Source organism: Carcharodon carcharias, chromosome 7 (genome assembly GCF_017639515.1).
Source record: "Carcharodon carcharias isolate sCarCar2 chromosome 7, sCarCar2.pri, whole genome shotgun sequence".
NCBI classification, from domain to species: domain Eukaryota; kingdom Metazoa; phylum Chordata; class Chondrichthyes; order Lamniformes; family Lamnidae; genus Carcharodon; species Carcharodon carcharias.
Genome location: NC_054473.1, coordinates 122,359,338 through 122,415,566, shown reverse-complemented (window position 1 = coordinate 122,415,566; position 56,229 = coordinate 122,359,338). Strand labels below are relative to the sequence as shown.

At 50.5% G+C, this 56,229-nt stretch overlaps 1 protein-coding gene across 1 annotated transcript; it reads left to right on the top strand.

The window, feature by feature from the left end:
* Positions 1-38,006: 38,006 nt before the first annotated feature.
* Positions 38,007-56,024, top strand: LOC121280375 (adhesion G-protein coupled receptor G2-like). The gene is made up of 10 exons (XM_041192319.1): positions 38,007-38,130; positions 39,420-39,563; positions 46,335-46,445; positions 46,545-46,590; positions 46,676-46,782; positions 48,392-48,516; positions 49,104-49,372; positions 50,642-50,741; positions 54,368-54,624; positions 54,988-56,024. The coding sequence occupies exons 1-10, from the start codon at positions 38,020-38,022 to the stop codon at positions 55,080-55,082; spliced, it is 1,365 nt and encodes a 454-aa protein (XP_041048253.1). The 5' UTR covers positions 38,007-38,019; the 3' UTR covers positions 55,083-56,024.
* Positions 56,025-56,229: the final 205 nt, after the last annotated feature.

Below are 56,229 nucleotides of genomic sequence, written 5' to 3'. Positions count from 1 at the left end.
ATGACTGGTGAAGAGAGCACAGACACACGTGACTGGGGTGCGGTGATGACTGGGGAAGCAAGCACATAGACACTTGACTGGGGTGCGGTGATGACTGGGGAAGAGAGCACAGCACAGACACTGTGACTGGGGTGCGGTGATGACTGGGGAAGAGAGCACAGACACACGTGACTGGGGTGTGGTTATGACCGAGGAAGAGAGCACAGACACACGTGACGGGAGTGCTGTGATGACTGGGGAAGAGAGCACAGACACACGTGACTGGGGTGCTGTTATGACTGGGGAAGAGAGCACAGACACACGTGACTGGGGTGCGGTGATGACTGGGGAAGAGATCACAGACACACATGACTGGTTTGCGGTGAAGACTGAGGAAGAGAGCCGACACACGTGAGTGCCGTGCTGTGATGACTGCGGAAGAGAGCACAGGGAGACGTGACTGGGGTGCGGTTATGACTGGGGAAGAGAGCATATAGACACTTGACGGGGGTGCGGTGGTGACTGGAGAAGAGAGCACAGCACAGACATATGTGACTGGGGTGCGGTGATGACTGGGGAAGAGAGCACAGACACACGTGACTGGGGTGCGGTGATGACTGAGGAAGAGAGCACAGACACACGTGACCTATGTGCGATGATTACTGGGGAAGAGAGCACAGGCACACGTGACTGGGGTGCTGTGATGACTGGGGAAGAGAGCACAGGCACACGTGTCTGGGGTGCGGTGATGACAGAGGAAGAGAGCACAGACACACGTGACTGATTTGCGGTGATTACTGGGGAAGAGAGCTCAGACACACGTGACTGGGCTGCGGTGTTGACTGGGGAAGAGAGCGCAGACACACGTGACTGATGTGCGGTGATTACTGGGGAAGAGAGCACAGACACACGTGACTGGGGTGCGGTGTTGACTGAGGAAGAGAGCAGAGACACACGTGACTGGGGTGCGGTGATGACTGAAGAAGAGAGCACAGACACACGTGACTGGGGTGCGGTGATGACTGGGGAAGATAGCACAGACACACGTGACTGGGGTGCGGTGATGACTGGGCAAGAGAGCACAGGCAGAAGTGACTGGGGTGCGGTGATGACTGGGGAAGAGAGCACAGACACACGTGACTGGGGGGCTGTGATGACTTGGGAAGAGAGCACAGACACACGTGACTGGGGTGCGGTGATGACTGGAGAAGAGAGCACAGACACACTTGACTGGGGTGCGGTTATGACTGGGGAAGATAGCACAGACACACGTGACTGAGGTGCGGTGATGACTGGGCAAGAGAGCACAGACAGAAGTGACTGGGGTGCGGTGATGACTGGGGAAGAGAGCACAGACACACGTGACTGGGGTGCTGTGATGACTGGGGAAGAGAGAACAGACACACGTGACTGGGTGCGGTGATGACTGGGGAAGAGAGCACAGACACACATGACTGTATTGCGGTGATGACTGAGGAAGAGAGCCGACACACGTGACTGGGGTGCGGTGATGACTGAGGATGAGAGCACAGACACAAGTGACTGGGGTGCGGTGATGACTGGGGAAGAGAGCACAGACACACGTGACTCCGGTGCGGTGATGACTGGTTCAGAGAGCACAGACACACGTGGCTGGGGTGCGGTGATGACTGGGGAAGAGAGCCGACACACGTGACTGGTGTGCTGTGATGACTGAGGAAGAGAGCACAGACACACGTGACTGGGGTGCGGTGATGATTGAGGAAGAGAGCACAGACAAACGTGACTGGAGTGCGGTGATGACTGGGGAAGAGAGCACAGACACACGTGACTGGGGTGCTGTGATGACTGAGGAAGAGAGCACAGACACACGTAACTGGGGTGCTGTGATGACTGGGGAAGAGATCACAGACACACGTGACTGGGGTGCGGTGATGACTGAGGATGAGAGCACAGACACACGTGACTGGGGTGCTGTGATGACTGGGGAAGAGAGCACAGACACACGTGACTGGGGTGCGGTGATGACTGGGGAAGAGAGCCAACACTCGGGACTGGGGTGCTGTGATGACTGAGGAAGAGAGCACAGACACACGTGACTGGGGTGCGGTGATGACTGTGGAAGAGAGCACAGACAAACGTGACTGGAGTGCGGTGATGACTGGGGAAGAGAGCACAGACACACGTGACTGGGGTGTGGTTATGACCGAGGAAGAGAGCACAGACACACGTGACTGGAGTGCTGTGATGACTGGGGAAGAGAGCACAGACACACGAGACTGGGGTGCGGTGATGACTGGGGAAGAGAGCACAGACACACGTGACTGGGGTGTGGTTATGACCGAGGAAGAGAGCACAGACACACGTGACTGGGGTGCTGTTATGACTGGGGAAGAGAGCACAGACACATGTGACTGGGGTGCGGTGATGACTGGGGAAGAGATCACAGACACACATGACTGGTTTGCGGTGAAGACTGAGGAAGAGAGCCGACACACGTGAGTGCCGTGCTGTGATGACTGCGGAAGAGAGCACAGGGAGACGTGACTGGGGTGCGGTGATGACTGGGGAAGATAGCCCAGACACACGTGACTGGGGTGCGGTTATGACTGGGGAAGAGAGCATATAGACACTTGACGGGGGTGCGGTGGTGACTGGGGAAGAGAGCACAGCACAGACATATGTGACTGGGGTGCGGTGATGACTGGGGAAGAGAGCACAGACACACGTGACTGGGGTGCGGTGATGACTGAGGAAGAGAGCACAGACACACGTGACCTATGTGCGATGATTACTGGGGAAGAGAGCACAGGCACATGTGACTGGGGTGCTGTGATGACTGGGGAAGAGAGCACAGGCACACGTGTCTGGGGTGCGGTGATGACAGAGGAAGAGAGCACAGACACACGTGACTGATTTGCGGTGATTACTGGGGACGAGAGCTCAGACACACGTGACTGGGGTGCGGTGTTGACTGGGGAAGAGAGCACAGACACACGTGACTGATGTGGGGTGATTACTGGGGAAGAGAGCACAGACACACGTGACTGGGGTGCGGTGTTGACTGAGGAAGTGAGCAGAGACACACGTGACTGGGGTGCGGTGATGACTGAAGAAGAGAGCACAGACACACGTGACTGGGGTGCGGTGATGACTGGGGAAGATAGCACAGACACACGTGACTGGGGTGCGGTGATGACTGGGCAAGAGAGCACAGACAGAAGTGACTGGGGTGCGGTGATGACTGGGGAAGAGAGCACAGACACACGTGACTGGGGTGCTGTCATGACTGGGGAAGAGAGCACAAACACACGTGACTGGGGTGCGGTGATGACTGAGGAAGAGAGCACATACACACGTGACTGGGGTGCTGTGATGACTGAGGAAGAGAGCACAGACAAACGTGACTGGAGTGCGGTGATGACTGGGGAAGAGAGCACAGACACACGTGACTGGGGTGCTGTGATGACTGAGGAAGAGAGCACAGACACACGTGACTGGGGTGCTGTGATGACTGGGGAAGAGAGCACAGACACACGTGACTGGGGTGCGGTGATGACTGAGGATGAGAGCACAGACACACGTGACTGGGGTGCGGTGATGACTGGGGAAGAGAGCACAGACACACGTGACTGGGGTGCGGTGATGACTGGGGAAGAGAGCCAACACACGTGACTGGGGTGCTGTGATGACTGAGTAAGAGAGCACAGACACACGTGACTGGGGTGCGGTGATGACTGTGGAAGAGAGCACAGACAAACGTGACTGGAGTGCGGTGATGACTGGGGAAGAGAGCACAGAGACACGTGACTGGGGTGTGGTTATGACCGAGGAAGAGAGCACAGACACACGTGACTGGAGTGCTGTGATGACTGGGGAAGAGAGCACAGACACACGGGACTGGGGTGCCGTGATGACGGGGGAAGAGAGCACAGACACACGTGACTGGGGTGCTGTTATGACTGGGGAAGAGAGCACAGACACACATGACTGGGTTGCGGTGATGACTGAGGAAGAGAGCCGTCACACGTGACTGCGGTGCTGTAATGACTGCGGAAGAGAGCACAGACACACGTGACTGGGGTGCGGTGATGACTGGGGAAGCGAGCACATAGACACTTGACTGGGGTGCGTTAATGTCTGGGGAAGAGAGCACAGCACAGACACATTTGACTAGGGTGCGGTGATGACTGGGGAAGAGAGCACAGACACACGTGACTGGGGTGCGGTGATGACTGAGGAAGAGACCACAGACGCACGTGACTGGGGTGCTGTGATGACTGGGGTAGAGAGCACAGACACTCGTGACTGATGTGTGATGATTACTGGGGAAGAGAGCAAAGGCACACGTGACTGGGGTGCTGTGATGGCTGGGGAAGAGAGCACAGGCACACGTGAATGGGGTGCGGTAATGACTGAGGAAGCGAGCACAGACACTCGTGACTGGGGTGCGGTGATGACTGGGGAAGAGAGCAGAGACACACGTGACTGATGTGCGGTGATTACTGGGGAAGAGAGCACAGACACACGTGACTGGGGTGCGGTATTGACTGAGGAAGAGAGCAGAGACACACGTGACTGGGGTGCAGTGATGACGGAAGAAGAGAGCACAGACACACGTGACTGGAGTGCGGTTATGACTGGGGAAGAGAGCACAGACACACGTGACTGGGGTGCGGTGATGACTGGGCAAGAGAGCCGACACATGTGACTGGGGTGCTGTGATGACTGAGGAAGAGAGCACAGACACACGTGACTGGGGTGCGGTGATGACTGAGGAAGAGAGCACAGACAAACGTGACTGGAGTGCGGAGATGACTGGGGAAGAGAGCACAGACAAACTTGACTGGGGTGCGGTGATGACTGGGGAAGAGAGCACAGACAAACTTGACTGGAGTGCTGTGATGACTGGGGAAGAGAGGACAGACACACGAGACTGGGGTGCTGTGATGACAGGGGAAGAGAGCACAGACACACGTTACTGGGGTGGTGTTATGTCTGGGACAGAGAACACAGACACACGTGACTGGTGTGCGGTGATGACTGAGGAAGAGAGCCGACATAGGTGACTGCCGTGCTGTGATGACTGCGGAAGAGAGCACAGGGAGACATGACTGGGGTGCGGTGATGACTGGGGAAGAGAGCACAGACACACGTGACTGGTGTGCGGTGATGACTGGGGAAGCGAGCACATAGACACTTGACTGGGGTGCGGTGATGACTGGGGAAGAGAGCACAGCACAGACACTGTGACTGGGGTTGCAGTGATGACCGGGGAAGAGAGCACAGATACACGTGACTGTGGTACGGTGATGACTGAGGAAGAGAGCCGACACACGTGACTGGGGTGCGGTGATGACTGAGGATGAGAGCACAGACACAAGTGACTGGGGTGCAGTGATGACTGGGGAAGAGAGCACAGACAGACGTGACTCCGGTGCAGTGATGACTGGGGCAGGGAGCACAGACACACGTGAATGGGGTGCGGTGATGACTGGGGAAGAGAGCCGACACACGTGACTGGAGTGCTGTGATGACTGAGGAAGAGAGCGCAGACACACGTGACTGGGGTGCGGTGATGACTGAGGAAGAGAGCACAGACAAACGTGACTGGAGTACGGTGATGACTGGGGAAGAGAGCACAGACACACGTGACTGGGGTGCTGTGATGACTGAGGATGAGAGCACAGACACACGTGACTGGGGTGCTGTGATGACTGGGGAAGAGAGCACAGACACACGTGACTGGGGTGCGGTGATGACTGAGGAAGAGAGCACAGACACACGTGACTGGGGTGCTGTGATGACTGGGGAAGAGAGCACAGACACACGTGACTGGGGTGCTGTGATGACTGAGGAAGAGAGCACAGATACACGTGACTGGTGTGCTGTGATGACTGAGGAAGAGAGCACAGACAAACGTGACTGGAGTGCGGAGTTGACTGGGGAAGAGAGCACAGACAAACTTGACTGGGGTGCGGTGATGACTGGGGAAGAGAGCACAGACAAACTTGACTGGAGTGCTGTGATGACTGGGGAAGAGAGCACAGACACACGAGACTGGGGTGATGTGATGACAGGGGAAGAGAGCACAGACACACGTTACTGGGGTGCTGTTATGTCTGGGACAGAGAACACAGACACACGTGACTGGGGTGCGGTGATGACTGGGGAAGAGAGCACAGACACACATGACTGGGTTGCGGTGATGACTGAGGAAGAGAGCCGAAACACGTGACTGCCGTGCTGTGATGACTGCGGAAGAGAGCACAGGGAGACGTGACTGGGGTGCGGTGATGACTGGGGAAGAGAGCACAGACACACGTGAATGGGGTGCGGTGATGACTGCGGAAGCGAGCACAGAGATACTTGACTGGGGTGCGGTGATGACTGGGGAAGAGAGCACAGCACAGACACTGTGACTGGGGTGCGGTGATGACTGGGGAAGAGAGCACAGACACACGTGACTGGGGTGTGGTTATGACCGAGGAAGAGAGCACAGACACACATGAATGGAGTGCTGTGATGACTGGGGAAGAGAGCACAGACACACGAGACTGGGGTGCTGTGATGACAGGGGAAGAGAGCACAGACACATGTGACTGGGGTGCTGTTAGGTCTGGGGAAGAGAGCACAGACACACGTGACTGGGGTGCGGTGATGACTGGGGAAGAGAGCACAGACACACATGACTGGGTTGTGGTGATGATTGAGGAAGAGAGCCGAAACAGGTGACTTCCGTGCTCTGATGACTGCGGAAGAGAGCACAAACACACGTGACTGGGGTGCGGTGATGACTGGGGAAGATAGCCCAGACACACGTGACTGTGGTGCGGTTATGACTGGGGAAGCGAGCATATAGACACTTGACGGGGGTGCGGTGGTGACTGGGGAAGAGAGCACAGCACAGACACATGTGACTGGGGTGCGGTGATGACTGGGTAAGAGAGCACAGACACACGTGACTGGGGTGCGGTGATGACTGAGGAAGAGAGCACAGACACACGTGAACTATGTGCGATGATTACTGGGAAGAGAGCACAGACACACGTGACTGGGGTGCGGTGATGACTGAGGAAGAGAGCACAGACACACGTGACCTATGTGCGATGATTACTGGGGAAGAGAGCACAGGCACACTTGTCTGGGGTGCGGTGATGATAGAGGAAGAGAGCACAGACACACGTGACTGATTTGCGGTGATTACTGGGGAAGAGAGCTCAGACACACGTGACTGGGGTGCGGTGTTGACTGGGGAAGAGAGCACAGACACACATGACTGATGTGCGGTGATTACTGGGGAAGAGAGCACAGACACACGTGACTGGGGTGCGGTGTTGACTGAGGAAGTGAGCAGAGACACACGTGACTGGGGTGCGGTGATGACTGAAGAAGAGAGCACAGAAACACGTGACTGGGGTGCGGTGATGACTGGGGAAGATAGCACAGACACACGTGACTGGTGTGCGGTGATGACTGGGGAAGAGAGCACAGACACACGTGACTGGGGTGCAGTGATGACTGGGGAAGAGAGCACAGACACACGTGACTGGGGTGTGGTTATGACCGAGGAAGAGAGCACAGACACACGTGACTGGAGTGCTGTGATGACTGGGGAAGAGAGCACAGACACACGAGACTGGGGTGCTGTGATGACAGGGGAAGAGAGCACAGACACATGTGACTGGGGTGCTGTTATGACTGGGGAAGAGAGCACAGACACACGTGACTGGGGTGCGGTGATGACTGAGGAAGAGAGCCGACACACGTGACTGCGGTGCTGTAATGACTGCGGAGGAGAGCACAGGGAGACGTGACTGGGGTGCGGTGATGACTGGGGAAGAGAGCACAGACACACGTGACTGGGGTGCGGTGATGACTGGGGAAGCGAGCACATAGACACTTGACTGGGGTGCGGTAATGACTGGGGAAGAGAGCACAGCACAGACACATGTGACTGGGGTGCAGTGATGACTGGGGAAGAGAGCACAGACACATGTGACTGGGGTGCTGTTATGACTGGGGAAGAGAGCACAGATACACGTGACTGGTGTGCTGTGATGACTGAGGAAGAGAGCACAGACAAACGTGACTGGAGTGCGGAGTTGACTGGGGAAGAGAGCACAGACAAACTTGACTGGGGTGCGGTGATGACTGGAGAAGAGAGCACAGACGCACGTGACTGGGGTGCGGTTATGACTGGGGAAGATAGCACACACACACGTGACTGAGGTGCGGTGATGACTGGGCAAGAGAGCACAGACAGAAGTGACTGGGGTGCGGTGATGACTGGGGAAGAGAGCACAGACACACGTGACTGGGGTGCTGTGATGACTGGGGAAGAGAGAACAGACACACGTGACTGGGGTGCAGTGATGACTGGGGAAGAGAGCACAGACAAACGTGACTTTGGTGCGGTGATGACTGAGGAAGAGAGCCGACACACGTGACTGGGGTGCGGTGATGACTGAGGATGAGAGCACAGACACAAGTGACTGGGGTGCGGTGATGACTGGGGAAGAGAGCACAGACACACGTGACTCCGGTGCGGTGATGACTGGTTCAGACAGCACAGACACACGTGACTGGGGTGCGGTGATGACTGGGGAAGAGAGCCGACACACGTGACTGGTGTGCTGTGATGACTGAGGAAGAGAGCACAGACACACGTGACTGGGGTGTGGTGATGACTGAGGAAGAGAGCACAGACAAACGTGACTGGAGTGCGGTGATGACTGGGGAAGAGAGCACAGACACACGTGACTGGGGTGCTGTGATGACTGAGGAAGAGAGCACAGACACACGGGACTGGGGTGCTGTGATGACTGGGGAAGAGAGCACAGACACACGTGACTGGGGTGCGGTGATGACTGAGGATGAGAGCACAGGCACACGTGACTGGGGTGCGGTGATGACTGGGGAAGAGAGCACAGACACACGTGACTGGGGTGCGGTGATGACTGGGGAAGAGAGCCAACACACGGGACTGGGGTGCTGTGATGACTGAGTAAGAGAGCACAGACACACGTGACTGGGGTGCGGTGATGACTGTGGAAGAGAGCACAGACAAACGTGACTGGAGTGCGGTGATTACTGGGGAAGAGAGCACAGAGACACGTGACTGGGGTGTGGTTATGACCGAGGAAGAGAGCACAGACACACGTGACTGGAGTGCTGTGATGACTGGGGAAGAGAGCACAGACACACGGGACTGGGGTGCCGTGATGACGGGGGAAGAGAGCACAGACACACGTGACTGGGGTGCTGTTATGACTGGGGAAGAGAGCACAGACACACATGACTGGGTTGCGGTGATGACTGAGGAAGAGAGCCGTCACACGTGACTGCGGTGCTGTAATGACTGCGGAAGAGAGCACAGACACACGTGACTGGGGTGCGGTGATGACTGGGGAAGCGAGCACATAGACACTTGACTGGGGTACGGTAATGACTGGGGAAGAGAGCACAGCACAGACACATGTGACTGAGGTGCGGTGATGACTGGGGAAGAGAGCACAGACACACGTGACTGGGGTGCGGTGATGACTGAGGAAGAGAGCACAGACGCACGTGACTGGGGTGCTGTGATGACTGGGGTAGAGAGCACAGACACTCGTGACTGATATGCGATGATTACTGGGGAAGAGAGCACAGGCACACGTGACTGGGGTGCTGTGATGACTGAGGAAGAGAGCACAGGCACACGTGAATGGGGTGCGGTAATGACTGAGGAAGCGAGCACAGACACTCGTGACTGGGGTGCGGTGATGACTGGGGAAGAGAGCAGAGACACACGTGACTGATGTGCGGTGATTACTGGGGAAGAGAGCACAGACACAAGTGACTGGGGTGCGGTAATGACTGAGGAAGAGAGCAGAGACACACGTGACTGGGGTGCGGTGATGACTGAAGAAGAGAGCACAGACACACGTGACTGGGGTGCGGTGATGACTGGGGAAGAGAGCACGGACAAACGTGACTGGGGTGCGGTGATGACTGGGGAAGAGAGCCAACACATGTGACTGGGGTGCTGTGATGACTGAGGAAGAGAGCACAGACACACGTGACTGGGGTACGGTGATGACTGAGGAAGAGAGCACAGACAAACGTGACTGGAGTGCGGAGATGACTGGGGAAGAGAGCACAGACAAACTTGACTGGGGTGCGGTGATGACTGGGGAAGAGAGCACAGACAAACTTGACTGGAGTGCTGTGATGACTGGGGAAGAGAGGACAGACACACGAGACTGGGGTGCTGTGATGACAGGGGAAGAGAGCACAGACACACGTTACTGGGGTGGTGTTATGTCTGGGACAGAGAACACAGACACACGTGACTGGTGTGCGGTGATGACTGAGGAAGAGAGCCGACATAGGTGACTGCCGTGCTGTGATGACTGCGGAAGAGAGCACAGGGAGACATGACTGGGGTGCGGTGATGACTGGGGAAGAGAGCACAGACACACGTGACTGGTGTGCGGTGATGACTGGGGAAGCGAGCACATAGACACTTGACTGGGGTGCGGTGATGACTGGGGAAGAGAGCCACGTGTGACTGGTGTGCTGTGATGACTGGGGAAGAGAGCACAGACACACGTGACTGTGGTGCGGTGATGACTGAGGAAGAGAGCCGACACACGTGACTGGGGTGCGGTGATGACTGAGGATGAGAGCACAGACACAAGTGACTGGGGTGCAGTGATGACTGGGGAAGAGAGCACAGACAGACGTGACTCCGGTGCAGTGATGACTGGGGCAGAGAGCACAGACACACGTGAATGGGGTGCGGTGATGACTGGGGAAGAGAGCCGACACACGTGACTGGAGTGCTGTGATGACTGAGGAAGAGAGCGCAGACACACGTGACTGGGGTGCGGTGATGACTGAGGAAGAGAGCACAGACAAACGTGACTGGAGTACGGTGATGACTGGGGAAGAGAGCACAGACACACGTGACTGGGGTGTGGTTATGACCGAGGAAGGGAGCACAGACACACGTGACTGGGGTGCTGTGATGACTGAGGATGAGAGCACAGACACACGTGACTGGGGTGCTGTGATGACTGGGGAAGAGAGCACAGACACACGTGACTGGGGTGCGGTGATGACTGAGGAAGAGAGCACAGACACACGTGACTGGGGTGCTGTGATGACTGGGGAAGAGAGCACAGACACACGTGACTGGGGTGCTGTGATGACTGAGGAAGAGAGCACAGATACACGTGACTGGTGTGCTGTGATGACTGAGGAAGAGAGCACAGACAAACGTGACTGGAGTGCGGAGTTGACTGGGGAAGAGAGCACAGACAAACTTGACTGGGGTGCGGTGATGACTGGGGAAGAGAGCACAGACAAACTTGACTGGAGTGCTGTGATGACTGGGGAAGAGAGCACAGACACACGAGACTGGGGTGATGTGATGACAGGGGAAGAGAGCACAGACACACGTTACTGGGGTGCTGTTATGTCTGGGACAGAGAACACAGACACACGTGACTGGGGTGCGGTGATGACTGGGGAAGAGTACACAGACACACATGACTGGTTTGCGGTGATGACTGAGGAAGAGAGCCGACATACGTGACTGCCGTGCTGTGATGACTGTGGAAGAGAGCACAGGGAGACGTGACAGGGGTGCGGTGATGACTGGGGAAGAGAGCACAGACACACGTGACTGGGGTGCGGTGATTACTGGGGAAGGGAGCACATAGACAATTGACTGGGGTGCGGTGATGACTGGGGAAGAGAGCACAGCACAGACACTGTGACTGGGGTGCGGTGATGACTGGGGAAGAGAGCACAGACACACGTGACTGGGGTGTGGTTATGACCGAGGAAGAGAGCACAGACACACATGAATGGAGTGCTGTGATGACTGGGGAAGAGAGCACAGACACACGAGACTGGGGTGCTGTTCTGAAAGGGGAAGAGAGCACAGACACACGTCACTGGGGTGCTGTTATGACTGGGGAAGAGAGCACAGACACACGTGACTGGGGTGCGGTGATGACTGGGGAAGAGAGCACAGACACACATGACTGGGTTGCGGTGATGACTGAGGAAGAGAGCCGACACACGTGACTGCCGTGCTGTGATGACTGCGGAAGAGAGCACAGGGAGACGTGACTGGGGTGCGGTGATGAATGGGGAAGATAGCCCAGACACACGTGACTGTGGTGCGGTTATGACTGGGGAAGCGAGCATATAGACACTTGACGGGGGTGCGGTGGTGACTGGGGAAGAGAGCACAGCACAGACACATGTGACTGGGGTGCGGTGATGACTGGGTAAGAGAGCACAGACACACGTGACTGGGGTGCGGTGATGACTGAGGAAGAGAGCACAGACACACGTGAACTATGTGCGATGATTACTGGGAAGAGAGCACAGACACACGTGACTGGGGTGCGGTGATGACTGAGGAAGAGAGCACAGACACACGTGACCTATGTGCGATGATTACTGGGGAAGAGAGCACAGGCACACGTGTCTGGGGTGCGGTGATGATAGAGGAAGAGAGCACAGACACACGTGACTGATTTGCGGTGATTACTGGGGAAGAGAGCTCAGACACACGTGACTGGGGTGCGGTGTTGACTGGGGAAGAGAGCACAGACACACATGACTGATGTGCGGTGATTACTGGGGAAGAGAGCACAGACAGACGTGACTGGGGTGCGGTGTTGACTGAGGAAGTGAGCAGAGACACACGTGACTGGGGTGCGGTGATGACTGAAGAAGAGAGCACAGAAACACGTGACTGGGGTGCGGTGATGACTGGGGAAGATAGCACAGACACACGTGACTGGTGTGCGGTGATGACTGGGGAAGAGAGCACAGACACACGTGACTGGGGTGCGGTGATGACTGGGGAAGAGAGCACAGACACACGTGACTGGGGTGTGGTTATGACCGAGGAAGAGAGCACAGACACACGTGACTGGAGTGCTGTGATGACTGGGGAAGAGAGCACAGACACACGAGACTGGGGTGCTGTGATGACAGGGGAAGAGAGCACAGACACACGTGACTGGGGTGCTGTTATGACTGGGGAAGAGAGCACAGACACACGTGACTGGGGTGCGGTGATGACTGAGGAAGAGAGCCGACACACGTGACTGCGGTGCTGTAATGACTAAGGAAGAGAGCACAGGGAGACGTGACTGGGGTGCGGTGATGACTGGGGAAGAGAGCACAGACACACGTGACTGGGGTGCGGTGATGACTGGGGAAGCGAGCACATAGACACTTGACTGGGGTGCGGTAATGACTGGGGAAGAGAGCACAGCACAGACACATGTGACTGGGGTGCAGTGATGACTGGGGAAGAGAGCACAGACACATGTGACTGGGGTGCTGTTATGACTGGGGAAGAGAGCACAGACACACGTAACTGGGGTGCGGTGATGACTGAGGAAGAGAGCCGACACACGTGACTGCGGTGCTGTAATGACTGCGGAGGAGAGCACAGGGAGACGTGACTGGGGTGCGGTGATGACTGGGGAAGAGAGCACAGACACACGTGACTGGGGTGCGGTGATGACTGGGGAAGCGAGCACATAGACACTTGACTGGGGTGCGGTAATGACTGGGGAAGAGAGCACAGCACAGACACATGTGACTGGGGTGCGGTGATGACTGGGGAAGAGAGCACAGACACAAGTGACTGGGGTGCGGTGATGACTGAGGAAGAGAGCACAGACACACGTGACTGGGGTGCGGTGATGACTGGGGAAGAGAGCACAGACACACGTGACTGGGGTGCGGTGATGACTGGGGAGGCGAGCACAGAGACACTTGACTGGGGTGCGGTGATGACTGGGGAAGAGAGCACAGCACAGACACTGTGACTGGGGTGCGGTGATGACTGGGGAAGAGAGCACAGACACACGTGACTGGGGTATGGTTATGACCGAGGAAGAGAGCACAGACACACATGACTGGAGTGCTGTGATGACTGGGGAAGAGAGCACAGACACACGAGTCTGGGGTGATGTTCTGAAAGGGGAAGAGAGCACAGACACACGTAACTGGGGTGCTGTTATGACTGGGGAAGAGAGCACAGACACATGTGACTGGGGTGCGGTGATGACTGGGGAGGAGAGCACAGACACACATGACTGGTTTGCGGTGATGACTGAGGAAGAGAGCCGACACACGTGACTGCCGTGCTGTGATGACTGCGGAAGAGAGCACAGGGAGACGTGACTGGGGTGCGGTGATGACTGGGGAAGATAGCCCAGACACACGTGACTTTGGTGCGGTTATGACTGGGGAAGCGAGCATATAGACACTTGACGGGGGTGCGGTGGTGACTGGGGAAGAGAGCACAGCACAGACACATGTGACTGTGGTGCGGTGATGACTGGGGAAGAGAGCACAGACACACGTGACTGGGGTGCGGTGATGACTGAGGAAGAGAGCACAGACACACGTGACTGGGGTGCGATGATTACTGGGGAAGAGAGCACAGGCACATGTGACTGGGGTGCTGTGATGACTGGGGAAGAGAGCACAGGCACACGTATCTGGGGTGCGGTGATGACAGAGGAGGAGAGCACAGACACACGTGACTGATTTGCGGAGATTACTGGGGAAGAGAGCTCAGAGACACGTGACTGGGGTGCGGTGTTGACTGGGGAAGAGAGCACAGACACACGTGACTGGGGTGCGGTGTTGACTGAGGAAGTGTGCAGAGACACACGTGACTGGGGTGCGGTGATGACTGAAGAAGAGAGCACAGAAACACGTGACTGGGGTGCGGTGATGACTGGGGAAGATAGCACAGATACACGTGACTGGTGTGCGGTGATGACTGGGGAAGAGAGCACAGACACACGTGACTGGGGTGCGGTGATGACTGGGGAAGTGAGCCAACACACGGGACTGGGGTGCTGTGATGACTGGGGAAGAGAGCACAGACACAAGTGACTGGGGTGCGGTGATGACTGTGGAAGAGAGCACAGACAAACGTGACTGGAGTGCGGTGATGACTGGGGAAGAGAGCACAGACACACGTGACTGGGGTGTGGTTATGACCGAGGAAGAGAGCACAGACACATGTGACTGGAGTGCTGTGATGACTGGGGAAGAGAGCACAGACACACGAGACTGGGGTGCTGTGATGACAGGGGAAGAGAGCACAGACACACGTGACTGGGGTGCGGTGATGACTGAGGAAGAGAGCCGACACACGTGACTGCGGTGCTGTAATGACTGCGGAAGAGAGCACAGGGAGACGTGACTGGGGTGCGGTGATGACTGGGGAGGAGAGCACAGACACACATGACTGGGGTGCGGTGATGACTGGGGAAGCGAGCACATAGACACTTGACTGGGGTGCGGTAATGACTGGGGTAGAGAGCACAGCACAGACACATGTGACTGGGGTGCGGTGATGACTGGGGAAGAGAGCACAGACACACGTGACTGGGGTGCGGTGATGACTGAGGAAGAGAGCACAGACACACGTGACAGGGGTGCGGTGATGACTGGGGTAGAGAGCACAGACGCTCGTGACTGATGTGTGATGATTACTGGGGAAGAGAGCACAGGCACACGTGACTGGGGTGCTGTGATGACTGGGGAAGAGAGCACAGGCACACGTGACTGGGGTGCGGTAATGACTGAGGAAGAGAGCACAGACACTCGTGACTGGGGTGCGGTGATGACTGGGGAAGAGAGCAGAGACACACGTGACTGATGTGCGGTGATTACTGGGAAGAGAGCACAGACACACGTGACTGGGGTGCGGTAATGACTGAGGAAGAGAGCAGAGACACACGTGACTGGGGTGCTGTGATGTCTGAAGAAGAGAGCACAGACACACGTGACTGGGGTGCGGTGATGACTGGGGAGGAGAGCACGGACACACGTGACTGGGGTGCAGTGATGACTGGGGAAGAGAGCCAACACACGTGACTGGGGTGCTGTGATGACTGAGGAAGAGAGCACAGACAAACGTGACTGGAGTGCGGAGATGACTGGGGAAGAGAGCACAGACAAACTTGACTGTGGTGCGGTGATGACTGGGGAAGAGAGCACAGACAAACTTGACTGGAGTGCTGTGATGACTGGGGAAGAGAGCACAGACACACGAGACTGGGGTGCTGTGATGACAGGGGAAGAGAGCACAGACACACGTTACTGGGGTGCTGTTATGTCTGGGACAGAGAACACAGACACACGTGACTGGGGTGCGGTGATGACTGGGGAAGAGAGCACAGGCACACATGACTGGTTTGCGGTGATGACTGAGGAAGAGAGCCGACATACGTGACTGCCGTGCTGTGATGACTGCGGAAGAGAGCACAGGGAGACGTGACTGGGGTGCGGTGATGACTGGGGAAGAGAGCACAGACACACGTGACTGGGGTGCGGTGATGACTGGGGAAGCGAGCACATAGACACTTGACTGGGGTGCGGTGATGACTGGGGAAGAGAGCACAGCACAGACACTGTGACTGGGGTGCGGTGATGACCGGGGAAGAGAGCACAGACACACGTGACTGGGGTGCGGTGATGACTGAGGAAGAGAGCCGACACACTTGACTGGGGTGCGGTGATGACTGAGGATGAGAGCACAGACACAAGTGACTGGGGTGCAGTGATGACTGGGGAAGAGAGCACAGACAGACGTGACTCCGGTGCAGTGATGATTGGGGCAGGGAGCACAGACACACGTGACTGGGGTGCGGTGATGACTGGGGAAGAGAGCCGACACACGTGACTGGGGTGCTGTGATGACTGAGGAAGAGAGCACAGACAAACGTGACTGGATTACGGTGATGACTGGGGAAGAGAGCACAGACACACGTGACTGGGGTGCTGTGATGACTGAGGATGAGAGCACAGACACACGTGACTGGGGTGCGGTGATGACTGGGGAAGAGAGCCGACACACGTGACTGGGGTGCGGTGATGACTGAGGAAGAGAGCACAGACAAACGTGACAGGAGTACGGTGATGACTGGGGAAGAGAGCACAGACACACGTGACTGGGGTGCTGTGATGACTGAGGATGAGAGCACAGACACACGTGACTGGGGTGCTGTGATGACTGGGGAAGAGAGCACAGACACACGTGACTGGGGTGCGGTGATGACTGAGGAAGAGAGCACAGACACACGTGACTGGGGTGCTGTGATGACTGGGGAAGAGAGCACAGACACACGTGACTGGGGTGCTGTGATGACTGAGGAAGAGAGCACAGACACACGTGACTGGGGTGCGGTGATGACTGAGGAAGAGAGCACAGACAAACGTGACTGGAGTGCAGTGATGACTGGGGAAGAGAGCACAGACAAACTTGACTGGGGTGCGGTGATGACTGGGGAAGAGAGCACAGACAAACTTGACTGGAGTGCTGTGATGACTGGGGAAGAGAGCACAGACACACGAGACTGGGGTGCTGTGATGACAGGGGAAGAGAGCACAGACACATGTTACTGGGGTGCTGTTAAGTCTGGGACAGAGAACACAGACACACGTGACTGGGGGGCGGTGATGACTGGGGAAGAGAGCACAGACACACATGACTGGTTTGCGGTGATGGCTGAGGAATAGAGCCGACATACGTGACTGCCGTGCTGTGATGACTGCGGAAGGGAGCACAGGGAGACGTGACTGGGGTGCGGTGATGACTGGGGAAGAGAGCACAGACACACGTGACTGGGGTGCGGTGATGACTGGGGAAGCGAGCACATAGACACTTGACTGGGGTGCGGTGATGACTGGGGAAGAGAGCACAGCACAGACACTGTGACTGGGGTGCGGTGATGACTGGGGAAGAGAGCACAGACACACGTGACTGGGGTGTGGTTATGACCGAGGAAGAGAGCACAGACACACATGACTGGAGTTCTGTGATGACTGGGGAAGAGAGCACAGACACACGAGACTGGAGTGCTGTGATGACTGGGGAAGAGAGCACAGACACACGAGACTGGGGTGCTGTTTTGACAGGGGAAGAGAGCACAGACACACGTGACTGGGGTGCTGTTATGACTGGGGAAGAGAGCACAGACACACGTGACTGGGGTGCGGTGATGACTGGGGAAGAGAGCGCAGACACACATGACTGGTTTGCGGTGATGACTGAGGAAGAGAGCCGACACACGTGACTGCCATGCTGTGATGACTGCGGAAGAGAGCACAGGGAGACGTGACTGGGGTGCGGTGATGACTGGGGAAAATAGCCCAGACTCACGTGAAAGTGGTACGGTTATGACTGGGGAAGCGAGCATATAGACACTTGACGGGGGTGCGGTGGTGACTGGGGAAGAGAGCACAGCACAGACACATGTGACTGGGGTGCGGTGATGACTGGGGAAGAGAGCACAGACACACGTGACTGGGGTGCGGTGATGACTGGGCAAGAGAGCACAGACAGAAGTGACTGGGGTGCGGTGATGACTGGGGAAGAGAGCACAGACACACGTGACTGGGGGGCTGTGATGACTGGGGAAGAGAGCACAGACACATGTGACTGGGGTGCGGTGATGACAGGAGAAGAGAGCACAGACACACGTGACTGGGGTGCGGTTATGACTGGGGAAGATAGCACAGACACACGTGACTGATTTGCGGTGATGACTGGGCAAGAGAGCACAGGCAGAAGTGACTGGGGTGCGGTGATGACTGGGGAAGAGAGCACAGACACACGTGACTGGGGTGCTGTGATGACTGGGGAAGAGAGCACAGACACACGTGACTGGGGTGCGGTGATGACTGAGGAAGAGAGCACAGACACACATGACTGGTTTGCGGTGATGACTGAGGAAGAGAGCCGACACACGTGACTGCCGTGCTGTGATGACTGCGGAAGAGAGCACAGGGAGACGTGACTGGGGTGCGGTGATGACTGGGGAAGATAGCCCAGACACACGTGACTGTGGTGCGGTTAGGACTGGGGAAGCGAGCATATAGACACTTGACGGGGGTGCGGTGATGACTGGGGAAGAGAGCACAGACACACGTGACTGGGGTGCGGTGATGACTGAGGAAGAGAGCACAGACACACGTGACCTATGTGCGATGATTACTGGGGAAGAGAGCACAGGCACATGTGACTGGGGTGCTGTGATGACTGGGGAAGAGAGCACAGGCACAGGTGTCTGGGGTGCGGTGATGACAGAGGAAGAGAGCACAGACACACGTGACTGATTTGCGGTGATTACTGGGGAAGAGAGCTCAGACACACATGACTGGGGTGCGGTGTTGACTGGGGAAGAGAGCACAGACACACGTGACTGTGGTGCGGTTACGACTGGTGAAGCAAGCATATAGACACTTGACGGGGGTGCGGTGGTGACTGGGGAAGAGAGCACAGCACAGACACATGTGACTGGGGTGCTTTGATGACTGGGGAAGAGAGCACAGACACACGTGACTGGGGTGCGGTAATGACTGAGGAAGAGAGCACAGACACACGTGTCCTATGTGCGATGATTACTGGGGAAGAGAGCACAGGCACATGTGACTGGGGTGCTGTGATGACTGGGGAAGAGAGCACAGGCACAGGTGTCTGGGGTGCGGTGATGACAGAGGAAGAGAGCACAGACACACGTGACTGATTTGCGGTGATTACTGGGGAAGAGAGCTGAGACACACGTGACTGGGGTGCGGTGTTAACTGGGGAAGAGAGCACAGATACACGTGACTGATGTACGGTGATTACTGGGGAAGAGAGCACAGACACACGTAACTGGGGTGCGGTGTTGACTGAGGAAGTGAGCAGAGACACACGTGACTGGGGTGCGGTGATGACTGAAGAAGAGAGCACAGAAACACGTGACTGGGGTGCGGTGATGACTGGGGAAAATAGCACAGACAAACGTGACTGGGGTGCGGTGATGACCGGGGAAGAGAGCACAGACACACGTGACTGGGGTGCGGTGATGACTGGGGAAGAGAGCCAAAACACGGGACTGGGGTGCTGTGATGACTGAGGAAGAGAGCACAGACACACGTGACAGGGGTGCGGTGATGACTGTGGAAGAGAGCACAGACAAACGTGACTGGTGTGCAGTGATGACTGGGGAAGAGAGCACAGGCACACGTGACTGGGGTGTGGTAATGACCGAGGAAGAGAGCACAGACACACGTGACTGGAGTGCTGTGATGACTGGGGAAGAGAGCACAGACACACGAGACTGGGGTGCTGTGATGACAGAGGAAGAGAGCACAGACACACGTGACTGGGGTGCTATTATGACTGGGGAAGAGAGCACAGACACACGTGACTGGGGTGCGGTGATGACTGGGGAAGAGAGCACAGATACACGTGACTGATGTACGGTGATTACTGGGGAAGAGAGCACAGACACACGTAACTGGGGTGCGGTGATGACTGAGGAAGTGAGCAGAGACACACGTGACTCGGGTGCGGTGATGACTGAAGAAGAGAGCACAGAAACACGTGACTGGGGTGCGGTGATGACTGGGGAAAATAGCACAGACAAACGTGACTGGGGTGCGGTGATGACTGGGGAAGAGAGCACAGACACACGTGACTGGGGTGCGGTGATGACTGGGGAAGAGAGCCAACACACGGGACTGGGGTGCTGTGATGACTGAGGAAGAGAGCACAGACACACGTGACAGGGGTGCGGTGATGACTGTGGAAGAGAGCACAGACAAACGTGACTGGTGTGCAGTGATGACTGGGGAAGAGAGCACAGACACACGTGACTGGGGTGTGGTTATGACCGAGGAAGAGAGCACAGACACACGTGACTGGAGTGCTGTGATGACTGGGGAAGAGAGCACAGACACACGAGACTGGGGTGCTGTGATGACAGGGGAAGAGAGCACAGACACACGTGACTGGGGTGCTGTTATGACTGGGGAAGAGAGCACAGACACACGTGACTGGGTTCCGGTGATGACTGGGGAAGAGAGCACAGACACACATGACTGGGTTGCGGTGATGACTGAGGAAGAGAGCCGACACACGTGACTGCGGTGCTGTAATGACTGCGGAAGAGAGCACAGGGAGACGTGACTGGGGTGCGGTGATGACTGGGGAAGAGAGCACAGACACACGTGACTGGGGTGCGGTGATGACTGGGGAAGCGAGCACATAGACACTTGACTGGGGTGCGGTAATGACTGGGGAAGAGAGCACAGCACAGACACATGTGACTGGGGTGCGGTGATGACTGGGGAAGAGAGCACAGACACACGTGACTGGGGTGCGGTGATGACTGAGGAAGAGAGCACAGACGCACGTGACTGGTGTGCTGTGATGACTGGGGAAGAGAGCACAGACACACGTGACTGGGGTGCGGTGATGACTGGGGAAGAGAGCCAACACACGGGACTGGGGTGCTGTGATGACTGAGGAAGAGAGCACAGACACACGTGACTGGGGTGCGGTGATGACTGAAGAAGAGAGCACAGACAAACGTGACTGGGGTGTGGTTATGACCGAGGAAGAGAGCACAGACACACGTGACTGGAGTGCTGTGATGACTGGGGAAGAGAGCACAGACACACGAGACTGGGGTGCTGTGATGACAGGGGAAGAGAGCACAGACTCACGTGACTGGGGTGCTGTGATGACTGAGGAAGAGAGCACAGACACACATGACTGGTTTGCGGTGATGACTGAGGAAGAGAGCCGACACACGTGACTGCCGTGCTGTGATGACTGCGGAAGAGAGCACAGGGAGACGTGACTGGGGTGCGGTGATGACTGGGGAAGATAGCCCAGACACACGTGACTGTGGTGCGGTTAGGACTGGGGAAGCGAGCATATAGACACTTGACGGGGGTGCGGTGGTGACTGGGGAAGAGAGCACAGACACACGTGACTGGGGTGCGGTGATGACTGAGGAAGAGAGCACAGACACACGTGAACTATGTGCGATGATTACTGGAGAAGAGAGCACAGGCACACGTGACTGGGGTGCTGTGATGACTGGGGAAGAGAGCACAGGCACAGGTGTCTGGGGTGCGGTGATGACAGAGGAAGAGAGCACAGACACACGTGACTGATTTGCGGTGATTACTGGGGAAGAGAGCTCAGACACACATGACTGGGGTGCGGTGTTGACTGGGGAAGAGAGCACAGACACACGTGACTGTGGTGCGGTTACGACTGGTGAAGCAAGCATATAGACACTTGACGGGGGTGCGGTGGTGACTGGGGAAGAGAGCACAGCACAGACACATGTGACTGGGGTGCTTTGATGACTGGGGAAGAGAGCACAGACACACGTGACTGGGGTGCGGTAATGACTGAGGAAGAGAGCACAGACACACGTGTCCTATGTGCGATGATTACTGGGGAAGAGAGCACAGGCACATGTGACTGGGGTGCTGTGATGACTGGGGAAGAGAGCACAGGCACAGGTGTCTGGGGTGCGGTGATGACAGAGGAAGAGAGCACAGACACACGTGACTGATTTGCGGTGATTACTGGGGAAGAGAGCTGAGACACACGTGACTGGGGTGCGGTGTTAACTGGGGAAGAGAGCACAGATACACGTGACTGATGTACGGTGATTACTGGGGAAGAGAGCACAGACACACGTAACTGGGGTGCGGTGTTGACTGAGGAAGTGAGCAGAGACACACGTGACTGGGGTGCGGTGATGACTGAAGAAGAGAGCACAAAAACACGTGACTGGGGTGCGGTGATGACTGGGGAAAATAGCACAGACAAACGTGACTGGGGTGCGGTGATGACCGGGGAAGAGAGCACAGACACACGTGACTGGGGTGCGGTGATGACTGGGGAAGAGAGCCAAAACACGGGACTGGGGTGCTGTGATGACTGAGGAAGAGAGCACAGACACACGTGACAGGGGTGCGGTGATGACTGTGGAAGAGAGCACAGACAAACGTGACTGGTGTGCAGTGATGACTGGGGAAGAGAGCACAGGCACACGTGACTGGGGTGTGGTAATGACCGAGGAAGAGAGCACAGACACACGTGACTGGAGTGCTGTGATGACTGGGGAAGAGAGCACAGACACACGAGACTGGGGTGCTGTGATGACAGAGGAAGAGAGCACAGACACACGTGACTGGGGTGCTATTATGACTGGGGAAGAGAGCACAGACACACGTGACTGGGGTGCGGTGAGGACTGGGGAATAGAGCACAGATACACGTGACTGATGTACGGTGATTACTGGGGAAGAGAGCACAGACACACGTAACTGGGGTGCGGTGATGACTGAGGAAGTGAGCAGAGACACACGTGACTCGGGTGCGGTGATGACTGAAGAAGAGAGCACAGAAACACGTGACTGGGGTGCGGTGATGACTGGGGAAAATAGCACAGACAAACGTGACTGGGGTGCGGTGATGACTGGGGAAGAGAGCACAGACACACGTGACTGGGGTGCGGTGATGACTGGGGAAGAGAGCCAACACACGGGACTGGGGTGCTGTGATGACTGAGGAAGAGAGCACAGACACACGTGACAGGGGTGCGGTGATGACTGTGGAAGAGAGCACAGACAAACGTGACTGGTGTGCAGTGATGACTGGGGAAGAGAGCACAGGCACACGTGACTGGGGTGCGGTGATGACCGAGGAAGAGAGCACAGACACACGTGACTGGAGTGCTGTGATGACTGGGGAAGAGAGCACAGACACACGAGACTGGGGTGCTGTGATGACAGGGGAAGAGAGCACAGACACACGTGACTGGGGTGCTGTTATGACTGGGGAAGAGAGCACAGACACACGTGACTGGGGTGCGGTGATGACTGGGGAAGAGAGCACAGATACACGTGACTGATGTTCGGTGATTACTGGGGAAGAGAGCACAGACACACGTAACTGGGGTGCGGTGATGACTGAGGAAGTGAGCAGAGACACACGTGACTCGGGTGCGGTGATGACTGAAGAAGAGAGCACAGAAACACGTGACTGGGGTGCGGTGATGACTGGGGAAAATAGCACAGACACACGTGACTGGGGTGCGGTGATGACTGGGGAAGAGAGCACAGACACACGTGACTGGGGTGCGGTGATGACTGGGGAAGAGAGCCAACACACGTGACTGGGGTGCTGTGATGACTGAGGAAGAGAGCACAGACACACGTGACTGGGGTGCGGTGATGACTGTGGAAGAGAGCACAGACAAACGTGACTGGTGTGCAGTGATGACTGGGGAAGAGAGCACCGACACACGTGACTGGGGTGTGGTTATGACCGAGGAAGAGAGCACAGACACACGTGACTGGAGTGCTGTGATGACTGGGGAAGAGAGCACAGACACACGAGACTGGGGTGCTGTGATGACAGAGGAAGAGAGCACAGACACACGTGACTGGGGTGCTGTTATGACTGGGGAAGAGAGCACAGACACACGTGACTGGGGTGCTGTGATGACTGGGGAAGAGAGCACAGACACACATGACTGGGTTGCGGTGATGACTGAGGAAGAGAGCCGACACACGTGACTGCGGTGCTGTAATGACTGCGGAAGAGAGCACAGGGAGACGTGACTGGGGTGCGGTGATGACTGGGGAAGAGAGCACAGACACACGTGACTGGGGTGCGGTGATGTCTGGGGAAGCGAGCACATAGACACTTGACTGGGGTGCGGTAATGACTGGGGAAGAGAGCACAGCACAGACACATGTGACTGGGGTGCGGTGATGACTGGGGAAGAGAGCACAGACACACGTGACTGGGGTGCGGTGATGACTGAGGAAGAGAGCACAGACGCACGTGACTGGTGTGCTGTGATGACTGGGGAAGAGAGCACAGACACACGTGACTGGGGTGCGGTGATGACTGGGGAAGAGAGCCAACACACGGGACTGGGGTGCTGTGATGACTGAGGAAGAGAGCACAGACACACGTGACTGGGGTGCGGTGATGACTGAAGAAGAGAGCACAGACAAACGTGACTGGGGTGTGGTTATGACCGAGGAAGAGAGCACAGACACACGTGACTGGAGTGCTGTGATGACTGGGGAAGAGAGCACAGACACACGAGACTGGGGTGCTGTGATGACAGGGGAAGAGAGCACAGACTCACGTGACTGGGGTGCTGTTATGACTGGGGAAGAGAGCCCAGACACACGTGACTGGGGTGCTGTTATGACTGGGGAAGAGAGCACAGACACACGTGACTGGGGTGCGGTGATGACTGGGGAAGAGAGCACAGACACACGTGACTGGGGTGCTGTGATGACTGGGGAAGAGAGCACAGACACATGTGACTGGGGTGCGGTGATGACTGAGGAAGAGAGCACAGACTGACGTGACTTGGGTGCGGTGATGACTGAGGAAGAGAGCACAGACACACGTGACTCGGGTGCGTTAATGACTGAGGAAGAGAGCGCATAGACACGTGACTGGTGTGCTGTGATGACTGAGGACGAGAACACAGACACACGTGACTGGGGTGCGATGATGACTGAGGAAGAGTGCACAGATTCAAGTGACTGGGGTGCTGTGATGACTGAGGAAGAGAGCACAGACCCACGTGACTGAGGTGCGGTGATTACTGGGGAAGAGAGCAAAGAGACACTTGACTGGGGTGCGGTGATGACTGCGGAAGAGAGCACAGACACACGTGACTGTGGTGCGGTGATGACTGAGGAAGAGAGCCGACACACGTGATTGGTGTGCTGTGATAACTGGGGAAGAGAGCACAGACACACGTGACTGGGGTGCTGTGATGACTGGGGAAGAGAGCACAGACACATGTGACTGGGGTGCTGTGATGACTGGGGAAGAGAGTACAGACACATGTGACTGGGGTGCGGTGATGACTGAGGAAGAGAGCACAGACATACGTGACTGTGGTGCTGTGATGACTGGGGAATAGAGCACAGACACATGTGACTTGGGTGCGGTGATGACTGGGGAAGAGAGCACAGACACACGTGACGGGGGTGCTGTGATGACTGGGGAAGAGAGCACAGACACATGTGACTGGGGTGCGGTGATGACTGAGGAAGAGAGCACATACAGACGTGACTGGGGTGCTGTGATGACTGGGGAAGAGAGCACAGGCATACGTGACTTGGGTGCGGTGATGACTGAGGAAGAGAGCACAGACACACGTGACTGGGGTGCGTTAATGACTGAGGAAGAGAGCGCATAGACACGTGACTGGTGTGCTGTGATGACTGAGGACGAGAACACAGACACACGTGACTGGGGTGCGGTGATGACTGAGGAAGAGTGCACAGACACAAGTGACTGGGGTGCTGTGATGACTGAGGAAGAGAGCACAGACCCACGTGACTGAGGTGCGGTGATTACTGGGGAAGAGAGCAAAGAGACACTTGACTGGGGTGCGGTGATGACTGCGGAAGAGAGCACAGACACACGTGACTAGGGTGCGGTGATGACTGAGGAAGAGAGCCGACACACGTGACTGGGGTGCTGTGATAACTGGGGAAGAGAGCACAGACACACGTGAATGGGGTGCGGTGATGACTGGGGAAGAGAGCACAGACACACGTGATTGGGGTGCGGTGATGACTGGGGAAGAGAGCAGAGACACACGTGACTGGGGTGCAGTGATGACTGAAGAAGAGAGCACAGACACACGTGACTGGGGTGCTGTGATGACTGGGGAAGAGAGCACAGACACACGTGACTGGGGTGCGGTGATGACTGAGGAAGAGAGCACAGACTCACGTGACTGTGGTGCGGTGATGACTGGGGAATAGAGCACAGACACAAGTGACTGGGGTGCGGTGATGACTGGGGAAGAGAGCACAGGCACATGTGACTGGGGTGCGGTGATGACTGGGGAAGAGAGCACAGACACACGTCACTGGGGTGCGGTGATGACTGGGGAAGAGAGCACAGACACACGTGACTGTGGTGCGGTGATGACTGCGAAAGAGAGCACAGACACACGAGACTGGGGTGCGGTGATGACTGAGGAAGAGAGCCGACACACGTGACTGGGGTGCTGTGATGACTGGGGAAGAGAGCACAGACACACGTGACTGGGGTGCGGTGATGACAGAGGAAGAGAGCACAGACCCACGTGCCTGGGGTTCTGTGATGACTGAGGAAGACATCACAGAAACATGTGACTGGTGTGCTGTGATGACTGGGGAAGAGAGCACAGACACACGTGACTGGAGTGCGGTGATGACAGGGGAAGAGAGCACAGACACACTTGATTGGGGTGCGGTGATGACTGGGGAAGAGAGCACAGACACATGACTGGGTTGAGGTGATGACTGGGGAAGAGAGCACAGACACACGTGACAGGGGTGCGGTGATGACTGGGGAAGAGAGCACAGACAAACTTGACTGGGGTGCCGTGATGACTGAGGATGAGAGCACAGGCACACGTGAATGGGGTGCTGTGATGACTGACGAAGAGAACACAGACACACGTGAATGGGGTGCTGTGATGACTGAGGAAGAGAGCACAGACACACGTGACTGGGGTGCGGTGATGACTGGGGAAGAGAGCACAGACACACGTGACTGGGATGCGGCGATGACTGGGGAAGCGAGTACAGACACACGTGACTGGGGTGCTGTGATGACTGGGGAAGAGAGCACAGACACACGTGACTGGGGTGCGGTGATGACTGGGGAAGAGAGCATAGACACACGTGACTGGGGTGGGGACGAAATAAGTCCGGAAGAATAGACAGTCCCGCACAAGAACGCTACAGTTTAGCGGTCTGTGCTTGGCATGGCTGGTTCCAGTCCAGGGAGGGAGAGGGCCTGTCAGTCCTTTTTCAGTCATAGCCAGCATGGTGCGCAGGGTGTGGCCAGTCCTTCCCTCACACTTGTTGGCCCTGGAGATCTGGGTGTTCGAACCTTGATGCTGGGCCACAGATGTTACAGTCACAGTCAGGGGAGGCATCTGTAGCCTTTAAATGGGGAAGAGGTAATTTTGGGGAGGGGAAGGGTCGGTTTGCACTTGATGGTCTCATTGGGGGATATCAGTAAGTCGCAGTGCAATGGGCCTCGAGATGGAGAGGGTTTATTTCTACGTGGCGTATTAGAACATCAACATCAAACAATTCAGGGGGGAAAACAGGGATATCAATGACAGAAGGATGGGATCAAGGATGAGAGCGGGAGGGAGGAGTGTGAGTGGAGTGAGAGAAACCTGGACGTGATGCTCCTCCAGCACGATGGGAGGGAGGTGGGGGGAGAGGGGGTTGGAAGCTGGGATTGGAGGGAGGTGGGGGGAGTGGGGGTTGGAAGCTGGGATGGGAGATGAGGTGGGGGGAGTCGGGGTTGGAAGCTGGGATGGGAGGGAGGTGGGAGGGAGTGGGGGTTAGAAGCTGGGATGGGTGGGAGGTGGGGGGAGTGGTGGTTGGAAGCTGGGATGGTAGAGAGGTGGGCGGAGTGGGGGTTGGAAGCTGGGATGGGAGAGAGGTGGGGGGTAGTGGGGGTTGGAAGCTGGGATGGGAGGGAGGTGGGGGGAGTGGGGTTGGAAGCTGGGATGGGAGGGAAGGTGGGGGGAGTGGGGGTTGGAAGCTGGGATGGGAGGGGGTTTGGAAGCTGGGATGGGAGGTAAGGTGGGGGGAGTGGGGGTTGGAAGCTGGGATGGGTGGGAGGTGGGGGGGAGGGGGTTTGGAAGCTGGGATGGGAGGGAGGTGGGGGGAGTGGGGGTTGGAAGCTGGGATGGGAGGGAGGTGGGGGGGAGGGGGTTTGGAAGCTGGGATGGGAGGGAGGTGGGGGGAGTGGGGGTTGGAAGCTGGGATGGGAGGGAAGGTGGGGGGAGTGGGGGTTGGAAGCTGGGATGGGAGGGGGTTTGGAAGCTGGGATGGGAGGTGAGGTACAATGCGGCTCATTCTGCAGCACGCTCATTGATTGAACAGACCATTGGAATATTGAAGATGTGTTTCTGATGTCTGGAAAAGTCAGGCGACATCTCCATACTCTCCCCAGAGGGTCTCCCAAATCATCTTGGCTTGCTGCATTCTGCACAACCTGCAAATCCAAAGAAGGGGTTAATTTGCAGAATGGGAGATGAAGGAGCTGCACATCTCCGATGAGGACCACATCGAGGGGAAGAAGCTCGATAAGGGTGAGGAAGCTGGAGCTCTTGAGGAAGAGGCCATAGCACAGACCAGACAAGGCAGTATGCACATGAAATGCTTATAGCCATCAGGTTCCAGGAGGATGGTGATTGTAGCTCATACGAGCTTCTGTCACCAGTGTCCTCCATGCTGGGTCCAACTTAACACCTTCATTGTTATCTTCATCATCTCATTGAAGGACATCAGTCTCTGAATGAATAGTTCCACTCCCACGTTATGATGCTCTCAACCTTGGAAGGTTAGGCAGCCTCTGGAACAGGTGGCCTTCCTATTATGAGATAAAAACTCCACCAGCATGCGCTGTGACCAAACTAAAAATAATGCAACCTCTTCAAGCCTATCACCAACATTCCACTGCCTATGGCAGCCTTCAAGAGACAGGAGCAGCACTGCAATCCTCAGTGCACTCATGGCAGTATGCCTGCAGTGTTGCAAGATGCCTCAAAGAGGACATTCATCATTCTGTGCTTCTCACCTTGATGTCTAAGGTCTAATCGAATTCATAATGCAGTTTATCTCCACAGGCAATTGTCCATGCAAGACAAGTGTTCAGGCCTCATCATTATTCTGAGTCCCCAGCATGAGATGATTGTTCAGGACACAGACCTCTGGAGCTCTCAGTCATGGATATGAGCCTTTCAGTGGACTGTGCAAGCTTCAGCAGCAGCACTGGCTGATCACTGTCAAGCACTCATGACCCAGCCTCTGTTTGGAGTCTCCCTAGTTCCCGTGCAGCCTCAACTTGGCATCTGTGGGCCTGAAAATGCAGACACTCCATTTAGGCATTAGCTAGTTAAATCATTGATGAGAGAGAGTCTTGTGTATCCAGACGGAATTGTAAAAAGCACATTACCATGTGGACTGCACATCGGAGTGCTGGCACAGGGTTAATGTCAACACATGCTCGCCAGACCCTCTGGACTCAGTATGATGATGAGGCCTGAACATTTGTCTTGCATGAACGATTGCCTGTGGAGATAAACTGCATTATGGATTCAGATTAGACCTCAGACACCAAGGTGAGAAGCACGGAGTGATGATTGTCCTCTTTGAGGCACCTTGCAACACAGCAGGCATACTGCCACAAGTGCACTGAGGATTGCAGTCCTACTCCTGGCCCAGCGCTGCATCCTTCCATGTCAAAATCCAGCATCAGGGGCCTTCACACACATCTCCGATCTTCCATGGTTGTAGCCCTCCAGCTGGAATCGTAGGGGTCACCAATTGACTGCTAGCTCCATAGCTCTGCATCATGCAGGTGGAAAAGTGGGGACTACTAAAGGGATGGTGTATAGATGTACACGTGGATATGACATAGCGCTGCAGTCCACAAGGAGCACAGAAGAGCCGGAGTATTGGTGGATCTGTAACCCACACTCAAGCTGATGGATATTAAATGGAGCCCATTGAAAGATGCACTGACTGAGACTGACTGCAATGTGGGTCACCATTCAATCCTCTGAGATCCATATTGAGCACACTTCAGTGCAGAAGCACCAGGAGACTAAACCAGAGTGCAGCTTCTAAACTCATGATGCCGCATTGTATGAACCTCTGACACAGGTCTCAGAGATGTCTTGCCCAACCACCATGATCTTAGAGGCGAGGCTTCACTCATGTTGCTGTGCCCACAGAACAGCCAGGCACTGTCCTGAGATGGTGCAAGACACCATAGACCTGAGTTACACGATGGGACATTTGTGAGGAGGGAGGGTATCTGTTCCACTTGTATGACTTACATTGGATCAGACAGAAGAGACATAGACTAGATGAGAAGTTAACAGTAACGCAATATATTTACACATGTGCAAAGTATATATAGATTGTGAATGTCCAGTGCTCCCAGTATTTCTTGATTTTCCTTACCCTACTGTTATGTCCAGGTGCATCCCCAACATCCACAGCAAAGGTGGAGGCAGCTTACAGACCGCTAAGCACTGGGTGTCTTGTGGATGGCCAAAGCCTGGAGGGCCCTGGCCTGCTTTGAGTGTCCTGCTGTGCCCTCCTTGAGGAGCTGAAGTTGATGGGGTCACAGGCAGAGAGGACTTGGAGTGGCTGGCCATCCATGGAGAGTCCTGGTTGGATTGCCCAGGGGTGTCCAGCTGTTGCTCCTCCTCCTTCTGGGTACCCAAGGGCCCCTCCCTGAGGAGAAGGGGCTCCTGGATTGAGGTAAAGGTACCCTGTCACCCCTCTCACCTAGCAACTGATGGATCCCACCGATGCCCAGCACGATAGAGAGCAGGTCCCGGCGCAGATCAGGCACAGTGTTCTAGACCAAGGTCTCCATGGCGGTTGCCATCCTTACAGTGTTGACCTTGGTGTGCTGGCATAATGACATCAGACTGAACGCGCACGGACTCCTCAATCCTCCGCTCTAATCCAGTGACAGGCTCTGCCAACCCTGCCTGAATTGCCCGTGTATGTCTTTGGAGCTCCAACATCTCTAAGGGCTGAGTCCACAGACTCGTCATCGGACTCGGACTCAGCAGGAGCCTGGCCTCCAGCAGTCCTCCAAGTGTCAGTGAGCTTGGATGTCCCTGCCTCTGCCTGCTGTGGACCTGGTTCGGAGCTGTGCTCACCAAATGGTGAGCCTGAGCGTGGTCTAAAACTGGGTCCCCCGCGGTGTGTGTCTCTGTGCTGGTGGAGGGTGTGGGTGAATGCAGTGACGGCTCTGCATTCAGTGGGTCTTCAGGACTCTCATCCGAGGTGGTCTGGAGACTGGGGCTGATGGGTTGGCTGCTGGAGGCCCTCTTCCTTTTACTGCTGGTGACTGTTAAAGAGAGAAGATACAATTAGTGATTGGCTGCAGAGTCACCAACATTAAAAAGCGCTCACAGTTTCAGGTAGTGTTTGAGAAGATGTTGATGGGTCCTCACTTGCTTAGGAGATGCTGATCTCACCCTTGGCACAGGCACAGTTCCGGTCTTCGTCTGCCAGCTCTGCCACCTGCTCCTCACAGTGGGTAAGTGGTCTGAGCTCAGGCATCTTCAGTCTGGGATCTTGCTCTGTTGTTGTGGACAATCTTGACCTGCACGAAGACAATTGGACAGACTGTGAGCAGGACGAATGGCAAAGCGGATGATAAGCATGCCTACCATTTGTGTGTGCTGAGTGGACCTATGTAAGGACTGAAGACACGACTTGTACAGGATGTGAGAAGAGATGAAGATGTAAACGTGTGTGTGAGAGAATCAGTGGTGATGTCCCTCATGCCGGTTCAATCTCTGTAGACTGTAACCCCGATAGCCTCATGAGAGTGTGAGTGGAGAGTGAGGAGAAGGTTGACTTACCCTGGCGGAGCAGATGGGATCATTCATCCTCCTCCTGCACTGGATGGCAGATCTCCTCTGGGGCACATTTGCGCTGACCAGTGCGCTTTTATGGAACTCCTCAGGCAGTCAGGTATAATACCTTAATTACCGCAAAGGTTCAATGATATAAATGTAAGATATTGGACAGTCATGTTTATATATCTATATGTATGAAGATAAGTTAATTTAATCACTTTCATTGATGATATTGGTGATAAACATCACAATCTGCAATCATTCCAAGTGCAGTGATTGCCAGATGTGCTCATCCTTTGTGCAGTGTCAGCCTCCATTTGCTGAAGCTGCTGTTATCAGTGGGTTCCTCCCTTCTGGGAGAATTTTGTCATTGCCTGGAATCTCGTTGAATCAGTGAGCTTCTTGAGAGCTGCTTTCTCCCACTTTGGGTATCATGACCATCACCTTTTCACCTTTTGTTCAGGTTAATGAGTGAATAAACCTAATGGGCCTGATAAAGTCACTCAGTGCCTGTGCACAATCTGCACTGACCTCATCAGATTACTCCAGGCTAATTAATTTACATTGTTCTGTCTCATTCCATGTTGGTGCATGTCACTCAGGAAGCGCAGGGCTGTGTTACTAAGCGCTGTATCTGCTGTTGTGCTCTGCCAGGTAATTCCCTGGGCATAAAGGAAGGTGCACAAGGCAGTGGGAAGATCCCAGGATGCTAGGGGCAACTGGCAGCCAGTTTGAGATTGTAGTTGCAGTAATCTGATGTGTAATATACCTTTAAGAAGATTGTTATAACGGAAGATCGCACGATCATAGTATCCAGTAGCAGAATAGCGTGGGCTATCTCAGTAGTCAGTAGTCTAGAATTAGAGTCTGTAACGTAGAGATAGAGTTTGAGTACTCAGTCTATGGTACCAACTCAGCCATCCCGAAACAAGTGTGCAACCCAGATCCATCAGTCCAATCAAACTAGTGACCAGGATCCTACAGACTGGCAATGAGAAAAAAGCAATAAAAAGTATTGAAGGAGACCAAGTGAACCAAAATCAGGCTGTACCTTGCATGGTAATTAGAAATAAAATCTCTGTCCTAATCATCGAAGCAGTCCCCGCGAAGCATGCCGCAGTTTGCAAGAGTTGATCCTTTCGATCCAACTGCAGATGATTGGTCTAATTATGCATTCTTTTTCCAAGCTAATGACATTGTGGGGTAGGAGAAGAGGTGAGTGACCCTCTTATCCACCTGTGGGAGTAAGATCTATGGATTGATTCGAAGTTTGATGGCACCCAGTGCCCTGGATTCAAAAGGTTTTGATGACTTAATGAACCTTGTGGAGAGTCATTACCAGCCAAAGCCCTTTAGCGATGCAATGGTTCAAGTTGAACTCAAAAATCAGAGCCCCAGGGGAGACACTTGTTTATTATGCGACAAGTCTGAAACAGTTAACAGAATATTGCGAGTTTGGTACATCTAGAAATGATATGCTTAGAGATCATTTGGTGTGTGGTATAAGATTCGATTCAAAAGAGATTACTGTCTGAATCAGATTTGGATTTTCAGAAGGTGCAGGAAATAACACTGGCCATGGAAAGCACAGTGAGGGACTTGAAAGCCATACGGGGAGCGCAAAATTACATCATCCTCCACGATGGATGGGGAGCCCCAGCCAAAAATGATGTGAAGATGCACAGCTCTGATGAGAAGCGGGAAGCAGCCACCGCCTGCGGACAAATAAAAAGGAATAACTTAGCAGTGAAAACATGGAAAAATGATAACAGAGATGGAAGCAGAAACCTTGTAATGAATGGAAGTTTGAAAAAATCAAATGTTTTTACTGTCATTGAAAGGGACATCTCATGAGACATTGGAAGGATAGAATCAGACAGACTTTCAAACAAAAGAGAAAACCCCGTGAGATCTACAATGTAGAAAATCCTGAAGTGACAGATTCAGATATTTATCCTGTGTATAATTTGAGCGTGGGAAGAACAGAACCAATTGATGTAACAGTAAGGGTGAATGATAGGCATATCAGAAGGGAGGTAGACCCAGGAGCATCCACTACAGTAATAGGTGAGCATACCTTCACGTACCTGAATTGTGGGGAATGTAAATTAAATTTGGAAGAAACTATTGCCAAATTGAAAACTTACACAAGAGAAGACATCAAAATCAAAAGCATAAGCAGGGTTACTGTACAGTATGGAAGTCAATCAGTAAAACTACCCTTGATGGTGGTAGCAGGTGAGGGGCCAAGCCTCCTTGGGTGAAACTGGCTGAAGGAAATTAAATTGGATTGGGCTGAGATCTTCCAGCTGAGAGCCAGTGGACTACCAGAGCTAGTACAAAAATACGCCTCAGTTTTCAAAGATGAACTCAGGATGATTCAAGGGCTACAAACAAAAATTCATGTGGATCCAGAGGCAACCTGCCGACTCATGAAAGGAAGACCAGTACCTTATGCAATGTGAGAAAAGGTAGACGCCGAATTGGACAGATTAGAGAAACCAGGAGTTATACAACCTGTGCAGTTCTCAGGATGGGCAACACCATTAGTCCCCGTACTTAAACCCAACCAAAGCATTCGAATTTGTGGAGACTACAAATTGACTGTTAATAAAGTGGCTAAGTTGGACAGACACCCATACCAAAAACTGAAGACCTGTATGCTAAGCTGGTGGAGGCGCCTACACGATGCTTGATATGAGTCATGCTCATCAACAATTAGAGTTAGAAAAGGTCTTCCGGGAATTTGTCACAATTAATACGCACAAAGTGCTGTTCTAATATACCTGTTTGCCTTTCGTGTCTCCTCAGCTTGCGCCATATTCCAGAGAATAATGGAAAGTTTACTGCAGGGACTGCCCCATGTTGTAGTTTATTTAGATGATGCTCTGGTGACAGGATTCACTGAACAGGAGCATTTGGCAAACTTGGAAGAAGTTTTGAAACATTTCTTGCAAGCGGGTGTGCATTTAAAAAAGTAAAGTGCATGTCCCAAGCGAAAGAGGTAGTCTATTTAGGTCACAGGGTAGGTTCACAGGGCCTCCACCCATTTGAGGAAAATGTGAGAGCCATTAGAGAGGCACCAGCGCCAAAGAACACCTCTGAGCTCAGATAATTCTTGGAGATGATCAGTTACTATGGGCACCTCTTACCTAATTTGTCGACAGAACTGGCACCCCTGTATTACCTACTTAAGAAAAACCAACGTTGGCCTTGGCAAACACCACAGAAAGAAGCTTTCACAAAGGTGAAACAACTGTTGCACTCATCCACCCTATTAGTACATTTTGACCAAAGGAAAGGGTTAGTTTTGATACGTGACACATCTCCCTATGGAGTGGGAGAAGTGCTGTCCCATTGAATGGATGACGGCTCAGAAAGGCCAATAGGATATGTATCAAGAATGCCCAACACAGCAGAAAAGGTTCACTCACAGATTGAAAAAGAAGGCCTGTCAGTCATCAGAAGGTGTGAAGAAATTTCACCAGTATGTACAAGGTCATTCGGACCACAAGCCATTGCTAGGATTGTTCAGCGAGGACAAGGCTATACCACCCAAAGCCTCAGCAAGAATACAAAGATGCGAATTGATCCTGGCAGCTTCTGAGTATACTTTCATCTATAGGCCTGGAAATCAGATTGCAAATGCTGATGCACTTAGTCATTTGCCTTTGAAGGAAAATGATGAGGATGTTCCAGTTCCTCAAGAACTCATTTTGTTACTGAACTTCTTAGATTCATCACCGGTACGTGTGAGCCAGATTAGAGATCGGACAAGTCAAGACCCAGTCTTATCCAATATACGAGAACAAATTCTTCACAATTGGACACAGGAACCGGAATCTGACAAAATTAAACCATATTTTCCCGGAAGATATGAAATAACCAGCCGGGATGGTATCTTATTGTGGGGAGCTTGAATGATTGTTCTTCCAGAAGGAAGAAAGCCATTGTTGACTGAACTGCATAGTGCACATCCAGGAATGTCCCAAATAAAGACCATAGCACTCAGCTATCCAAGGTGGCCTGGGATGGCTGGAGAAATACAGAGTGGAGTTGTATGCAGTGTCAGCAAGTCAAAAGTTACCTCCAACAGCTCCGTTACACCCTTGGGAGCGGCCAGGAAGGCCATGGGTGTGATTACACATTGACTATGTGGGACATTTTGTGGGAACAATATTTCTACCTATTGTTGGTGGTCACTCTAAATGGATGGACATATATGAAATGAAGTCACCAACATCTTCTGCTACAATTGGGGTGGTCTTATCAGATAACAGCACAGCATTTAGGAGTGCTGAGTTTCAATGGCTTGTCAGCGTTAATGGTATCACTCATGTAAAAACTTCACCTAACCACCCTTCCTCAAATGGACAGACCAAGAGAGCGGTTCAAACATTCAAAGCTGGCATGAAGAAATTAACTGGAGATTCCATAGTGACCAAGCTAGCACGTTTTCTTTTCCATTATAGAACCACCCCTCACACAACAACAGGTGTCACACCTGCGGAATTGTTGATGAAACGTCGTCTCTGGACGAGATGGAGCTCAATAACAACAAATTTAGGGAGAAAGTGGAAAGGAGTCAGCGAAGTCAGAAAACTGGACATGACTGGATTAGTCATGACAGAAAGTTTACCATAGGTGAGACGGTATATTGAAGAATTTTGGAGAAGGACCAAAATGGTTATCAGGTGAAATAAGTGCAATGACTGAATCTCTTTCTTATCACATGAAAGTGGAAGCCCGAGTCATATGGAGACTTGTGGATCATATAAGGAGGAGAGAAACAAAGTACCAAAAAATGATTCCTGCAGTGTTCACGACGACGTCAACGTCTCCTGTTGAAAGAACTCAACTGAGTACAGATGTGTCTGAAGGGTCGGCTGTACCTGCAAGAGTTTAGGAAACAGGTTTGCAGGTGCCCACCGGAGAACCTGATGCTCAGACAACAGCAGGAAGGGAGGTTTCTCACAAAGCATCTGAAGCTGTAGAGCTGAGACGTTCTACATGTGTAAGGAAACTCCCAGAAAGACTGAATTTGTAAATTACTTATCTGTGTAAATAATTTGATATTTTGAGAAAAATTGTAATTGTACCTATAAGATGTATTTCTAAGTAAAGGGGGAGGGATGTGGTAATGGAAGATCACATGATCTTAGTATCCAATAGCAGAGTAGTGTGGGCTACCTCAGTAGTCGAGAATTAGTCTGTAATGGAGAGACAGGGTTTGAGTTGTAAGCACACAAGTATAACTGCTGAGTTCCTTTGTTAATAAATAGAAAGTGTTCTGCCTAAGAACTGTCTGCTGATTTACTCTGTCTCTGTTACCAACTCGGCCATCCTGAAACAAGCATGCAATCCAGATCACTCAATCCAGTCAAACTAGTGACCAGGATCCAACAGTAATTTAATCAGGAACACTGCCTCACATTTAGCACCCGTTCCAACGGAACAACTGAATCCAGCTGCATCATGGGAAAGCTGCCATATTTACATTAAAGACAAAGAGCCGAATAAACCTTGTGTGCAGCTTCTACTCCGGCTTCAGCCCTCTCCCCAGACATGGCCTTCCCCCACCATTGCATGGTGGGGCACCTTGGGTACATTGTAGGCCTCAGGCCAATGCAGTGTGTAACATGATTGGTCCTCATTCAGCAACTTAACCCTTGCCCTCTGATCTTAGCTATTTCCATGGCAGTAATATTCTTTCTTTGTCAATCTTTTACAGTGCTTCAATCAGCTTAATTCTGGAAAATAAATTAATGAATTGTGAAGGGGAAATGCTAGTTGGTGAAACAGAAAATATGATATTCTACCTTAAAAATATAGACCCTGAAAATTTCACAGGAATTCAGTTTCCTAATTCCGATACGGTGAGTGTGTTTGGAATTCTTGTGGTGCCAGTTGTAAGTGTGGAGAGTGTCACTTGTGTCCCAGTGCGAGTTCTGGTGGCAGGAGGAGTATCTCTATGGCCCTGCTGTCCCCTATCACTCTTCTTAGTAATGCAGTTTCTTCTTCTTATTGCTCCTAATTTGAATGTGTTATGTTCAATTGCTTTGTACTCCAGCACCACCAGCATCTGCCCTGACCACCAACCCCCCACTCACACACACCCATCTTCCCATATCATGACTAAGAAAATGAGTCACTATCCCATTCTGAGCCTCATTCAATGGCCCCATTATTTACAGGAGTAGGGGAGGGAGCTGAATTGAATTGGATGTAAAATCAAGTGGACTGTAAAATGGTCGTTCGTTTTGTATCCATTTCACACGGGACAAGTGATTTAAAATTACTTCAGAGGTTCTCTCCTAAAACACTTAAAAATTGAATCCAGTTTCTAGCAGAGTAGAACTCCAGCAGTGAGTTCAAATGGCCTTGGGTGATCACAATTATATTTCTGATGTTGTGACTCAGCTTCCATTTACTGCTTCCACTCTCACTTCACTGAAGGTCGTGATCATTTGTGTGGTGCTAGGCCTCTGTTCCCATCATTTTCCGGTGGGATTGAAAATTTGGAGAGGCGGCTAAACAGCCATTGACTTTGGGAGGAAATTCTCAGTTCCACCACGGGCAGCAACGGAATATCCAGGCCCACGTTTTGATGTGGTGGTTGCTATGAGTATTGATAATAACCCTCACAGCAAGTGTTCAGATTTTCCACTAAAGGTAACCACTTTTAAAGAATAAAGAAAAAGTTGAATTTATATAGCGCTTTTCACCACCACCAGATGTCACAAAGCACTTTACAGCCAGTGAAGTACTTTTTGAAATGTAGGCACTGTTGTAGGAAAGAAGGCAGCCAATTTGTGCACAGCAAACTCCCACAAAGAGCAATGTGATAATGATCAGATAATCTGTTTTTGTGATGTTGACTGCAGGATAACTCCCCTGGTTTTTTTCAAAATAGTGCCACTCAAGCAAGCAGATGGGGCCTCAGTTTAACACCCCATCCAAAAGACAGCACCTCTGACAGTGCAGTGCTCCGGCAGTACTGCACTGAAGTGTCAGCCTTAACTTTTGTGAACCTGGGACCTTGTGACTTTTTACACACCAGTCTCTTTGAGCTTGTTGCTCTTGAATGTAAGAAGTGAAATGTTTTGCAGATTGTTATCAAATATCCAAATAATTTATATTTTTTATTGTTAAATATAAAACCCAGGAAAATATCTCTACCTTTGACCCATCGCTTGAGATCAAATTGCCGCCAAGTCTCCTGGATAACGTCAACGGCGTCAGCAGCTACTTTAATACTACCACATTACGAATCATTTTTATTATATTCAGAAATGCAGCACTGTTCCAGGTAACATAAACACAGCTACTCTTTTCTCAGTGTGTAATGAGATGTGGGATTTTATAAAATGGTAGTAAAAGTATGTAACAAAACTGAAAAAGATGTCAATAATTATTTCACTTGCTGCATGAGCACCTTAGCTGATGCAATACCTTCTGTTCTTTGTGTGCATTATTTAAACAGCTGTTTAACGCTTGCTGTGCTGAACTGATGGATTGACCATAGGTTTATCTGTCTGCTAGCTTAGTACATTTTCCTGATTGATGAGGATAACATGTCCGTACAGGGGGGGGAAATACACTGGCAATAATTTTCAAGACCTCTCTGGCCACAGGGGAGGTACCAGAGGACTGGACGACAGCCAATGTGGTACTTTTATTCAAGAAGGGACGAAGGGATAAACAAGGGAACTATAGACTAGTCAGTCTAACCTCAGTGGTGGGGAAACTATTGGAAGCAATTCTGAGGGACAGAATTAATCTACACTTGGAGAGGCAGGGATTAATCAAGGACAGTCAGCATGGTTTTGTTAAGGAGATGTCATGTCTGACCAATTTGATTAAATTTTTCGAAGAGGTGACCAGTTGTGTGAATGAGGCAATGCATTTGACATAGTCTGCTTGGACTTCAGCAAGTTTTTTGATAAGGTCCTGCATGGGAGACTGATAACGAAGGTAAAAGCCCATGGGATCCAAGGCAATTTGGCAAATTGGCTGAGTGGCAGGAAGCAGAGGGTGATGGTCAAGGGGTGTTTTTGTGACTGGATGCCTGTGTCCAGTGGGGTTCCACAAGGATCAGTGTTGGGTCCCTTGCTGTTTGTGGTATATATAAATGGTTTAGGCTTGAATGTAGGAGGGTTGATCAGTAAGTTTGCAGATGTCACGAAAATTGGTGGGATGATAAGTAATGAGGAGGATAGTCTTAGATTACAGGAGGATATAGACGGGCTGATCAGACGGGCTGATCAGTGGCAAATGGAATTTAATCCGGATAAGTGTGAGGTGATGCACTTGGGCAGGACAAACAAGGCACAGGAATACACAATAAATGGTCGGACTCTGGGAAGTACCGAGGATCAGAGGTACCTTGGTGTGTATGTCCACTGGTCCCTTAAGATAGCAGGACAGGTAGATAAGGTGGTTAAGAAGGCATATGGGATACTTGCCTTTATTAGCCAAGGCATAGAATATTGGAGCAGGGAGGTTATGCTGGAACTGTATAAAACACTGGTTAGGCCACAGCTAGAGTATTGCATGCAGTTCTGGAATCCACATTATAGGAAGGATGTGATTGCACTAGAGACAGTGCAGAGGAGATTTACCAGGATGTTGCCTGGGCTGGAGAGTTTTAGTTATGAGGAGGGATTGGATAGACTGGGGTTATTTTTCTTGGAGCAGAGGAGATTGAGGAGAGACATGATTGAGGTGTATAAAGTTATGAAAGGCATAGATAGGGTAGGCAGGAAGGAACTTTTCCCCTTGGTGGAGGGATCAATAACCAGGGGCCATAGATTTAAGGTAAGGGGCAGGAGGCTTAGAGGGGATGTGAGGAAGAATTTTGTCACCCAGAGTGTGGTGGGAATCTGGAACTGACTACCTCAAAGGGTGGTAGAGGCAGAAACTCTCATAACATTTAAGAAGTATTGGTTGTGCACTTGCAATGCCATGGCATACAAGGCTATGGGCCTAGTGCTGGAAAATGGGATTAGAATAGTTACGTATTTGTTTGACCGGCGCAGACTCGATGAGCCAAAAGGCCTTTTTCTGTGCTGTAGTCTGTGACTTTATGAATGGGGAAGGAAATGGAATAAAATTACAATTTGTGTTTAAAAACTAATCATCAAGCATTTTTGCTTCAGGATATTTCCAGAGGGCCAGTAATATCAGTAACTTTGTAGTGCATCCCTGTATAAAACTGATGACTGGTATGTTGTGTGTTATAGCAAACAAGTACATCGCATTTCCTGTGACTGAGGCTGTTGGTGCAGTTGGTAGCATGTGGCAATTGAAGATGCCTTCACTGACCTTGACTGTTCATCCGAGATCATTAAATTTCACTGTATCCAAGTCCTTGGGCCTACACTCAATCAACGAGTGACAGCGAGTGACAGGTTTAAGCTTTAGGTTTCCATCAGACAGCAGAATTCCATCAAGTCCAACAACAATAGATAGCATTTATAGACCACCTTTCATGTAAAAAAGTGTCCCAAGGTGTTCCACAATGGTATAATCAGCCAAAAATTATCCAGGGTGTCATTTTAGGCACCCAGTAACCCTTCAAGTTTCTGCAGACAGGAGGGCTCCAAATTACAAGATGTTCTCACTCAATCAGAATCCACTTTGTGTGTGATGATCGGTGCTGGCCCACACCAGAGAGCAATGACTGAGTCCTGGTGTGAGGGCTCCAGAAAAGTATTTGGATCATTCCGGCAGACACAGAAATGGTTAAGCCACGAACATAGGCATGGGGATTGTGATGTGCGATCAACCCACACCCATTGATTCAGGTGCAGGCAGGACACCAACTTTGTGCTGCCTGCTCATTTCCATGGTTGCTACATGTAGCCAGTGCTCCCCCTGCTGTTCATTGGCTGCATCAGCAAGGCACCCAGTACCGTGAGTGTCAGGCACTATCTTAAACCAGCCTCTACCTCTCAAGGGAAGGTGCACTTTGGCTGTCATTGGTGCTGAGATCATTCTGAATATTATGTTGTGCAAAAGTCAACAATGACTGACCCTGGGAGAGAGCATGAATCACATTTTCAGGTGCTGCACTGGAAGTCTTGATGGAAGAGGTGAAGAGAAGAAGAGATGCCCTGTATCCTCAGGGTGACGGGAGTCCCTCCAGATACATATTCAGAAGGCAATGGCAAGAAATACCTGTGGGAGGTCAATGCCAGGAGTATAGGCCCAAGGAGTTGGATACAGTGAAGTTTAATGATCTCATATGAGTGGTCAAGGTCAGCGAATGTGTCTTCAATTGCCATATGCTACCAACTCCACCAATAGCCTCAGTCACAGCTCAAACCACCAAACCTCCATCACACAACAACCAACAATGATTATCAAATAGGACTCAGACTTCATGTTCATATGATTTACCTCACACACTTCACACTATTGCAATCCTCATAGCTTGTACACACTGGCAGCTATTCAACCATGTCAGCCACATCAACCAAACATATTAAATAAGAGTCACTAACACACTTCCTTCTTTCTTACAGGAGAAGATGGCTCATGACGAGGAATCAGGAATTAACAGGAGGGGGAGAGGTGCGCCTGCATGTTATAACTGCCATGAAGTAGACAGCACTGGACATTCCGAAAATCGTGGTAGACAAGGTCATGAACCTGAGAGGGGCTGAAACTATTGAAGATGAGGATATCTGCATTTCTAATCCTCCTCTGACCAAACTTTCCTGTATTCCTCAATCTCTTCTGATTTATTAGCTGCAGATGGTGTAAACATGCACATTTTCCTCTCTCCTCACTACAGCCCAATACTTGTCCCTTTTTCCAATTCAGATATCCAAGAACCACAGCCTGCCCAGAAGACAGTGAAGGTGAAGACATGCCATCACTCAATTTCCCAGTCACAGCCACCAGGTCAGGTACTGGCACTGTGTGTAATTCAGAGGATGGGACAGAAGCAGAACCTGCAACTGGTCAGACATGAGGCACAAGTGCAGCCAGGACAGGGGGAAAGGAGAGGGCAGATGCTAGGTTGCCTGAGGGTGAGATTGCACACCAGTCTACTGCAAATGAGGACTTTGAAGGACCAGATTACAGAAGAAGGCAGACGGATACACAGATCTAAATGCTTGATGCACTGGGGAGCCTGTCAGAAAGCCTGCAGTCGATCATGGAGGAGTTTGGCAGCTGCTTGTGACGGGACTATGCACAGACCTTGGAGCCCATCCTTTCCGATATGGAACACGTGGCCACTTCCTTCAACACACTTGTGGAGCCAACCATGATCCAAAGCCTGATGGCCAATATTTCTGCTTCCAATGCAGCTGAAGTTGTATCCACCCAACACCCAAATGCTGCTAAGGAAGCTTACACTGCTGACATCTCAGCTCTGAATTACACTGTGCAAAGGGAGTCCCAGAGATTCACAGCATCCAGCAAGCTGTCCCCGAACAGATTACTGCTTTCCTAAGGCACCATCCTGGGGGAGTGACAGTGACTCAATAGCGCACGAACCTGCTGCCTCTCTCAGGATGATGTTTTTTGCGCTCCCATGCCTACCACTCCTCCAGTGTCTTTGTTGTTGCCTGTCAGCCAGCCAGCCCAGACTGCTGCTGCCCATGCTGAGGTGGTGCAGTCTGAAGCCAGACCTTCTAGAGCCAGAGCCGCTCGAGGCCCTCCATGGTCATCTGCAGTGTCCACAGTGAAAATCAACAGTTTTCAATCAGCTATGTTGCAGCCACTGGAGTAGCATTGACCAGGGGCACTGGGACAGGCAAAGAGACACAGAAAACAGGCACTAAAGGACTGCCCATTGGTGATCAATTTAGCTTTGTATGCACTATGATGTGATTTCATTCATAAATTTAGCTCGGTTTGTGTATTTGCGTCGGTTTTTATTTTTGCATTGTGGGAAACTGGACAATATGATGGTCAATGGTAGAGGAAAGATAAGGATTCTGGGACTGATGGTGAATGGGGAATTGGGGTTGAGGCTAATGGTATTAATTGTGAATTATTTGTTCACATCCAGCCTGGACAGAAAGGAGCTGCTGAGGTTACAGCCTCTTGTCTTGTTCTTCCTCTTCCTCCTTCTCCTCCTATTCTTGTTCCTCAGCTTCTTGCCTGATAGCTGGTGTCAAGGTCTTTATGATGATGAGGTTGTACAACATACAACAGACCACAATAAACCTTGAGACCTGCTCAGCTGAATACTGCTGGGCTCCTCCAGAACAGTCCAGATAGTGGAAGCATTGCTTCATGACAGCAATGGTTTGCTCTGTAAGAGTGACAGCATGACTCTCATTGTATGCCTGCTGTTGAACTTGTGCAGGAATTCCAGACTTGAGGAATCAGCAATATCACGAGTCGATAAGCCTTGTTGCTCTGTAGCCTGCCTGTGTTTTGCCAGGGTGGCTGAAAAGACATTTGGCACAGAGGACTGCTGCAGAATGAACGCATCATGATTGCTGGAGGAAAATGGGGCATTCACTTGAAAATTACGCCACCTGTGGTCACACACCAGATCCACAATGAGGGACTGGAATCAGTTTCAGTTCAGGTAAAGGTTGAATTTACATGAAGCATATGCAAAGCAATATGTGTGCATTCAGTAGTGCCCTGCAATATGGGGAAGCCTGCAATCCATGCAAACCCTTCAGCTCATTCTACAAGAAGGGCTTGGATGAAGCAGTCTCTCTGCAAAGACAGAGAGCCTCAGTGATCTCCCTCATGCAATGATGTACTGCAAGATGTTGCTTATATCTTCAGCAGCATGAAAGAAGCAAGACATATAAAAGTTCAGGGGCATGGTCACCTTGATGGCCACTGGCAATGCCATCTCTGCCCTGCTCTGAGGTTTGGGTTGTGACTGCAGCGGTTGACAGATTTCAGTCACAATCTCTCTAGTGAAGTACAGATGTCCAAAGCATTGGTCATTGCTGAAGTTCAGGTAAGAATTGCTCCTTAAACACCCTTTGCGGATATGGTCTCCTTTTGAAAGCCCTTTCTTCCTTCTTCCTCTTCTTATAGCTTGTCCTGCTCAGTGTGACCACTGTTCATTCTCCCACTCAATCTCAAGGTCAAGATGAAGCCTTACTAAGCCACTCATGTCTGGATGCACCTATTTAATGTACAAGTCTTTATTCACCAAAACAAAACAGCACCAGCCAGACCACTCCCTGTAACCTATTAAATCTGTTAACAGGTATGGAAATGCATCCAAAATGTATAAAATTGCAGCAGCAGCCTGAAGAAATAATCCAACAACTAACCCGGAAGTAATACCGGATCTCTTTAAGCTGTGTAGATGGGGGTCCTTCATGTGTTTTAAATTGTGTTCAGCGTGAGACATGGTGTAGGCTGGAGGATGTAGCTCCAAAATAGCTGTGCTTGTATCAAATCAGTGCTACACACTGACCAACATCATGATTTGCCTGCTCTGTGTGTTGCTTGCAATCATTAGGTACACACACACACACACACACACACACACAAACTCTTTTATGAAGATGGTGCCTATTGCTCTTCCTGGTGGAAATGAGCATGTACATCATAGACATATTTTCATAGTTTAAGAGGCCTCCCATCACCCAAACAATAGGAGCTGCAGAGCCCAATTTCGATCGAAGAAAGAGGAAATATTTTACGCCTGTATCTTCAGGCCAACTCATTGAACAGCAGCCTTTGTCAAACATTTGGAATGAAATTGCTGACGTGCGAATATTTGTGAATCAGTAAATTGTATGAAGTGTAAAGGAAAGAGGAGTTTTGGACCTACTCTGAGCTGGGTCTATATGTCCTGTTTGTTCATCTCCAGCCTCTTCCTCTCAGTCCCAGCCCTTAACATTGCAGTCTGCACTCCACAAACAGAATCTGAGGATTCAGCATTTCTGTCCCTGCCTCCTCTCCAGCATCAGGTATCTGTCTCCCAATCAATGCTGCATGTCCCACAATATCCCGACTGCGCTTTAAATATATGACTGAAGCTGCCTGGAGTCTCTCTACTCTCAGAGGTTGGGCTTTCTTGGCTGCTGTCCTTTGCTCTTCAATGGAAACTCTAGTAAAATCTGTATTTGTACCTTTACAGGATAAAAATCAGAGCATTATTTTAAATAATGTAGTTGGAATTCGAGTGGGGAATATAAACAGTGATAATCTGACAAATCCTGTTCTGATTGTGTTTAACGAATCATCATCGGTAAGGACATTTTTTTTAACTTTTCACTATTCAGTCTGTTAAAAAGAACTATTCATGTTAAGGGCAGTAAAGAATTATTGTTAATCTTTTTCATTTTAGAAAACATTAATTCCAAAATGCGTCTTCTGGGAATTAGAACAAAATGGTAATAAAGGGAGTCATTTCTATCAAATATTTCAATCGTGTTGCAACCGAGGAGCAATTTCTCACTTAATAACTTTCCACTGCAGGACAAACAACTACCGGTCACTGGAATGATTCTGGGTGTACAACAGAAAATACAGACAATCAAACCATCTGCCGATGCAATCACCTGACTTTCTTTGCTGTCTTGCTGGTAGGTACAATGTAATGTGTCTTTTATCCCATTCCAGTTTGGTTGTGAGCAGCAAAACCTACCAGCAATAATTCTAATAACATACATAAAGATACAAAAAGGGATAAGAAAGACCAGCTGGTATATTAAGATGGTTCCATCCCAACATGGAACGAGTTGCTCACAGCATTAAATCCATTCCCCCACTCACTATCCCCCAAAGCTGCACAATCCCCTCAGGGAGGCACAAAAAAAGTAAAATCCTAATTTAGGGAGGAAATAAAACTTCGGGAAATTTCTCCCTGACCCCCACAGACTAAAGACAAGTTCCATGAGACAATGACAACTGGTGGCACAATCTCAGTTCATCCTCTCACCTTGGATAACTGGAGATGTTTTCCACTCACAGAATCCAGCTCCCTTTGGAATGTTTGCAGCAAACCTCACACTCACCACGTGTGTTGGTGATTTATTCCAGACTTTGACAGCTCTTGTGAAGAGAATTGTTTCCAAGTATCTAACCTAAATCTCTGCCTTTATAACTTGTACCAATGCACCTCCTCCTACCCGTCACCTCCACTCCCATGAACATAGTGGCTGAGAGTTTCAGCAAATCTGCTCCTACTTTGCTGCCATATCATTTTCAGAAATGCAGTGCAAACCCCATTTATGTGCAGAATGGGGTTTCCTCCCCAACTCCATTAAAGTTATAGCGGCAGAGTGGGAACAGCACTGAGCAAATTCCCAGCCCTCTTCCTGTCCCCTCAAAGCCTACATTTTTCCAAAGTAAAAAGGCACAGCTTGCTAATTTTGCTCTGCTATCTTGGAGGCCCCAGACTAGGTATCAATCAAGTAGCTCTCCTCTGGATCTCTTCCAGGGTCTCGTTTTCCCTTTATATCTGAGGGAGCCAAACCTAATACAATAATCTAGATGTGGCCTTGTACAGGGCCTTGTACAAAGTATGCACAGCTCTTCTGGTTTTACATCTAATTGTTACAGTCATAAGCCCTGATATCTCATCTGCTTTTGCAACAGGCTTGTGGCATCATGGGCCTTCATTCCCATTTATCCTTGTAACTGGTTAACTAATGTTCTTTCTGGAATTCAGGAAACTCGCCTTCCTTACCTGCTGAGTACTTTATGTGACTCCAATCACACACCAATGTGGTTGTCTCTTAACTGCCATCTGAAGTGCCTCAGTGAGGCTCTCAGTTGTACGGGGAAGTGAAGGATGGGCAATAAATGTTGGATTTGCCCAGCAGCCCCAGAATGAATTTAAAAAATAAAAAGCTGTACAATCGAATAGTAAACAGTGGCTTTCCCCCCACAACTCTCCAGGTGCTAAGTGTCTGATCTCAGACATGCTCTTCTGGGGATTGTATGAAGGCCAAGCACTTCCGAGCAGGAGAGAGAATCGTCCATGGTGTGGACATCATTATAGTCCAGCTCCAGATAGACCTGGCCTTAGGCAAGTATTCCTGTGGCCTCTCATCAGAGGAAGAGTCGATATCACAAGGGCAGCCAAGCAAGGGGTTCGGGAAAAAATACATGGAAAGAAGAGAGTGTAACTTGTTTAAAAGAAAAATTACCAAGTCATCATAATAACGCTTATCCTTTTCTTTTCTAAAGCAACCCACTGGGAGCCAATCCTTGGATGTGAAGATATTGAAATCACTAACATATATCACACAGATTGGTTGTGGTGTTTCTGCCATTTTCACAGCAATTACTTTAATCATCCATTTTATTCTCAGGTATGAGTATCTGGCTATCAGTGCTATCATTTCTAAATGAACTGGCTGTGCAATCGACATATGTAACAAATTACTCCTTGAGAATAGAGCTCACATGTAATTTACAACAGCAGGTTTATTAAACAAAACTTACTTCTGTTTGTAAATATATTAATTTTGAGAATACAGTAGTCAAGAAGTGAGTTGACTTGCTTTTGATATTGTAATGTTGTCTGTTATGTTAAGAGGATGTCTTGTGGTGCAGTGGGTAGTGTCCCTACCTCTGAACCAGAAGTTCTGGGTTCAAATCCCATTCCAGGACTTGATGGCCAAGAAAGATGTGTTCATGACATGGCCAAACTTGCCTTTGGTAAGGTATAAGAGTGGCACAATCTCCTGGTGTGTGATGCAGAGTATATAGCCTCTGTCTTCAGTTTCTGTTGCTAGGTGCTTCAGCCTAGTGATCTGTTCCAGGAAATTTGAGCAGTGGAAAGGACTTAAGTGTGTGTTTTGTCTGCTTCATGCATCCCTAAATGTGGGAAGACATTGAAATCGAAGTCGATCAGTTTGCATAATTTCTCTCAAAAGCTGTTTCTTTTCTTATTCAGAAAGAAACAAAAGGAATGTTCCATCCAGGTCCACATGAATCTCAGTGCTGCCTTGTTTCTTCTCAATGTGACCTTCTTAACAAACACAAGGCTCAGTTCCAGTTGCACAGACAGTCTCTGTAAAGCCATGGCTGTCTTGCTGCATTACTCACTGCTTTGCAGCTTTACATGGATGGGAATCGAAGCGTTTCACCTGTACATCATGCTGATCAAAGTGTTCAACACCTACATTAAGTGCTACATGCTGAAACTCCGCCTTGTTGGTTGGGGTGAGTGTAAAATCTTCTATTGCTGAGTTAGTTGTATGTGCATCTGATCCTCATTATATTATATGGCCACAATTATTATTGCATTGCTACAAGAAAAAGAACAAACATTTAAAAAAGTTATTCTTTGGCGGCTTTGGATGTCCCCTGTCCCCTGTGAAATTTCAGGCCAAAAATATTTAATCATCAAACTTGGCTATAAATCAGGAACCAGAATTGGTAAGTGAATTGGATTCAAGCCCAGATGAATGAGAATGAAAGTTTTTTTTGCGAGTCCAGGTTTATTTCCAGTTGCTCATGAACACTGTATGAATTTTCCCTGCAATTCAACCCTGAATGGCAACCTGATCAAACAGGCTAGCGGATGATTGGTTTGAAGAATAGAAATAGCTCAGAGACCCTCTTCTGAGAGGAGGGTTAATGGTATAATAGATGGAGTGCTTTTCTTGCTTAATTAGGGAGATTTCTCTAGCAATAAAAGGTGTTTGTAGTTGAAAGTTGGGTGTTGGGCATCAATGTCCAGTGCTGAAAGGTTGAGGGAGAGGTCCTCCTAGAATCATTGTTAAGAGACATGTGAACATTCTCAGAGCATGGCCAAGAACAGGTCCATAGGCAGCCCAATGCTTTGACCAAAAGAGCAAGTTTCTTTCAGAGAGCTAGGGAGCTGCCACCTTCTCGCTGCGGCATCAGGGCTGCAAGGACCCCGGCAGCAAGTTTCAGCCCCCAATCTGTTGTGAATCCTCAGTAGGAGACCAGGCAGCTCGCCTCTGCATGTGTTCATGTTACCCAGAAGGCAGAAATACATCCAGAGTCAGGGGTCATCTCCATGGTAGGCAGAGGTCCTGCCCTGCAGAATGTGATCCCACCGCCCCCCACCAAAAAAATTTGAAGTCTGTGTCCTATTGTAAGTGACCTTTCTACTTCCTGACACTCCACACAATGGAATACAGGAGGAGTGAACTGGTGTACACCAGCTGCACAGTAGATGCTCGGGGTGAGTCGGCAGCCTGTTATACACTGTGCCAGATTATACTTTCTGTAGATTTGAAAAGTATTGCCAAGGCTTTTCATTTCAAGGCAAGCAAAACAGCAGTGAGACAAGGAGACAATTCTCCAAAAGGAGATTGAACAATTGTTCTGTTAACCTCAGTGGAATAAGATCGGACACAGTGAAACATCAACTTTCGATTCACCATGGCCCCATTTTGTGCCGCTGGCACTCAGCAATTTCACCTCCAATAACTTTGTAACCATGCTCATATGTATTCCCAGGCATTCCCGCTGGTGTACTTTTAATCATTGTTGGAGTGAGCACAGACAATTATGGCTGGCATTCGATTCCTGTCAATGGCAATTACAACTCTACGGACATGTAAGTTTTATTTTATCGGTTGCAGAATATAAGGCACAACTTAACCAAGCAATCAAACATAGTAAATGGACAAGATGTGATTAAATTGTAGCTTTACTTTAATGATGTGGTCAGTTGTTAATGGTAAACAGTGATAAGCCTCAATACTAAGCGATCTCCAGCCTAAAAATTACTCTTGGTAATTACAGCAACAAAGGTTTAATGCATTGATACATCATTACTCTGTTTATTATCTTAACCAAGACATTCATCTGTTTAATATAAATGAGTCATTTCCTGTTGTAAAATAGCAAGTAGAACAATGTCATATTCATATCCAACTGTAATTTCTTGACTTCTTTACAGAAGGGAATGGTTGAACTTATGTTGGAAACATTCTGTGTCCACATCTAAGTGTCAGCCTTTGCTCTAACTGTTAATCCTTTACATACTGAAACTCTCTTTTCTATGTCTTGTGTAGGCAGATATTACTTTAAGAATATTGCTGACTTTGTGAGCACACTTGTGATACATTCATAGCTACTATTTAACTAAATTAACTATCAACATCCTGGGGTTACCATTGACCAGAAATGGAACTGGATCAGCCGTATAAGATAGTGTGGCACAAGAGGAGTTCAGAGGCTGGGAATTCTATGGCAACTACCTCACCTCCTGACTCCCAAAGCCTGTCCACCATCTACAAGGCTCCAGTTGGGAGTGTGATGGACGAGAACAGCTCCAACAACACTCAAGACTCTTAACATCATCCAGGACAAAGCAGCCCACTTGATTGTCACCCCAAACACCTTCTTAAATATTCACTCCCTCCACCACTGACGCACAGTTACAACAGTGTGTATCATCTGCAACATGCACTGCAGAAACTCACAAAGGCCCCTTCAACAGCTCCTTCCAAGCCCACATCTCTACCACCTAGAAGGACAAGGGCAGCAGATGCAGTGGAACACCACCTGCAAGTTCCCCTTCAAGCCACACACCATCCTGACCTGGCACAATATCACCTTTCATTCACTTTGCTGCTTCAAAACCCAGGAGCTCTCTTCCTAACATCACTGTGGGTGTTCCTACAATGCATAGGCTGCAGTGGTTCAAGAATACAGCTCATCACACCTTTTTCAAGGGCAATTAGGGATGGGAAATAAATGCTGGCCTAGCCAGCAAAGCCCACAAAATTATTAAACCCCTTCAAATTTTTTAATTAGTCAATGACTTTGTCAAACCTGCTGACAGGTGCTGTTGTTGTCTGGTATACTGACCTCTACCTTGCAGAGGCTGAGCGCCAAATCTCAGACAATTCTTACTACCTCCCCCTGGACCATGGACCCACCACCAAACATCAAGCCATTGTTTCCAGGACTGTCACTGACCTCATCTCATCTAGAGATCTTCTCCATAGTTTCCCAGCTCATAGTCTCCCAACGACGTACAACCCGCTTCTACCTCCTTCCCAAAATCCACAAACAGGACTGTCCTGGTAGACTCATTGTGTCAGCCTGTTCTTGCCCCAGAGAATTCATTTCTTCCTATTTTGACTCCATTCTCTCTCCCCTTGTCCAGCCTCTTCCCACCTACATTTGTGATTCCTCTGAGGCCCTACACCATCTCAACAATTTCCAGTTTTTTGGCCCTAACTGCGTCCTCTTCACCAAGGACATCCAATTCCTCCACACCTCCATCCCCCACCCAGATGGTCTGAGGGCTCTCCTCTTCTTCCTTGAACAGAGACCTGAACAATCCCCATCCACCACCACTCTCCTCCGCCGGGCTGAACTTGTTCTCTCACTGAACAACTTCTCCTTTAACTTGTTTCACTTCCTCCAAATAAAAGGTCTGGCTATGGGCACCCGCATGGGCCCCAGTTATTCCTGTCTTTTTGTGGGGTATGTGGAACATTCCTTGTTCCAGTCCTACTCAGGCCCCCTCCCACAACTCTTTTCTCAGTACATCAATGACAGTATCAGTGCGATTTCATGCTCTCATCTGGACCTGGAAAAATTTATCGATTTTGTTTCCAATTTTGACCCCTCTCTCACCTTCACATGGTCCATCTCCAAAACTTCCCTTCCCTTCCTTGTCCTCTCTGCCTCCATTTCTGGTGATAGACTGTCTACCAATATTCATTGCAAGCCCACTGGCTCCCACAGCTACCTCGACTACAGCTTCTCACACCCTACTTCCTGTGAGGACTGCATCGCATTCTCCCTGTTCCTCTGCCTCTGTTTCATCTGTTCCAATGATGCCACCTTCCAAAATGGCCCTTCTGACATGTCTTTTTTTACTTAACCGAGGGTTCCCCCCACTGTGGTTGACAGGGCCCTCCACTGTGTCCAACCCATCTCCCGTGCCTCTGCCCTCACTCATGTGCCGCCTTCCCAGAACCATGATAGGTGCCTCATGTCTTCAATTTTCACCCCAGCAGCCTCCGCATTCAAAGGATCATCCTCCATCATTTCCATTAACGCCAGCATGATACATCACCGACACATCTTCACCTCACCCACCCACTCCCCCCATCAGCACTCTGTAGGGACTATTCCCTCCTTGACACCCGGTCCACTCCTCCATCATCCCCAACTCCTCATCTCCATTCCCAAAGTACCTTCCCATGCAATTGCAGAAGGTGCATTACCTGCCCCTTTGCGGAACATCTTCGCCTAGTCTGCAAGCATGACCCCAGACAACCCTGTCGCTTGCCATTTTAACACACCATCCTGCTCTCACACCCACATGTCCATCATTAGCCTGCTGCAATGTTCCAGTGAAGCCCAAAGCAAACTGGAGGAACAGCACCTCATCTTCCGATTAGGCACTTTACAGCTTTCCAGACTTAACATTGAATTCAACAACTTCAGACCGTGAACTCTCTCCTCCATCTTCACCACTTTTTTAATCCAGTTTTAAAATTTTTATTCATTTATTCATTTTTTTTTTATATTTGTTTTTAAGTGTATTTTTATCCTTTTCCCCCAACACCTGCCCTCTGCCCCCCCCCCCGCTTCTTACCACACAGGGACATCTGTCACTTCTTTCTATGCTGTCCTTTCACAGAGTGCTGACCCTTGTTCTGCTATTAACACATTCAGCTCTTACCTTTATGCCACTATCAGCACCTTCTTTAGTCTTAAACACTACCAATAACACTCCCTTTGTCTTGTGTCCAAGACATCTTTGTCAATCTCTCCTGAGCTCCCACCTATCACTGACCTTCTATTTCACTCCACCTGCTCCAGCCCCTCTTTAACAGTATAATATCCGTCATATTTCTACTTCTCTTTAGCTCTGAAGGAGTCATACGGACTTGAAACGTTAACTCTGTTTCTCTCTCCACAGATGCTGAGAGACCTGCTGAGTTTTTCCAGCATTTTCTGTTTTTATTTCAGACTTTGTTAAAGGGCTGTAAATTGAAATTTTACATGAGCACGTTAACCACTAGCAGTTCAAATTACAGGCAAAGGGATATGATGAGTGCTCAAAAGTCGTTTCTCCGTGTAGGGAGCATTGATTAATTGAAATGTGCACTTCTCACTTTTGATGAAAATCAAACCATTGCCTCTTTCTGCATAAATTCTTCTTGTGGTATTTTTATGGATATTAATTAAACTACTTGCATGTCCTCTCAACAGGTGTTGGATAACAAACAAGACTGTGCATTATATTACAAATATTGCCTATTTTGTACTTATATTCGTGGGCAATACAACCATGCTGATAATTCTATGTGTAAAAGTGATCAGATTGAAAGGAGGTAATGAGAAGAGTATATTCACCATACTGGGCCTGACTTGTCTACTGGGCACAACCTACGGCATAGCTTTTTTCTCACATGGACTTCAGAGTGTACCTGCACTGTACCTGTTCTGCATCCTCAACCCTCTGCAAGGTCAGTCAGAGTACCACTGGCATTATTTATGAGAAATGGCAAAACCTGGGCCAGTCTGATGTATTTCATGTTGGACAGTTAGAGAGTGGTATTGGGGAACATGAGAGAGGACATCATCAGGCTAACCCTCTTGGGGTGGAGAATAATAAATCATAAAAATGTGGAATACTAAGATTAATCTCCTAATATAAATCCATTAATGGAACCTATCCATTGCTGTAGATCACTAAATTAACATTGGCCATCTTAAAATTAATTACAAAGCTTTGTAATTATTAATGACTAGAAATATATTTACAAAAACTAATATGATTTAGATAAACACTGAAACAAGTTCCTTAAATAGATTGTTTTTGCTTTCAGGGTTTTTCATATTCCTCTGGTACTGCATGTTAACACGACCAACCAACAACAGAGCCAGCGAGACATCAAAAACAAGCAGATCTACAACTTACTAGTGAGGACAACTGAAATGTCGACACACCTATTTTTGAAGCACAATGTGAAATTTTCATTTTTAGTTTCCTAGCACAGAGCTTCGCACATAAGAACCACATAGAGGGGATTCAGGGAGTGCCCAATAACTTTCCATCATGGATAGAAAAGGATGTGGGTTGTGTACTGGAAATCCTGATTTATGCACCTGACACATGAAGCTCTGAACTGGGGATGCTAAATATAGAGTCACCCATTCCATGTACACAAATATGCTAGCAAATGATTCCAAATTATATTACAAGATATTTAAAATGTGAGTGGTAGAGGAGCTGTCAGGTATTAAGCAAGAATGCTAGTGCCATAGCCATATGCTGATAGAGTTGGATGAAAAGGAGATGGGAAAGAAGCTCATGTGGACCATAAGCAGTCTCATAGCCCAATTGGGCCAAATGGCCTGTTTTTGTGCTGAAGACTCTACATTATTCTATTTAAGATTACAACCTCTGCTGCTGTTTGGTGCAGTCAGAATCTGTGTGATGCTGCTTTTTAAGTATTTTTAAAAATATTTTAATGCAAAATAACAGACATGCATAAATAGAATATGCTTAATCTCCTTTAATATAGAAAATATATTTGGCTTATAACTTTGATCTTCATATGTGGTTGAATCACACATTGTAATAATTTTGTACACGTACATCTTGCTTTGATTTAATTGCTATTTAATTTCTAATCATGTTTCTGCCTCACCTCTCCGTAACGTGGGGACCAATGTCCAGATAGAGCAACAGCTATGTGACTACATTTCAAGTTGTGTTACAACCTTGGTGATGTTTTTACTCTGAAGTTTTTATGTGGTTTATTCATTTGATGAAAAGAGATATCATTGCTAGATCAACCATCACTGACTGCTGATTTAATGTGGCAGGGCCCACTATGATAAAGCACTGGTTATATTAATTGATAAGATTTAAGAATTCTAATGATTAAAGCATTTTCTGGCTTATAAATTTAGCCTTATATTTTCATCTGTGTATTGTTAAAGTATTTAGGTTATGGCAAATGAGGGACCAGATGTATATGTAATTGATAATGGTCACCATTCAATCAATAATCTAAAATTTACTGACACATCAATCAGATTACAGCTGAGACATTTGGGATTTG

What these genes read in the sequence shown, in the direction of transcription:
- LOC121280375 (XM_041192319.1), top strand. Translation starts at nt 38,020, where the DNA reads ATGAATTGTGAAGGGGAAATGCTAGTTGGTGAAACAGAAAATATGATA. An exon ending in TGTTTAACGAATCATCATCG is followed by an intron (nt 46,446 to 46,544) that starts GTAAGGACATTT and finishes TTTTCATTTTAG; the next exon opens with AAAACATTAATTCCAAAATG. An exon ending in AATTACAACTCTACGGACAT is followed by an intron (nt 50,742 to 54,367) that starts GTAAGTTTTATT and finishes TCCTCTCAACAG; the next exon opens with GTGTTGGATAACAAACAAGA.